Source organism: Sesamum indicum, linkage group LG5, assembly GCF_026168435.1.
Source record: "Sesamum indicum cultivar Baizhima isolate 11 linkage group LG5, ASM2616843v1, whole genome shotgun sequence".
Lineage (NCBI taxonomy): Eukaryota > Viridiplantae > Streptophyta > Magnoliopsida > Lamiales > Pedaliaceae > Sesamum > Sesamum indicum.
In genome coordinates, this window is record NC_142661.1 from 14,876,141 (window position 1) to 14,947,507 (window position 71,367).

The 71,367-nt window shown below is 35.0% G+C and overlaps 5 protein-coding genes, 1 long non-coding RNA gene and 1 pseudogene across 23 annotated transcripts in view; 5 read left to right on the forward strand and 2 right to left on the reverse strand.

The window, feature by feature from the left end:
• Positions 1-2,307: 2,307 nt before the first annotated feature.
• LOC148788164 (uncharacterized) lies at positions 2,308-3,493 on the reverse strand. Its single transcript, XR_016065495.1, has 2 exons — positions 3,357-3,493; positions 2,308-3,175 (listed from the first exon to the last, which is right to left on the reverse strand). It is a non-coding gene; the product is annotated as an uncharacterized LOC148788164 (long non-coding RNA).
• A 21-nt stretch (positions 3,494-3,514) lies between these two features.
• ABCG32 (pleiotropic drug resistance 4) lies at positions 3,515-20,457 on the forward strand. 6 transcript variants are annotated; one of them, XM_088880531.1, is made up of 24 exons: positions 3,515-3,789; positions 7,834-7,954; positions 8,040-8,128; positions 8,214-8,298; positions 8,402-8,561; positions 8,647-8,723; positions 10,618-10,671; positions 12,988-13,078; positions 13,157-13,458; positions 13,525-13,806; positions 14,436-14,752; positions 14,832-14,992; positions 15,087-15,190; positions 16,452-16,611; positions 16,711-16,833; positions 16,976-17,067; positions 17,151-17,483; positions 17,553-17,843; positions 18,348-18,431; positions 18,523-18,656; positions 18,756-18,983; positions 19,408-19,579; positions 19,669-19,923; positions 20,063-20,457. In XM_088880531.1, exons 1-24 carry the CDS (start codon positions 3,515-3,517, stop codon positions 20,333-20,335), a joined length of 4,263 nt encoding a protein of 1,420 aa, XP_088736657.1. In that variant the 3' UTR covers positions 20,336-20,457. The 6 variants fall into 6 exon arrangements, 5 of the variants coding, with proteins under 5 accessions (XP_088736657.1, XP_088736656.1, XP_088736658.1 ...); XR_016065494.1 differs by lacking the exons at positions 19,669-19,923; positions 20,063-20,457 and adding an exon at positions 19,152-19,289 and having other exon boundaries at positions 19,408-19,546; XM_088880530.1 differs by having other exon boundaries at positions 17,151-17,843.
• A 4,480-nt stretch (positions 20,458-24,937) lies between these two features.
• On the forward strand, positions 24,938-26,125 carry LOC105162098 (putative sugar phosphate/phosphate translocator At4g32390 pseudogene; annotated as a pseudogene).
• Positions 26,126-28,826: 2,701 nt separating this feature from the next.
• Positions 28,827-31,942, reverse strand: LOC105162097 (DnaJ/Hsp40 cysteine-rich domain superfamily protein). Its single transcript, XM_011080036.3, has 5 exons — positions 31,783-31,942; positions 31,500-31,588; positions 31,006-31,069; positions 29,910-30,006; positions 28,827-29,145 (listed from the first exon to the last, which is right to left on the reverse strand). Exons 1-5 carry the CDS (start codon positions 31,838-31,840, stop codon positions 29,067-29,069), a joined length of 387 nt encoding a protein of 128 aa, XP_011078338.1. The 5' UTR covers positions 31,841-31,942; the 3' UTR covers positions 28,827-29,066.
• Positions 31,943-38,401: 6,459 nt separating this feature from the next.
• On the forward strand, positions 38,402-43,793 carry FATB (fatty acyl-ACP thioesterases B). 5 transcript variants are annotated; one of them, XM_088880597.1, is made up of 8 exons: positions 38,402-38,643; positions 39,479-39,523; positions 39,603-40,148; positions 40,262-40,395; positions 40,514-40,627; positions 40,984-41,155; positions 41,239-41,307; positions 43,210-43,793. In XM_088880597.1, the coding sequence occupies exons 3-8, from the start codon at positions 39,633-39,635 to the stop codon at positions 43,477-43,479; spliced, it is 1,275 nt and encodes a 424-aa protein (XP_088736723.1). In that variant the 5' UTR covers positions 38,402-38,643; positions 39,479-39,523; positions 39,603-39,632; the 3' UTR covers positions 43,480-43,793. The 5 variants fall into 5 exon arrangements, with proteins under 5 accessions (XP_088736723.1, XP_011078334.1, XP_011078336.1 ...); XM_011080032.3 differs by having other exon boundaries at positions 38,402-38,730; positions 39,479-40,148; XM_011080034.3 differs by lacking the exon at positions 39,479-39,523 and having other exon boundaries at positions 38,402-38,730.
• A 5,233-nt stretch (positions 43,794-49,026) lies between these two features.
• Positions 49,027-52,583, forward strand: LOC105162095 (MAP kinase kinase kinase, putative (DUF1644)). Of its 2 annotated transcripts, XM_011080030.3 has the most exons (3): positions 49,027-49,250; positions 50,102-50,204; positions 51,165-52,583. In XM_011080030.3, the coding sequence occupies exon 3, from the start codon at positions 51,295-51,297 to the stop codon at positions 52,297-52,299; it is 1,005 nt and encodes a 334-aa protein (XP_011078332.1). In that variant the 5' UTR covers positions 49,027-49,250; positions 50,102-50,204; positions 51,165-51,294; the 3' UTR covers positions 52,300-52,583. The 2 variants fall into 2 exon arrangements, with proteins under 2 accessions (XP_011078332.1, XP_011078330.1); XM_011080028.3 differs by lacking the exon at positions 50,102-50,204.
• Positions 52,584-57,359: 4,776 nt separating this feature from the next.
• The window catches only part of LOC105162093 (polygalacturonase QRT2), a 15,021-nt gene continuing 1,013 nt past the window's right edge, over positions 57,360-71,367 (forward strand). Inside the window, exons 1-11 of one of the 8 annotated variants that reach the window (XM_088880734.1) lie at positions 57,360-57,583; positions 57,740-57,826; positions 64,565-64,814; positions 65,425-65,463; positions 65,560-65,697; positions 66,256-66,393; positions 66,470-66,646; positions 67,449-67,475; positions 67,594-67,801; positions 68,480-68,561; positions 70,203-70,311. In XM_088880734.1, the coding sequence (XP_088736860.1) occupies positions 65,461-65,463; positions 65,560-65,697; positions 66,256-66,393; positions 66,470-66,646; positions 67,449-67,475; positions 67,594-67,801; positions 68,480-68,561; positions 70,203-70,311 (882 nt within the window). In that variant the 5' untranslated portion in view covers positions 57,360-57,583; positions 57,740-57,826; positions 64,565-64,814; positions 65,425-65,460. Of the gene's footprint in view, positions 57,584-57,739; positions 57,827-64,320; positions 64,815-65,424; positions 65,464-65,559; positions 65,698-66,241; positions 66,394-66,469; positions 66,647-67,448; positions 67,476-67,593; positions 67,802-68,479; positions 68,562-70,202; positions 70,312-71,367 lie in introns of those variants that run through there. The other 7 variants (XM_011080019.3, XM_088880735.1, XM_011080022.3 and 4 more) reach the window with 7 other exon arrangements.

Sequence of the window (71,367 nt, forward strand, 5' to 3'; positions counted from 1 at the left end):
TTTTAGTATTTAAAAAAAAAACTAAAACTATGAATAAATTTTACAAAACTTATCTAATATGAAAATGTGATTAAAAAAAAACTAAAGTCAATAATTTTTTATTTCAAGAGTTAAAGATAAGTCTAAAAAGGTTAAACCTTAGTAATATTTATTAAATGTTTGAATTTTCGACCAAAAAGTTGGTAGATTATATTTTTTTAACTCGAGTATTTGGTGGATTTCATATATATAGTTCATTTTAAGAGATTATCTAAATATATAATCTCAACCTATAGAAAAAGATCTATAAAAAAACCTCTTAAATGAATTTTATATATATTTAAAATCCAGCAAACCATCTAATTAAAAGTACATTTCACCAATTCTTTTTCATAATTATCGCTGTTAATATTTAATGATATTGCTAAGATTTAATTTTATTAGATATATCTTTAACTCCTAAGATTAAAGAAAGAACTTAAAAATTTTTATTGTATTTTTAGATTAGATAAGTTTTATAAATTTATTTATAATTTTGATATTTTTTGTCACTTATAAAAATAAAAAAAGAGACTATTTACAAAGTTTTTATTTTTCATATAAGATAATTACAATGTACCATATAAAAATATAAAAAAATGATTTTCTTTCTAAAAAATAGGACTAATTTGATAATTTTACAAACTTAAGGGACTAAAGTGATTAAAAAAAATTAAAATTGACCATTTTACCCTCCAAACTATCAAACTCCGGTCACGTTTTCGCCGAAAAATGGTAAGAGAGACCAACTGAGACAAAAAATAAAATTTAAAGATGCTAAAATTAAGAAATGAATTTGAGGGACTAAGAGTCTGTAACCATGGCTCTTGGGTCACCCTTCCTGGACAAAGCTTTTTAGATAACCTTCTTGCCCTTGTGAGTTATAGTAATAGTCAGCTGGTGAAAGTCTAATTTGACTGGATTGTGATCCTCCAACTAGCCTCAGTCCTCACATCCTCCTAGCTTTAATGCCCTGGCTAGATAGGAAAACTGAGACCCTTGTATCTCCCATTGAAGCTCTGGACAAAATATCTTGCTCATCAACCTGTAACCATCAGCTATACTCACCATCATTGGTGTGGTGTCTTCAGTTTTTAGATTTAGAGCTTTTATCACCTTTTCATCTATGAAGCTGTGAGTGCTACCACTATCAATAAAGATATGAATATCCTTCCCATTTATCTGGCCCTTAACTCTTAGTGTTCCACTGCTAATGCTCTCACACATGACATTTAAGGAGACAGAAACATCTTCTTCTACTTCCTCTGTTTGTTCTTCTACCTGGCATGTATCCTCCTCACAAGCCTTAGACTTCTTCCTCATTCATCAGCATATAAGAATACCTTACCTTACACTTATGTCCAGGTACAAAAACCTCATCACAATTATAGCACAGGTTCTTCTCTTTCCTTGCTCTCATTTCAGCCTCAGTGAGTAACCTCTTAGGTTGGCTGTTCTCATTTCTAGCTTTATAGGAGGGTTTGAATGCAGGTTTGTAAAAAGGTGCCTTGTTTACAGGTCTGTATGAGGGTTTCACCTGGTTGTTTCTTTGTGGTTGCTATGTCTTTATGAGAATAGCATTGACAATGGATTCTTGTTTTCTAGCAAGCATGATGCTTGATTGAGAGTGGTGGATTTCATAGTAACCACATAGCCTTTTATCTCCTCTTTCAAGCCACTAATAAACTTCATCATGAAGAACTCTACTCCCAGATGTTTGTTGAAGATCAGCATCTGTGCCTCTAACTCTTCAAACTTTTCTAAGTATGGATTAACTGTGGTTTCTTGGTGAAGCTTATTGAACTCTGTTACCACCCTCTCATAGTCTAAATCTTCAAACTGCTCCAGCACAATCACAATTAACTCTTGCCAGGTAGGTTCACCCCTCTTCTCCACATGCCCTTGATACCATAACTTAGCTCTACCTTGCATATGGATCGAAGCCAAAGGCATCTTTTGGTTTTTAAGGATAGGAATCATCTGAAAATAATGTGTACATCTCCTGATCCAAGCCCTTGCAGCTTCCCCATTAAAGAGTGGGAACTCCATCTTATGGATGGAGTTGTAACTCTTTGAATCAGACAAATTTGTGGTTTCCTTTCCCAGAGGATGATGTGGAGTTATGCGTGAGGAGGAGCCTTTTCCCATACTTGCAGTTAGCCCTTCTCCCACAATGGATTTGTTCCTATTATACTGCTGCAATTACTCCACAACACTTTGAAATGTCGATTGTAAAGAGATAGATGCAGAAATGGGGGTGAGGAATAATTGAGAAGAAGAAAGGAGAGAAAAGCACAGAAACTTCATAAAATTTTCATTAAAAAATGCAAGTGAACATCCTTGTACATTTTTAAACCAAGTTCTGATACTTTTTCAAGAGAAATTACATCTCCCCCAAAAGACAACTAAAATTAGAGAAACAAGCTCCTTCAGCCTTCATTGGTTCTTTCCTCATTTTGCAAGCTCAAGCTTCAAAGGTTAGGGTCGTGACCACCTACGCTCTGTTCAGCAGCCTTCACGTGTGTTCTTGTTTGGCCTTCAGCCGCTTTCAAAGGGATGTCGTTTTCACCCAAATTACTAATCCCTCCTGGCTGCCCTAATTTAGCCAAAAAGTCACTGTTCCCTTCTTATCTGTGAATTCGCCCCCATTTTTGGTTTTCCCCTTAATCGTGTGGCTCGGATTAATCCTTCCCGTCGAACGACTGTTTTTTGAAGTCGTGTTTCTTGTTAAAGTTGTGACATAGTCTTGGTTGATATGGGATACGATCCCATTTAATATTTATTTATCTCTTGCATTGCTCATTTAATATTTGAATTTATACCAATTCCTTCAATAAATACATATAAAAGAAACATAATTACCAATGAATAGTAAATTTATCTCTACAGCAAAACGAAACATGTAATATCTATTTTAAACTATTTTAAACAAATCCAAATATGCGAAGTATTTCCAATACATATTTATTTATCTTTATTTTTTTGAATTTATTTATACAAAACAAAATAAAACACTCGGACAATAAATGCATCCCCTCACGCTCTTACGTGCCAACTGAAAGGAAGTAGTAGATGCCACAGTTCATTGTCGTACTTTGTGCTCACGAGGTTGTACATCCATGTAGAGCCAGCGTTGGTTGTGAACGGAAGTATAAATCTGACATGCATGTGCAGAGACGGGGGGTGAAAACTGATGGAAATTATGAACCGAAGCAAAGGAGAAAATAAGAAGAAAGGAAGAGAAAAAAGATAGCAGAGTAAATGAGACAGAAATTCAACAACCACATGCAATTGGGTTGAAAGACAGCCATTAATGCAAAGTTGAACCATATTCTTACCCACAGCATTAATGAAGTTCAACTAACAATGCCAGCCCCAAAGTCATCTTTACTCATCCTCACCGCCTTATTTTGCTGCTAAATTTTCAGCACTGCGTTATATCTTCACACCCATTACCTTTTTCTCTTGGTTTCTTTCCATTCCTGGTAAAACTTTGATGTGGAACTCGGCGGAGAACTTCTCGGCGCGTTCCGAGTCATTTAGGGAGGATGTGGACGACGAAGAGGCGCTGCGGTGGGCGGCACTGGAGCGGCTTCCCACGTACCGCCGCATTAGGCGCGGAATTTTCCGTAACATGGTGGGTGACACCAAGGAGATCGACATACACACTCTTCAAGCGGAAGAGCAAAAGATCGTCTTGGATCGGTTAATTAACTCTGTTGATGATGATTGGGAGAATTTTTTCACTCGCGTACGACGCCGGTTCGACAGGTTAGTAATTCTCATTATTTTTCTTGAGTCTTGACCATGTCATTAGTTTTAAGTAATGATGTCTACTTATTTATTCGTTAATTCGGTGGATTTTGAGCGATGAGTAATTGTGGTTTGAGAGTGACAATCCGTTTCTTTCTTTGGGAACCAAGGAATAGGAGTAGGATAGGGAAATATTGCTTTATGTAAGTGAATATCATAATTAAAGTTATTAGGGTACGTTACAAGGCCCTTCCATGAAATTTGTTGGGATTACAACTGTCCCTCTTTATTTGAAAATTATAAATATCTTCTTAGAATTAATAATGGTCTCACAAATATCCGTCGATTATAAGACGTATTTGTTAGATTAATTCCAATGAGTATTTGCAATTTTTAAGACGACGAGAATGTATTTTATAATTATGGGAAATCTCAGGAGTGCTCGTTGTAATTTACTCTAGTTATTATTAGTATAATAGAAGTTCTTCATGTTGCTGTAATAATCTATTGGTCTTAATAGAACAAGTCAATCTAATAATATTGGGATCTGGATACTGTTTCTGTGTAGCTTTTGAATATAATCATCTATCAGAGCCCACCCTTGAGGATGAATACATATATTTCCTTACAAGATTGGTTTCATCTTTATGTGTACTTCATTTTATATTGTATTCCTGGTGCCCAAGGAATAGAAAGCCTTGCATGACCTTGGTCCATCGTTTAATGGATGATTAGATTTATTGGGATCATGTGAATTGCATTATGACATGCATGGGAGACAATTATGACTTCAGTTGTCGGATGTCAAAATAATATGGAGCCAAAGGAGTGTAAAATGTCGAAAAGATTTAAACAATTTGATTTTGCTGTAGTTCCTCAGGTAGAAACTAAGAAGATGCTAAACGGATGTCAAAATCTACTTATGGAACCAAAGGAGTGTAGAATGTTGGCGAAAAAGATTTAAACGATTTGATTTTGCTATAGTTCCTCAGACAGAAACTAAAAAGATGCTAAATGGTATAATGATGCCGCGATAAACAGTGTGGTCTTGTCAGTTGTTTGACTACAGGGGATGAACCTTTTCTCTAAATAGACACAGAATAAGCACTTAAGTATGAGCTTGGGTTCATGTGGGATGTAAGATCTTATAATATTGATGAGGGGGGCTGATTAGGATTGGGTGATTGGCCCAACAAGAATTGTTTGTTTAGATTGTTCTTAAAGAGACCATTTTTGCCATGAGTGCAACAGGTAGACGAAGTACACACAGCAGATTGCCTGCAGTTGCAACTTTAATCAAAATCCGAGCCTCAACCTTGAAGTTAACAAATTGAAACTCAAGCAGTAGATCCTACAGCACTAATGATCTGATATCAATCTGATGATGAGGGACAAAAGGATCCTCCGAGACTTTGCTCTTTGGAAATATGTGAATAATATTAGACAACATGTGGCTGGAACAATTTATACCAGCTCTGGGATAAGTTGAAAAGACTTTCTTAACTATAAGATTAGATTGGTCTCCCGAAATTCTCTTAGTCTCAGTTGCAACTAATTTTGGGTAACATCATAACTTCTCATATTCCAACTTTCTTTAATTTTGGACATAAGCTCATGAAGCACATGCTTGTGAGGCAAACCTTAGGAAAGTTAGTGGATGTGGCTTTTAAGCGGCTAACTGCCACATATGGATTTGGAACAGCGAAGCCAGTAAAGTATTCTTGGACTGCATTTTTAAGATGGGTTGTTTGACGAGAATCAACAACAGAAAGGCAAATCAAGAGAAGAAAAGTAACTGTCTGCCGTAAGGCAGGTGAGACAGTCATTTGGGGCAAGCAATAGCTAATTTTGCTGTACCTTGAGACTCTGTGCACAATATCAACATCAGATGATTAGGTGCACCGGGAGACAGATCCAATGAAAATGCCCGTGCTTGTTTTGACTCTGACTGTGACACTGACTTTGTGTCTGAGGAAGGCGTAAGTCTTTTAAAACAAAGATTAAAGAACTTTTGAGGATACGGAACTGAACTTGCTTGGTGGTCTAGGGTAAATATCAAGGAGATTTGCCGAGATTAGAGCATCTGCAAGAAGGTATTGCTAGTGAAGGTGTTCTTATGAGTATGTTTGTTGTAGTAGGCAGAGCAACTCCACCCTAGGAACTTGATGGAAAGAGATTTGCTAAAGAGGTGGAGAATTTCTTATGGAAAATTGAGTGGTACTCTCGGGGGCCTTAACATCACAGAAGAGTTGGACAAAGATTTTGGAAGGCACAAACTATATTCCACTTACATGTCAACCCTGTGGTGGCATGGCTACAACTATTTTTTTCTCCTGCCATGACCATGGGGTTGTAATTAAGTTACCCTCATATGGGAAACGGAACAACCAACATAGAGACCGGGCGGAGTTCAAGAAGAAGCTAAAACAACAATTTGGGTTTTGAAGGAATTAAACAGAGGAAAGTGTATTCCTGAAGAAATAACATAGGAGCACATCATCACCATCACCCAATGTCTTGCCAGGAAATACAAACACAAGCAGAGGGCTTATCTGAAGTGTTAATATGGTAGTAATGAATTGTTCGCACTCAGTGAAAAGTCATGAAAATGGTTGTACTGTTTGATCTATTCTAAGTCTAATCAGTGTTGTGAATGTAATTATCAAGTAACTTCTTAACTGCATTTAGGGTGTATAGTTTTTAGTTGTTTTGATGATGTATCATATTCATTCTCATTGAATAGTTGCAGTTCAAGCGACTAAAATATATGAGAGAAACACTTACAGTGGGCCATGTTATATGAGGGTTGGAGCTAAATTGTGGTTGTAATCTAATCACATCCAGTATGATACTTGATTTTGTTAGAATCTCTGCTGAACACGGAAGACAAATAAGAATACGGGTACAAGAATTGGTCTTGATACTTAAAAAATCGGTTTCAATATCTTCTGCAATTGTTTGTTCCTATTGAAGTATGCAAGTTTTTAATTCTTTTTGGATGATAAGCTGATTGTTGTCAAATTTGAGTTATTTATGGTAAACAGATCAACTATCTATCCCACAAGTTTGACCACTGAAACAATTAGAAGTCTGCCCCTGCTAATAGTTGAGAACAGGGATAAAGCAGAATTTATTAGAAGATAAACTGCATCCCCAAGGGTTAGGTCCACTTTTTACAGGTTAGTGGAATCTTTATACTCAAAACTCTGCTACAAACTAAGTGTGGAAAATATACAGGATAGCTTCTGCTATCATCCAACACACCTGGTATTGTCTACTGCTGGCCTAAATTATTTGACATGATTGTTGTTTGACTAAATATGGTTTGGATATATTTCTAGATTGGAATTTACCCCGTATGATGAGATTCTATCCATAACGCAAATTTCAATATGATGGGATGACTACAATGGGCAAGGCCTTGTTTCCGGAAAAACACTGTTCGAGTACAGAAGAAGTGGCATTATGTAGTAATATAAAATTGTGTCGAGATGGTGTTTTGTAGGATCTGAATGTGTTCTCGGGGTGCTCCCGAACTTTTGTGAGAGGATCCAGTAGGAGTGAGGGAAATGAAGAGAGAGGGATAGGATAAACGTATTGGTTTGACTAACAGGGAAAAAGAAAAGAAGAAAAGGAGAAATTGCACTGAAACACAAGACATTAGTTTCTACCGAACATTGGTGATCAAAGACATCAACGCTTAGATCTGCTATTTGTTCTTTTTCCTTTTCTCCCTCCTTTAGACAAAAATGATCATTTCACATTCACTTAATTAAGGGATGTTTGAAATAATTTTCATCAGACAATTTTTAATTTCTAGTTGTTTATGGATTCATTGCTATATGAACCAGCATTGTGACAGGCATTCTTTCTAATGAAAGGTTTCACTTGATTTCTATTAAAGATTATCCACAATATAAGATTTCCTATAGAGCGACAGTACTACTAATGGAATGATTACTATGGCCTTAGCTTTGAAAAATTTAGAAGTTTCTGCTGTCACGCAAAATCACTTTTTCTTTTTGGCTTATGGATGTTTACGTCCATGATTTACTATTGCAGAGTTGATATGGACTTACCGAAGGTTGAAGTTAGATTTCAACATTTAACAGTTGAATCATTTGTTCATGTTGGTAGTAGAGCTTTGCCTACGATTTCAAATTTTATCATCAACATGACTGAGGTACAGCATCAGCTATCTTGAATTCCTAGTTACTAGACATTTTGCTTTTAGTATCTGACTTCTGTTTTCAAATTTTCAATCCAAGGCTTTATTCAGGCAGCTAAGAATACACTCTGGTAAGAGAAGAAAGCTGACAATTTTAGATGATATTAGTGGGATAATTCGACCAGGAAGGCATGTACTGTTTGGTGTTGTGCATTAGTATATTCTTGGTATGGAATTTGTTTCTCATATCTACTCATGATTTTTTATTCTTCAGATTAACTTTATTATTAGGTCCTCCAAGCTCTGGGAAGACGACGCTACTGGTAGCCCTTGCTGGACGCCTCAGATCTGATCTTCAGGTAGTAAAACTTATTATGCATGGACCTGCTCTATTATGCAATCATAGGGATCTGATTAATGCTGTTAAAAACTTTTAACAGACCGAAACTTTGACTCTTTAAGATGTCAGGTAAAGTAACCTACAACGGGCATGCTCTTAATGAGTTTGTTCCCCAAAGGACATCTGCTTATATCAGTCAACAAGATTGGCACATAGCAGAGATGACAGTAAGAGAAACACTAGACTTCTCAGCACGCTGTCAAGGTGTTGGTTATAAATATGGTAAGTTCGCCGAGCATGGCATAAGTCAGCTGGATGCTGACTCTTAAACTTGCCACAGATATGCTGACTCTTAAACTTGCCACAGATATGCTTCTGGAACTTTTAAGAAGAGAGAAGGTTTCTGGAACAAAGCCTGATGAAGATCTTGATATATTCATGAAGGTATGTGCATTTATGTGAAGGTGAGATGCTTCATTCGCTTAGGTTTTCTATTTAGTACAGATCCAAGCAAATAGAATCTGATAAAATCCATCCTGTCCGGACCAAAATAAACGTATCAAATACAAATTACTACACCTTAACAGTCCATAAGCTTCCTTGTCTGATACCCCTGCACACAATGTTATAAGAGCACTGCTCAGGTGCAACTTAAGCTCAATCGGCGTGCCCTGTGCATTGTGTGTGCTTGGAAAGTCTTCATCAGCATCTGTTGATTGGTTTTCTGGACTACTTGTTGAGCCCATGGGGAAGTTTAATTCAGACCGAAGAGCTAAAGGCCCTATAGATGATCAGAATTATGTATTTTATGCTTTACAAGCTGCCTCAGCTTTGCATGACATGCACAATTCCTTAACTAAAACCTGGTGCCTTGCATCATGACGATAGCTCCGAAAGTGTCCTCTTAGCCCAAACCCACTTGTGAAGTCCTCAAGAAGTTGAAAGACAGATCTTGTTTCTTATTTATTTTGTTTGCTTTAGTACAAGTCTGATACTGAATTGCAGTAACTTCTCCAGTCCTGTCACAACCACTGCTTTCTTTCAACAGCATGTTTAAGGGAGTTGCTAATTAAGAAAAAAACTGATTTTTAACTGGGAACATCCACCGCATTACTACATAATGTAATGATGATGTGTCTGCGTCGGTTGATATTTAGGTGAGGAGGTCTCCTCAACTGTTTGTTTAGACTTCTTGACTACAGATAACACCTGTTGACTTATAATTAATTTCCTCTTGATGAGCTTTATGCTATTTCCTCATACTTCTTCATCTCAGATGTGTAATCTGCAAAAAAGATGATGAAGCTTGAGCAGCATTTGTTAATAACTCCTTCACCCTTTCTACCAGAATCCATCAATGGAGCAGAAAAGCTAGTACACATGGGATGGAGATAAGATTAAAGAGATTATTCAGTGGTGTCAATTTCCAGGAAGCAATAACCATATTTATTACCATTAAGAATCTCTCAATTACACAGTAGAACTAAACTCAGTTTTCTCTATTACCTGCCATAAAACCATTTTCATCACCATACTCCTCAACAATGGGAATACCGTATAGTAGGCTGTAGGCCTTACTTGTATCTGCTTTGAGGCCTAGCAGCAATTTTGCCAAAGTCCTTCCACTTAGACAAATTTTTAAGATCATAAACCACCTAAGTCATAAACCAGCAGAATCCATTATGAAAGGATAATATGTGGTTCCATTTTCTCTCTAAGGAAACTGACCATTTATCAGAAGAAAACTAGGATACAGTTTAAAAATTCAAATTACTACTAATGCTGTTTGGACAACTTTCTATAGAACTATGAGACAACCATCAAGCTTTAGAGGTTTATAAGGGATTATATATATAGTATAGTGTTTCTCCTACCTCCTTGAGAAGGTAAACTGATGGCAATGATCACTCTATTAATGTTCATTCCAGGTTGATTAAACATGAAATGATCCTAGACATCCTCTCAATCCCACGCTGATACTTGAATACAATTCATGACAAACTTGCATTATCACCTCATTATCCGCTTCTTGTTCACATTTTTTTTGTCCCTTCAAGCAGCAGCAATGTGCTCTCTTCATCCACTCACATCATGGATTTGCCTCCAAAATTTCCATTCCTTTTTGCATCTTGCTGAACTGTATATCTATAAATATCCCTATCATCTTCTTGAAAGTGTGTTTCCCTTTGTATTCAAATCATGATTCTGTCAAGTAGAAGAGTTAAAAAAGAAGATCTTTTGTTTTCTCATTTCTGCAAAGTATATATTTTCCATGGAATTACTTAAATTAGTCTCTTATCCAAAAAACACTTCAGGTAATTTCATTTTCATTCTACAGGCATTGTCTTTGGAGGGGAAGGAGACAGGCATTTTAGTGGAATACATTTTGAAGGTATTTTATGGATGTTAACGTGTTAACTGCATTTGGTATATGTTTTCTGCAACATTGTTGATTGCTTGTCCAACAAACTCTTATTTATGTCATTTCAAAAAGAGCGAATAATGTAATAAGTGTATAGCTTAAAGAAAGTTTTAAAATTCTTTACCTTGGTAGTTTGTGCTGAAATTGCGTACAGTATGTGTAACTTCGTAAGCAGTATGTTTTTTTAGTTTCGTTGCTAGGTGCTAATGTCCTACTGCAAAATTCATCCATTAGAAGAATGGTTCAAAGAAACTTGGATTACTTTAAGTTTCATTGTGGTCAATGTGTCTAGTGCTAGCATCTAGGAAATAATTGTGAACGAAGCTATCTGGTTTACACGTAGCAGCAGGTATTAAGGAGCTTCTGCTTTCCACTGTTATCTCATACATTATACACTAAATTGTCCTCAGAATCTACAATGATAGCAAGGGTATTCAACCACACTAGGTAGATTTAAGAGTACTTAAAATTTCATCCAGGTGAGTGTGTCTAGTTGGAGCATACAACAAATAATTGCTGTTGGAGAATTATAAACACGGAGTACACTGTCAAATTCTTAAGTTTCCGAACATATAGAAAATGAAAGCCATGCATCTGAAGAAGTCATTACAGAAATTTTAGGTGAAACCTAATGTTAGTGTGATATTAATGAACCATCAACTGATCACTTGTCTAGCAAGTTAACGTGTCAAGCCTAGTATTTTTCTAGAACCTGTCGGCAGAGTGTGTAACTTTGGTGCATTTTACACAGATAATACGAAATTTTTTTGAATTTTCGTTGAAGTCAGCTTATCTGGAAATCTTTGCTTGATTGTAAGCAAAATTCTTTTATTGCTGAGAAAGTCTTTGCTATTTATGTTGGTCTATCAAGAAAGTCGACCAATGTTGTAAACATAGTCCATATGAATTCAAATCGATTAACTTGATGCACTAATATACTAAATAAATTATAGGTCAAAATAATTATAATCTATTCTGTATTTCATATGATTTATACTCTCCTAAACAGCCAGAACTGGAGAACATGTGTCCATAATGTGAGATCAGAAAGTATATGAATATACAGACACATTCTTAACATAACACTAGCATTTATTGTCACTAGAAGCCATGTTCATAGCATGTAAATGAATATGAGATATATATTGTTTTAACTGAAAGTATAAACATTTATAAGAGTTGGCTTTTTCCAGATTCATTATCTTTAGGCAGATAAGAAGAAAATGGTTTTGAACTATAAGATTTCTTAGTTTGGGGTGGTGAGTACTTAATACTTTGTCCCACTTGAAAACTTAGTAAATAGTTGATTCTCTAATTCTACCTCAACTACGTCTCATTTTCATTTGCATGATGCTTTTATTTCTCTTTTGTCCCTATAATATTTGATGCATGCTTTGTTTCATTCTATTTGAATATAGTATTTTAATTTTAACAATACATTACCTTAGCGCTGCAAATGAACTACATATATCTAACTTCAGAATTCTGTGTCTCCGGAGAAGTTGCAAGTCAATAACGATAGGATACAGTTATGAAATTGAAAGGATTAAGACCACTAGGGTAATAATGTTGATTTCAGAATGGTCTCCAAAGTGATTGCTAAATAACCCAACTGTGGTGCTATTTAAACCACATATATACAGCAAAGATAGTACTCTGCTACTATTACACACAAAGATTAACCTAATGCAGATATAATTATAATATTAATGAGCAAAACAATGTAAGCGGCTTTTTACATTGCAATTGTATTTGTAATGGCAATGAGGCATTGCTCAAGTGGCCATGCTAAAGCAGGGTCTTACATTAAAGTCCTGCTGGAAGTGTGAGTGTTTAGTTTATTTTGTAAGTAGTAGACAGTTCTTCTTTTTGCATATTCAGTAATAGCTATAGTTAATTTCATTGTTTCACTCCAATAGGAAGAATTAAATGCTAGTAGGATTAAATAATAGTAGCATATAATAAAGTTATAACCAACTAAATTGTGCATAGTAAATAATTGCTATCTTTCATCAATCAAAAAGGAAAAAAAGAATTGCTAAACGTCTGTCCTTCCGTTACAATGTTCACATCACTTTCTAGTAGATATATAAAGATGAGAAGGTGCAAAAAGTTGTTGCACTAACTGTAGATTATTAATTATTTACATCTAAACTGAGAATTTGCGCATTGGAAACTGCTTTTGTCAAGAGAATGAATAACTGTTCAGCTTAGAGACTAACGGGTTGTCATCCAATTGATGTCGAGTTATTAATTCTCATTCCATTAACAAATAGCTTATTAAAGATCTTAGGACTGGACCTCTGTGCGGATACTCTGGTTGGAGATGAAATGATTAAAGGAATCTCTGGTGGTCAGAAAAAGCGTCTGACAACAGGTATGGACTAAATTATGATTTTGGGCGCAAAGATGTGATTATAGAGTTACAAGCTCACTTAGCTTATACGTTTGACAGGTGAATTATTAGTGGGTCCGTCAAGAGTGCTATTCATGGATGAAATATCAACTGGTCTTGATAGTGCGACTACATACCAAATCATCAAGTATCTTAGGCATTCAACCTGTGCACTTGAAGGAACCACCGTGATTTCTCTGCTTCAACCAGCACCTGAGACTTATGAGTTATTTGATGATCTTATTCTCTTGTCTGAAGGCAAGATTGTATACCAGGGACCTCGTGCAGCTGTCCTCGAATTCTTTGCATATATGGGTTTCAGTTGTCCGGATCGGAAAAATGTGGCGGACTTCCTTCAAGAAGTATGTATTACATTGCAGACTGCATGTAGCTCTGTGGAACTATTTACTGAATTTTGTTTTCTATAGGTTATATCAAAGAAGGACCAAGAGCAATACTGGGCTTCATCTGATCGGCCCTACCGATACATACCAGTTATGAGATTTGCTGAAGCCTTTAGCTCATACAGGATAGGGAAGAATTTATGTGAGGAACTAGATGTCCCCTTTGATAAGCGTTACAATCATCCAGCAGCTTTATCATCTTCTCAATATGGGGTCAAGAAGATTGAACTTCTTAAAACCAACTTTGACTGGCAATTACTTCTTATGAAGCGGAATCTGTTTATCTATGTTTTCAAATTCATACAGGTAATATATCATCAAAGTCTATAGCTAACTAACCCATAGAAAGATTTTGAACTCGTTCAATGACAAACAACGTTGTTGAGTATTTGATTAGATTTATCAATACTTCTTTAATTGATGGCAACTATGTTGTGAATGAGATGACTCCTGGATGGACGAGACTCTAGAGTCTCTCCCATCAGCACGGAGGACAACAAATAGACGCAAGAGTGTCAAAGTGGAGGAACTACAAAATGAAGCTGGAAGCAGGGGTCCTAGGAGAGGCCATGTTTCCAGAGGCCAGGGTTGGTGGTCCCTATCAACCCAGGAGGCTGGAGTTGGCTTTCACGTCAACAGTGGCCAGAGCCCTTGCCTCTGTTTGGCCTCAGAAGGGAAGTTGGGAGAGACTGTAGAGGGAGAAAGGGAGCTAGTAAGGGAATGGAGCAATCTCTGTACATGAGTTTTCACCTCATAAGGCTTCTCATTTAATTCTTTTGTGTCCCGCAATTCTAGGTTCTATAAACCTGTATGTGACTATTGAGATTGATAATATTGTTCATCTAGATATTCCAGCCCAATTTTTCTTTTAGTTCATGCCAAATATCATGTACCGATTCAACACTGACACATACATTGAATGTGGTTCTTTCCAGCTCCTTTTGGTTGCTCTGATTACAATGAGTGTTTTCTGCCGGGCTACACTGCATCATGATACAGTTGATGATGGAGGCCTTTATCTGGGAGAATTGTACTTTTCAATGGTGATTATTCTTTTCAATGGCTTCACAGAGGTTTCCATGCTGGTTGCCAAGCTTCCGATTCTTTACAAGCACAGGGACTTGCACTTCTACCCCAGTTGGGCATATACAATACCTTCATGGCTTTTAAGCATTCCAACTTCATTGATAGAGTCTGGTTTCTGGGTGGCAGTAACATACTATGTGGTTGGATTCGACCCAAACATTACCAGGTGAACCTGACTTTCGAGATTCTTATGCATAATGATGTTTCGATGAATAAATGCTCTACATTTAAGCATAACATTGCAGATTTCTTCGGCAGTTCGTGCTTTTCTTCTTTCTTCATCAAATGTCTATAGGTCTTTTCCGTCTGATGGGTTCATTGGGCCGCAACATGATTGTGGCAAATACTTTTGGATCCTTTGCTATGTTGATAGTCATGGCTCTTGGAGGATACATCATTTCAAGAGGTAAATGATCCCTTGCTTAGCTTCTTGGTCAGATATTTTGTCTAAATTCCCCTAGAAATCAAGTAAATTCGACCTTATCTTATGACTTTGACAGATAGGATCCCTCCTTGGTGGATCTGGGGATTTTGGATTTCCCCGCTAATGTATGCTCAAGATGCTGCTTCTGTGAATGAATTCCTTGGGCATTCCTGGGATAAGGTACATCGTCAATAAGTGGCCCTTGAATTTGCTAATAGCTGTTAAGAATAAGATAGCTACTTTGGTTGGCACTCTTAGAATAGACCTGAAGATACTGAATTTTAGAAGAGTAACAGACACCATGATTATTGACAAATTGAATGACCATGCTTGTTTATGCAAGAAGTTATTATCAATTGGGTGTAGGAATCTAAAATTAATAGGATGGTCAGAGAGGGTTGAACTTCATTGCCTTCAACATACCACTTTTAGAAACTGCTTAGCAATCATGGTGTTCTCTTAGTGGTCAGGAAAAGACATCGAATGGTGTATTGGCAAAAATTTGAAGTGATCATGCTTGCAAAAGGTTCTTATCAACTGGTCAAGATGATGCCAAATTGATATTTCGGTAAAGGAGGAATTAGATCCATTTGGTCTGGAATCTCAACAACCACTTAATGATCCAATAATTTCATTCAACGAGTCCTATAGAATCCAAGTGGCACTTGATATGCACTTAATAAAAGAGCAAATAATGAGGCAATGTATGTGATCAAATTTCTTGAATATTGTTAGACACTGCTCGGGAAAAAGCAAGACCCTTCTAATCCTGGGTCATTTTTGTGTAATCTTGGTTGCAGAAGTACACATGATACTTCTTTATTATCTATTTTTGTGTAAAATTGCTTATCTTCTGTTAAAATTCTGTTTGTCCAAATTAAGAAAACCTTCAGAATAAACCATCTTGACAGATGAAAGCTTCTGGGTTATTGGGTATACCAATTATACACTGCAGTTAATATGTCATGTCCCATTCCACATTTATATCAGACAAGGGCTTATACAATGATTCATGTATCTGAATTCATGCACCAAAGTGTATTCGCGCCTAACATAGATTTGTCTTTGGTTATTTACATTCAGATAAATGATCATGCAATTTGTATAGTTTCATGAAGTAGTACTAATTTTTACAGATCTTTAGAAAAGCGTAGGTCGGGATTAACTGGATTACGACTTCTGTTCAGTAGCAATATGTGATATTTTGGAACTTTCCCTCAATAATATGAGACATCCTGGAGAAAGAAGAGTTATTATGTATTGGTTCTTAGAAAATATTGTTTATTTACCTGAAATAGAAAATTATGTTAATCTTAAATTTTGAAAGTTTGTGACACTTCTATTATCTGATAGAGTTTGTTAGACTACATAGTGGCAATTATATGGCATTTAATGGTGGAGTCAAGAAAATTACTGAAAGTTACACCTTGAATCAATGTAGACAAGTGCGGACAACTCAACTCAGTCACTTGGCAAAGCATTGCTAAAGGCTCGCAATTTGTTCCCTGAAAGTTACTGGTACTGGATTGGTGTTGGTGCTTTGGTCGGTTATACCATCTTATTCAATATCCTTTTTACGCTGTTCCTCTCAAAGCTGAGCCGTAAGTCTTCCCTCCTAGAAGAGCCATTATATATCATCATATTAGACAAAACTAAATCTCCTTTTTTCTTTTTCTCACTCATCTGAAATCTCCTTAAAGCTCTGGGGAAGCATCAAGCTATTGTTTCTAAGGTGGAGCTTGAAGACAGGGAGAAGATGCAAAAAGGAGAACCTGTTGTAATACAGCTAAGAGACTTTTTGCAGCACTCAGGCTCGTTTGCTAGTAAGATTACTTAGTTTTCCCATTCGCAAGTCTTGAAGAGGCATGCACATTCATATTCAACCCTTGGTGCTAGTCCTAGTCTCCATCATCTGGTTTGAACTAGCATTATATATATTTACCTTTATTTCACTTTGTTACACAGAGAAGAGTTTTAAACAAAGAGGCATGGTGCTTCCGTTTCAGCAAGTCTGTATGTCTTTCAGCAATATCAGTTACTATGTGGATGTACCCCTGGTTTGTACACCTTCTATTAATTCTCAAACATGATTTCTAGACTATATTTTCCCACATGGTAGATTATGCACTAATCATTTCAGGAACTGAAGCAGCAAGGCATATTAGAGGACAAACTGAAGTTATTGAATAATATCACAGGAGCATTCAGGCCTGGTGTGCTCACTGCATTAGTCGGAGTAAGTGGGGCTGGAAAAACCACCCTTATGGATGTATTAGCTGGTAGAAAGACTGGTGGTACTATAGAAGGAAACATCAGTATATCTGGCTATCCTAAAAGACAAGAGACCTTCGCTAGAATATCAGGGTACTGTGAGCAAAATGATATTCATTCTCCCTGCTTAACTGTTCATGAATCGCTTCTGTTCTCTGCATGGTTGCGTTTACCGTCAGATATTGACTTGCAAACTCAAAAGGTACAGTTAATTGTGATTGCTATTATACATTCTAGACCTCAGGTAACGTATGGATGTTCATATTCTCAGGCATTTGTTGATGAGGTGATGGAACTTGTGGAGCTGACTCCTCTAAAAGGAGCTTTGGTAGGTCTACCAGGAGTTGATGGACTATCAACGGAGCAAAGAAAACGCCTTACTATTGCGGTTGAACTGGTAGCCAATCCTTCTATAGTGTTCATGGATGAACCCACATCAGGGTTGGATGCTAGGGCTGCAGCCATTGTCATGAGGACTGTGAGGAATATAGTAAATACTGGAAGAACAATAGTTTGCACAATTCATCAACCCAGCATTGACATCTTTGAATCCTTCGATGAGGTCGGGCTTGTCTTTCTCTCCGGATGTCTGACTTATTATCAGCACTGTTAGTGGCTTTTTATGAATGCAGTAGACTAATAATACTTAGATATTTATGTGTAATCTGGTTACAACATAACATGCCTGAGTTGATAACAGACGCCCAATTCTGTTTGCAAGTATCTAATTCTCCATGCCATCTATCCCAAAATCATTTCTTCCTTTAGTAAAATGCAAAACCAAATTGTTTTATCTTTGAACTTAGTTTTGTGTCAATTTTAAATGCTACTATAATTGCTTATATTTGCAATGCCATTCTATATTATCCAACTAGTTGGATTAAACAAATTATTCATTGTTGAAATTAGATAAATAGTGGACAGTAAACTAAACCAGCTAGCATGCAGTTCTGCAATTGTGGGAGTGTTTATGAATTATAGGAGGTTCTGTTATTGTATAATAGTGTCTTTATTTTGCCAATCATACTTGTTCCTGATGATATATTGATCTCACTTTATGCCGCAGCTTTTATTTATGAAACGGGGAGGAGAGCTCATTTATGCTGGTCCACTTGGTCCCAAGTCTAGCAAACTGATAGACTATTTTGAGGTCTGAAATTTGGGGTTTGCTATTCCAATCTGGTATATCCTGTCATGAAATAAGCCAATGCAAGTTTATATTCTCTGCTCCTGTTTTTCAGGGGATTGACGGATTACCGAGGATAAGGCCTGGATATAATCCTGCTACATGGATGTTAGAGGTTACATCATCAGCAGAAGAAAACCGCCTCGGTGTTGATTTTGCTGAAATTTACAGAAAATCTACCCTCTTTCAGTACGCACAAAAGGATACAAAATTGCTAGTTGAAATTGCTTTATCTTGCCTGTTATGGCTATAATTCTCACAAATTATATGCCTCTTTTTATGTTTCAGATTTAATGAAGAGTTGGTTGCGAGGCTAAGCAAACCGGCTGTTGATTCAGAAGATCTCAATTTTCCTACAAAGTATTCACGGTCGTATTTTGATCAATTTGTTGCATGCCTCTGGAAGCAGAACCTATCATACTGGCGAAACCCACAATACACTGCAGTTCGCTTCTTCTACACAGTGATAATATCGCTGATGCTTGGAACAATATGTTGGGAATTTGGTTCCAAAAGGTTTTTCTCGACACTTATTTTCGTACATTTTGCTGCATTTTTTGTCTTCAAGCAGTTCTTGGTGTTTTTCTTTGAATGTTCCAGGAGTTATCGTTTATCAAACTCAATGTCATCAGCATTAATTTATCAGATCTAAGCAAATACACTAACTAAAACATGTTTTATCAGATCTAAGCAAACACTGATGTTTGCCTGAAAGATTTAATTATACCCCTGAAGAGAGGAGGATTGTTCTTTCCATACAACATGATTTAAATTCAGTAAGAATGAATCAATCACAGAAGCTGCTATGTGGTATTTATCCAGGTTCTTAGCTCTTATTTGGCAAAAGAACTATAAAGTGGCTTACTTGGATGTTTAGATTATATAATCTACCATGTTTTATGGATTTTCCCCAAGTTTATATGCTTTTTATGCATTATAGGGACACACAGCAGGACATTTTTAATGCCATGGGATCAATGTATGTAGCAGTGCTGTTTGTTGGAATTACCAATGCAACTGCTGTTCAACCAGTTGTTTCTGTTGAAAGATTTGTTTCGTATAGAGAAAGGGCAGCAGGAACATATTCAGCTTTGCCATTTGCATTTGCTCAGGTGTTGCTTATGCTACTTTCCCACTTAATCTCACTCGGGTTAGTTTGCTTGGCTTCCATCAAGGAATAATTGTCTCTTCACTTGTGCAGGTCGCTATCGAGTTTCCTTATGTGTTCGTGCAAGCACTAATTTACTGCACGATATTCTACTCGTTGGCCTCCTTTGAGTGGGCTGCTTCTAAATTTCTGTGGTACACATTTTTTATGTACTTCACTATGTTGTATTTCACCTTTTATGGCATGATGACAACTGCTGTCACTCCCAACCACAATGTCGCCGCCATTATTGCTGCCCCGTTCTATATGCTTTGGAATCTCTTCAGTGGATTCATGATACCTCACAAGGTAACAAAGTAAAACTGTTTCCCGTTCCAAAAGTAAAATAAAGAAATAAATAGAGGGAAAGGAGAGAACATTTCTACAGAAAGTCCTGTCACGGTCACTCATTCTAAAACTTATGTACTCTTCTTTTCTGCTGCTTCAGAGAATTCCAATATGGTGGAGATGGTATTATTGGGCAAACCCTGTTGCTTGGAGTCTCTATGGACTCGTTGCTTCTCAATATTCTGACAGTGATCGACTTGTAAAACTTTCGGATGGAGCTAAATTGATGTCAATAAAGCTGTTAGTCAAGAATGTTTTCGGATTCAGGCATGATTTCATTGGTATCGCAGGGTTTATGTTGGTAGGTTTTTGTATGTTATTCGCTCTGATCTTTGCTTATGCCATCAAATCGTTTAACTTTCAGAGGAGATGATTTGTAATAGGTGATTAGGTCATCACATGGAAACTCCAGATTTTGTAGTTTGGACGGAGCTTTGCCATTCATATGTAATCGTTGTACTCAGAAAATATAATAAGGTATCTGCATATTTTATAGTGAGTGTTTTAAGGCCTCTACTACACCAAATGCTCTGAATATGCCCTTAAATGAGAAGTAAACCTTGCAGAACAAGACAAAATTAAGGCCATGCCGGATCGGACTCTGTTCATTGAAATTACATGCATCTCTCAACTTCCTCTCTAACCCTAGTGCTCGAGCTCTCTCCTCTCTCAATAGCTACAAATTTTCTCTTCTTTTTCTCCATGGTTTTGAGTTCTCCTCCAAAGATGTTCAAGTTTAAAACTAGAAAAATTCATTTACACTAATTGATAGTATAAAACGATTTTATTTTCTGCTATCCGATTCATTTCTTTCTAGCAACACAACTAGATTTACTTCAAGGTGTGCTGTGGAAACACTCTAACTGAACAAATTCGGAGATTTGGAACAATGCTTGACCCGAACAATGCATGATTTATTTTATGTTCTTTGTGCTTTAACTTGCATTGAATGCCCTGTAATGATTTAAGGGTACACCCCTTTAATTCGATTATTTTATATTTTGCTTTAAGATTCCTGTTCCTCACGCTTCTACATTCTCAAGGAGATCCACAGTCTTTCGGTAGCCTCCAGATTACATTGTTGTAGCTGGAGGGCTTGAATTTCATCAAATTATTTTATTTTTAGTCCATTAATGAGTTTGATATTAATTTGGACCATCCAAATAAGAGTTAATTTTATTTAATCAAATCATCTATTTGTATTTTACATGTTTCGGTTAATATCAAATATTAAAGTATGCATTCAAATGCAATAAAGGCTATCACGCGCCTATTGGATGATCACAAGCCCAAGTTCTATACGATCCACTGAACCTGCAGTGGATCAATGGTTTTTTCTAGGATAGACCCTTACCTTATTACGAAATATTTAAGGATAAATTGCAACGGTCTCATCTAAATTTTACTATAATTATAAATACCTCCTTGTTATTTGGAAAATTACCAATACTCCTTCTGATTTTAACCACCATCCAACAATTAGTCCAATTTGTTAGTTTTTGTTAGGTTTTTATCCATTTTTGTGGTGAACTGACCAAAATGCCTTGTGGACTAAGAATTATAAATTTATTTTTTTTTTAAAAATATTTTGAATTTTTTTATGAATTAAGTGGATAATATTTGTTATAAATTTTGAAAAAAAATTTCATCCACCTCGTCCGATTATGTTACAAACTTTTATTTAAAAAAAAATGAAAAAAGTACAGTAAGGGAAAAGTTGACAATTTTATACCTTCATCCAAGGATTACATAATTTCATCAAACATTGGAGGGATAATTGCAATTTCTCAAATAACGATGAAATATTTATAATTATATCAAATCTCAGGGGATGTCGTTGTAATTTACCCAATATTTAACAATTAACACAATAATGGGCTATCATAGGTACCATTCGATGGGTATCCCCATGGCTTCTTGACATTTATTCATAATAAACCTCGCATCTAATCTACATTCATTACAACTGAAAAGAAACTCCAATCAGAAATTGAAGGGAATACAAATGAAGGAAGAAAGAAAACCTTCTCATTCAGAGGCACAAAATGATAAGAGTGTTTAAAAGAAAGAGACATGCAAACCATCCACACAAGGTCCAATGAACTTTATGATCAACCTAATTATCTATCAAATAAACAATTAAGCACATATAATGTAAAATATTAATTACGCCATATATACATCAAATGTATAAAAGATTGATATCCAATATAACAATCCATCAAGTTATAAATGGAGCTTTTAAGAATCAAACTTGTGTTTGCCTCATTGCTTGAATTACCTAGATAAAGACCCACATTGATCCTCACATCCACTTCTCAATTAGATACGTGAACACCTAGATGAAAGTCACAATAGTGGTTCCAGCAAATTCAGACAAATCTCACCATTGGAGAATGTCTTACTCATAATAGACTATCTATTTTGCACTTAACCTTTTTTAGAAACTATCATAATGTTTGGTTTTGTTTTTAACTTGTTTTGGGGTGTTTTGTGAAGATAGAGAGAGAAAAACAAAAATAAATAAAAATAAGTTAGAAATAGTGTGTATATTTGGATTTGTTTTTGGAGATAATATAAAATAAGTATGGTATGTTTGATGTTGGGTAGTGGGGAGACAAAAAGTACTGTTCATTGTCAAATCATGTCTCTTTTATATATATTTATATATATGTATGTGTAAAAATATATATACTTTATTTAGTTGTGAGTGATTAAAATAAATATTATTTTTTAATTAATTATATTTTTTGGACAAAAAGTAATTAAAACTGTTTTAAAATAATTAAAAATATATTCAAAACTTACAAGACCAAATAAGACAAACATATACTATATTTTGGCCCATCTCAAAGATGGGCCAAAATTGAAACCAAACATACTGTATATGTTTCCAATGATCATGCACATAGATAGAAATTAACCTATTGTCATAGCTTCGTCCTTAGTTATTAGGGTTATCAATTTCCTTTAAGCAATTGTCCACTTGAAATATTAGTAAAGTCAATTCTCAAACTTGATTCATCAACATTCGTGTAATAATTATGGGGAACATTTTTAATATTCCTACTTATTTGTGGAATTTGCGAATCATTATTCTAGCCAGACACTCCCACTAACTTTTGAATTGTTTCAATCATCTCTTACAACTGTAGATGAACAAAATATCATCATTGTAAAGACATAAGAGGCTCCTTTAAGAATCTTTACTCTCATGTTAAGATTCTCATTGACCTCATATATCTCAAAAATCTTCCTCTTAAGAAATCTATATTACCCGCCTAATTCTCCATGAACTTTTATTCATATCTTGTCAGTTCATTAAGTACATGCCATATGCTTGCTACCACATCAACAAGAATTGGAGAACTTTGTAGAGACACTTTTTCATGTTGTAGGCTACATTCAAAAGTGCATCTAACCAAGTGAAATGCAAAGTGATGTTGTGCCAAATAGTTACTAGATATTTGTAAAAATGTTCGATTCTTCTATTTTTGCAAGTTGATATCACTGCTAAAAGTTTAGATTCATGATTAATTTGCAGTCATATATTTCTCAGTATTTGTCTAACATAATCATACATGATACTGTCAGTACATAGAACAATAATGTTCATATCCTATAATTCTCTATCCTTGTCCAAAATTGCTAATATTAGCGCTTTTTAACTGGTCAAATGAGATTGCACTGACCAACAATATGAGAAGTACTATTGCATCATTCAATGCCTCATACTCACTAGTCCGCATGCATTTAGTGGACACACTTTAGAGATTTTGAATAGCCCTTTTATTTTCCAACAAACTCTTTTTGCTTAAAAGAATTTTAATGATAGTAACCTTTAGCGAGTGAATTGGCCTCCTCTAGTTAACCTTGTTAATCTCAAGTGAGAATAACTTTTTAGCGAATGAACCAAGTGGCCTCTTAATTTGCATATTTTGGAGAGAGTGTTTATCATCAACTCATTAGTATCACACTTGTGTTTCTGTTTCTTTTGATCATAACCATTTACCTTATTTATAGGTGTACTCAATTCGATCCCTAAGAGGAGTTCATACCTCTACATATATATATTTGGAAGACCATAAACTCTATTTGAGATAAGGTCTATCCTAAAATAATCCTGATCCTATCATGTATTTAGGAGACCCAAACTCTAATAGATAGTATTAATCATAGATGAGTTCTAATCCCAACATCAAATTGGGAGATTTCGAACTCTATATCAAATATGGATGCATATTGAGTTACAAATCCACAAGCTCCACCCAATGTTCAACAACCACACAATGTTGATAGTCCAATCAAATTACCAATTTATTCATGATAAGAAAATAACAGTTATATCCCTACAATTAATTAGAGGAAATAATCATATTTTCATTTCAACCATCATTATTTTATTATAAATACTTGTCATTATAGTGAAAGGGCATAATTTTTTGGACAGTGAAAACCAAGAAAATTAAGTTTTTGGACAATAAGAACCAAGGCGCAATGCGGGTAAATTGTAATTTATCTCCATGTGTTATTTAAAATATTCACATAAGCTTCTACGAAAACAAAAAGATCATTTTATTTTCTTGTATTTTTTAAAAAAGAGTACATTGACTCTATGTGAGGAGGCTAATTTGCACATTTTTTAAAAATATAGGGAGATAAAAGAATATTTTATTTTTTATGAGAACTTATGTGAATATTTCGAATAACATAAGCAAGTAATTATAGTTTATCCCAGACAATTATTTCGAGATCCGAAACGTATTCAAAATGTGTTTAAGTCGTTTTTATTTAACTTTATGTCATTTCAAAAAATAAATAAAAATTGATAAAGTATTATTTTTGCTCGGTCAACATCAAACCCATTCATAATACAGAAAAATTCATTTACAACACAACAGCTGGGCACAAAATCACTCCTTCCATTTTTGTGTTTTGCATTCTTCTCTTCTTCTTCATAAGCTACAAGCAGAGAGTAATCTATAGAACAATCAATATTCCTAAATGGGTAAAGGTGGGGCTTTGAGCGAAGGTGTACTGAAGAAGATCCTTCTCTCCTATACATATGTAGCCATATGGATCTTTCTCTCTTTCATGGTGATCGTCTACAACAAGTACATCCTAGATCCAAAGATGTATAATTGGCCTTACCCCATATCCCTCACTATGATTCACATGGCTTTCTGCTCATCCTTAGCTTATATACTCGTACGCATCCTGAAGGTTGTCGATCCCGTCACCATGTCTTGGGATCTTTACGTTAAATCTGTAATTCCAATTGGCCTTCTCTACTCTCTATCCCTTTGGCTTTCTAATTCTGCCTACATTTATCTTTCCGTGTCCTTCATCCAAATGCTTAAGGCCCTTATGCCTGTTGCCGTATACACCATAGGCGTGATGTTCAAGAAGGAGAGTTTCAAATCCGAGACAATGGCTAATATGATCTCTATCTCAATTGGGGTTGCGATTGCGGCATATGGTGAGGCAAAGTTTGATTCCATGGGCGTTGTTCTTCAACTCGGTGCTGTCGCTTTTGAGGCCACCAGGCTTGTCATGATTCAGATCTTACTTACTTCTAGGGGTATCTCCCTCAATCCCATCACCTCCCTTTATTATGTAGCTCCATGTTGCTTGGTTTTCTTGTTTCTTCCGTGGGTTTACGTCGAGTATCCCATTCTGACGGAGAAATCAAGCTTCCATCTTGATTTCGTGATTTTCGGGACCAATTCATTCTGCGCATTTGCGCTGAACCTGGCTGTGTTCTTGCTTGTTGGGAAGACATCTGCCTTGACCATGAACGTGGCCGGCGTGGTGAAGGATTGGCTTTTGATCGCCTTCTCTTGGTCTGTGATTAAGGATACGGTGACTCCTATCAACTTACTTGGTTATGCATTGGCGTTCTTGGGTGTGGGTTATTACAATCACTCCAAATTGCAAGCGCTGAAGGCCAAGGAAACTCAAAAGAAGTCTCAACAATCTGATGAGGAAGCTGGAATGTTGTTGGCGGAAAAGAACGAGGAGAGTAGTGGAAGCAAGAAGAACGAGTCACACGATTGATACATAGGATGGTGTTTGATCTCCCATGCATGAAATGGGTTTTTGTTGCGACGAGAAAGGGAACATTTAGGCATGAAATAGAATTTCATAAGATTGTTCTTGAGGATGAATAGATGTGGCTTACTTAGATTCTTTTCTAGGTCTCCAGCATTAGGAATTTGTTCAATGTGGTGCTCTCATTTATCATTTTCTGAATTTATAAAGTTTGCGTATTGCACATGGTTTATATTATTTTAACAGAATTATTTTATTGTTTGAAAACTTAATTTGGAAAAAAATAAAATAATACCAAGTGTTTTATATAAGTAAAGAAGGAATTATTTAAGATTTTTACTAGGTATTCATAAAATAAAAGCTAGGATTAAAGGTATTTTTCGTTTTTTAACTTTAGTTCTTTCTCATTTTAGTCCTTTATCTTTTTACGGTTTGAAAAAAGGTCCTGTAACCTTTTAATTTGTTCAATTTTAGGACATCAATCGTCAGATTTTGATCAAACTTGTCGGAAAATTCCATCGAAATCTGACGTGGCATTTTAATTTGGGGGAAGTGATTTTATTGGCTAATTATATATGACATAGCAATTGCATGTCTTTAATTTTATTTTAAAAAAAATCTGATGTGGCATTAAGTTATATATGTATTTATGATATATATATATATACACACATAAATATATATATTACACATAATATATACATGTATATAGGTGGTGGCGACGGTCACCCAAAGAAGAAAGGGGCATCGTTGCCGCCAAGGGTGAAGGTTCCTCTCCTTTTTCTCGCAGTCGCCCAGATTTAGGGCAAGTTGTCATCACCCAAGCTGGGCAACATATCGCCCACTTTCGTGCTGGGTGTTGACGGAGACGGCCAACCACCACCTCAACTTAATATATGTATGTATATAATCTAAATATTATTTTTCTTTCATGTCATAGTCACGTCACCTTTTATTCTTTTTTATTAAAGCCATTTAATTGCCACATCATATAACTTTAGCCATAAAATCACTTCCCTCAATTTGAAAAGCCACGTCAGATTTTGGTGTCATTTTCCAGCAAGTTTAGACAAAATCTGGCTACTAGTATCCTGGATTTAAGCAAATTCAAAATTACAGGACCATTTTGAAACTTTAAAAAGATAAAGGACTAAAATAAAAAATAACTAAAGTTAAAAGGACAAAAAATGCCTCTAGTCCTACAAACTATTGGCATATTGTTGGGTCATGAACAAGTCTTAAAACTCTTAATTGGTTTGCATGTATTTTTTTGGTTCTTTAAGTTTCTCTTTATATCACTTGGAATTTAAATTTCAATCTTTTTCAAAAATTAGATATTAGTGAGAAACTATAAAGTAATTCTTAAAGTTATTATTATAAATATATATTACATATATGACAACAAGTTTTATTTTGTAACTATATATTTATTAGTGGCAAAAATTGTGCTTTAAAGTTGTTACTAATTAAATATAATTTGTGACACATATAGTGACAAAATAATAGTAATTACTAAAATCATAAAAATTTATTATTCTGACAAAAATAAATATTCATGTCACTAAATATATATATATATAATTATTGATAATATTAAATTTTCAGTAATCTTCTATTTTTTTTTTATATTGATTTGTATTCTTTATTTTTCTAATTTGCTTTCTTCTACATATCTTGATGAATCAATGCACCATATTTCTCATCAAGATTTGTTTATGATTTAACTTTCTCAACTTTTATCGAATTCTTAATCAATTATAATTAAGTGACGTAACTGATATTTTATTTTTATTTTCTTCTTTAATATGAGTATGCCTTTCAAATTAATATATTAGATACAATATACGATTTTTCTTTGGTAATTGCATCATTTTGTATTTATATTTTCTTCATTAATAAGTTAATATAATACACACTACAAAGAAAAAAAAAAAAATTGTCCCATTGCTATGATTTCTTAAAATATTCGCCGCAAACTGCTTTAAATGAAAATCGATGACATATTATGATTTCTGAAATCAATCAATTGTTCAATATATGCTCGAAATATGATCTCTCACATTGATTTATACCAATTGGAGAAGATGCACCTGAAAGTTTCAATAATATTGCTCGAGATGATGAAGTATTTAAAAAAAATTCAAAACTATCACAGAGACATATACAACTACCATTTAATAATGTCAAAGATCATAGATATGAAGTATGGTGCGATTTAGCTATCATTTCTAACATCGTCGTATGGTAGCTCTTATGTGTTTATGGTGGTCTTATTTTTTGTTCTTTTAGGACTTCATGATTTTCAAAATAGGATAATTGAAACGTTCAGATGGAGCTTTTCTAATTTGTAAATACTCAAATTATATTTAAAATTTGCGGAAGGATATTTTCAAAATATCACATATTAACATGACTGAAGTCTTATCACAGGGAATTGCACATATGACAGAACTAATCTCAAGTGGGTTACTATAACTTTCATGAATGTTTCTCCTTTGTTGGTGTTTCCCACTTTGCATTCTTCAATTGTGCACTTCCATAGCAACTTCTTTTGTGTTTTTGTCGATGATTGTAAACGGCATCAGTCGCTTAAAAGCAATGCAAAGCATAATGTGAGTACACGACTAGGCCAAAAAAACCTATTCTGAACCCGCCTCATTAATTCAGGTTTGAAAAATAGAGACTAAGATGGACAGCGAGTCATAAGAAAAAATAGGACTCGCCCGATTTTGGTGTTGATTTGTCCATGAGGACCCACCACGAGACTAAAAACAATATAAACTAAAAACACATAAAGAATAGGAGTATCCAGCTTTAAACTAAAAACAAACTCTCACAAGCTAATGCATGTGGCCACAAGTATCAAGCTTACAATGAAGGATATACCAAAAATATAAATACAATTCTAGAATTCTTCTGAACTTTCCAATTTGCTAAAGCACTAGATCCATACCCTTACCTGTTGCTTTGTGTCAGCCTTCTTGACAAAATTGATACAACAAAATCAAAGATGAATAGTACTGAAGATGTTGACAGATTCAACATTCTTAATGCTAATCTTCGAATGTGCTCATGAAACCACCCATGAAGCCAGCACCATTACAATTTCCACAAAGGATCTCCTTTTTACCCCTATGGAAGGTGAATATCAAGTAGTCAGTAATATATTTGGTAGTTAGTGCGAGATTGAACCAGAGAAACACTTGAAGCAAAAAATCAGAAGTCACAACAGCAAGCCAGTACAAGATAGCAAGGTACTGAACAACGGCATAGGTTCCAGCAAGGAGCAACCTGGCCAGATTCTGCTTGTAACTAAGATTTGCTAACAACGAAGATGTACTAAAGATGTTCACAAGAAGTCATAAAAGAAACAGATTTTTTATTAGTCTATCGTACAATTTGTTTCAAGAGTATGGGGGTGGAGGACGTATGACTATCTCACATGTGGAGTTCCTTTATAAGTATGGACAATAAGTAAAGAATGGTATGAGCAACTAGCAAATTTGATAAACCTCACACATTTAGAGAACATATATGAGACGGAAGAAGAAAATGATGACTCGTACTGGCTCCACGAGAGAATATGCTGCTTTGCAAAGTTTAGCTTTCAATAAATGCCTACAAATCTTCACAATATGCCTTTCCCATTAGCCATTGAGTATGACAAGTTATCTACTTTAGTCATTATTTCTCTAGAACACCACCAAGGGGCTCATTTTAGTACTTCCAATGATATTGTCAATTTGGATGGCTCTAGGTAGGATGCTTCAATGACAGGCTAGAGCTCGAAGTGACAAACTTAATTGGGAAAATCAAAAAGCGTAGACCCAAACTTATATTGTCTTGGTTCAGAGTGCATCAATCCAAAAAATATCAATAAGTAATTAACGGCGTACCTGCAAAGCCAACACAAGGTGCCAGCTTTGAACTGCCCGTTAAAGTGATCCACTGAATTAACTCCAGTACCTTCACACTGGGGACATTTTTTTGCACCTAATAAGTTTATAGCAGAAAGGAAGGACAGTGAGCTCAAACCTCCGTCAAGAGAAAAGAAAACGTTTTGCTTATCAGCAAATACTCAAGGAAAGATACTTCATAGAGTTAGTAACTTTTGTGTCTTAACATTTAGGAGGTATTGGAATTAGAAGAAATACACAGGTTATAAAGTATTTTGTGAAGAGAGCAGCACAAATGCCAAGAAAATATATCCACCATTGGTATTATCTTTTTTGTACCTAAAATCAGAGATATGAGAGGACAAATTAATGAGAAGTAATGTAGATGGAGATTGAATGAAGAAAGAAGAGTTAAGAAACCATCCACTAAGAGTTCCTTAACCAATTTGTTCAAATAAACCCTCATTTCTCCCTTCCCGTTGATAGTGTAACACTAATCTTATAATAAAAATTGAAGGAAAACCAGCTAAGCAGTTCCAGGTTAATACTTTCTCCATTACTTCCTACTACATACAAATTTGTGGAAAGGAAAATGCATAAAACTTCTAGCAGAATCAGGATATATATCAAAGTTGAATACTACAAATCTGAGTGTAAAACAGAAAAGACCACTGGCTGGTGGGCGGCTCTTAGCCGATGTTTATCATCAGAGCCTTCCGCTGATCATTCACCTACTTCATTAAAAAAATTATCTTAATGCAGAGCCAGCTCCATTGAATCACCTTCTGATTGAGTTAATATTCCTAGATCAGCCAAAGTTACCTCCGGCTCAGCTAGACTGAAGCAAAGGAAATTTTGGTTCTTTCCGAGCTTGAAGATAGATTAAACTGAAACCTCTCTTCAAGCTTTCACTCTAATTAGCAGTTCATAAGATGCAATGTCTTCAAATAACCAAAGAAATTACATTCGTGCTCAACAAACTACAAATAAGATATGATCTAGCAGTACAAAACAGAAAGTTTGGGAAGGGAACCAATGTTAAGCAAACATTTGGAACAACATGAGAACAAAAGGAGACAAATAGTCTTCCACTAACCATTTCCCTCACAATCAGTACAGAGAATGCTAGTCGTTTTGGTGCTAGATTTTTTGTCTGCGGCCTGTAAATTAGAACAAGACAAAGTGAAATTCAAAAATCAGCGAAAACACCGTGTGATGGTAAAAGGCACAAAGGGAGAAACGGAAATGATTATAAGAAGGCAAGAACAGAAAACCCAACGAAGCCAAATAGTAAACAGCCAGCTAATGTGTACTCAAGAACCAATGTATTAAACTGTATGAGAGGAAGCTTTTCAAATGGAACTCCATCTAATTTATATGCCAAAAATTGTGTGCAATTAATGGCTCGACGCTACCAATTTCTTTGAGCCATGACAATGCAATTGATAAGAATATGATGCTTTTCATTTGGCTAAGAACATGAAATCGATAATCCCAATGCAAATGCTCCATTCAATAACACTCCATTCAGCCCTGTGAGCTCTAAACCAGGCGATAATCACAACATTGAAAAACCAACTGCCAAACTACCTTTAAAACTCTGAAATCAGCAGTTCTAGAGCTGTATGTGGCATCAGATAGCCAATTGACTTTCCTACCAGCATGGAGACTTACAGGTCCTGAAAGAGAAATTCAAGTTTAAAACATTTAAGAGTATGCATGAGTAACAAATTCACTTGCATTAACCTTCTACACAGACGCATCCAAATTCCAGTAGATGTAAATCAATTAAATCAGTATGCAACACAAAAACGAAGAATACAAAACCCATTACAGAAACATACGTACACGGACACAGAGATGAAGGAGTTACCAGGTTTTTCAGCGGTGTTGAAGGAAATCAGAGGTGAAAAACAAAGAGAGTTCGCCATTTCTGTGAAGAGATGTTGAAATTGATTTCCTTTTCCTCTCTTGTTTTTAGAGTTTTCAGCAGAGGGACGGGAGCTGTTTGAGAATATATCTAGATAAGGCCCGCCCCAGCTTTGAGAAGATATTATCTTTTACAACTTATTTGGTAGTCTATTTACAAAAATAACCCTGGTTCATTAAAATATTACAACTTCATCCTAGATATCATTCAGATATTGAATGAAACAATGAATGCGACATGGCCTGATTCATACTAATAAAATTCTGTTTGATTTCATTGTATTGTACAAGTTTATAGACTTCTACCATACAAATAGGCATTGCTTCTTGGAAATAACAGTAACAAACTAATTAAAATTGCACAGGTACAGTGTTACTCTTCACTTGATTGTGTGAGAGCTCAAATACGGCGTCAGACACGTCATAAGTGTGTCCGACATATTTTAGATACATTTTGAATTTTTTTTTTTATAATTTCAAAAAAACTTTGATCAGTTGTCTTTTTAAAGAAAAGAAGAATTAATTTACTCCTCTCAAATTAAGAGTATTAGGATGAAACTATTAAAATATTCGAGAGATGTTCATGATAATTTAACTAATTTAAATTTTTGAAATTTTTTTATTGCATACTTTTTAAAATAAATTAATTGTCTATATTTTTAAGCTACATTTAGTTAAAAATGTAGATGTAAGACATGCTTAGTTTATATTTTATATTGATATTTTTTGTATTGCATATTTTAATTTTATGATAAATTGAATATATATAATAAAAATACATATTAGACATAACTGTGCCAATACTGTGTCGTGTTCTTATCTTTCATTACAAAAAACTGCGGGATTTGGGATGGATAACGCGACGTTACAAAAAATCGTTCCTAATTGGGACGGTCATTGGAACTTTTGAAGAACGGAGTAAGGTCGTTGACGTCATATCCTCTTATATTTCATCCTTTATTTTTGAAATGGCAAGACCGTTACAAGAACCATTCTAATTATTGAGTTACAAGATGTATTTCTATTATCGTGCTGGAAGCAAAACGGTAAAATATTATAACGCAGTTTGAAATTCTTTTATAACCATTGGAACGAACAATCAATTGCAGATGGGTACCATTCCAAAATGCGGTCCAAAAACCATTGAAATATGGGGCAATGAAGAAAATCGTTTCAAAATGAGTTACAATTTGAGACGGTTACAATCCTTAGAAATGCTTGTATTACAAAACTTGTTCCTAAGTATGGTATTTGTGGAATATAGTTTGTGTTCCAAGTACAGTTCCAAAGAGAGATATAAATTTGGCACAGGTTCAGTAGATAGGAAATATTGTACTATAAGACCCATTCCAATGGCTAAATTTTAACGGCCTTTTTTGCATTCCAGACCGTGGTCCCGTTTCTAAATGTGGTGCAATGGCTATATTCTAACGGCTTTCTGTGGAGTTTCAAAAATCATTCCAAGGTCGCCGTTCCAAAAAATATTTCAATCCGAATGATATTTTTGTTAAATCTGCAGTAGGAACGGTTATTTCAATTTGACCGTTTCAAATCCAATTATATAATAATTTAGTATAGCGCTTTTTGAAAAGTAAGTGGGAAATTTAAAATTTAGAACGACTACTTTTCGAATTGCCCTTTCCAAGACCAGTTCCAATATAATTTAATATGGCGCATTCTGGAAAATAGGTGGAAATTTAAAATTTGAAATAGTTAAATTTCCTAAATCGTTTCAAAATTTATTTTAAATTCACCTTTCGTAATTGTATTCATCGACTGTTCTAATTTTTAAATTATCATCACCATTCCTAATGTAACTCGTAGCTGTTCGAAAATGTGTTTAAAAATGTCTAGTGTACGTTTCGATTATGATAACTTAACATCCGCAAGGCGGATTATTTTCAAACTTAAACACGTATAGCATTATGTGTATTTGAATATATCTAACAGTCTGATTTAAAATCACATGACCTATTGAAGGTTGCACCATTTTGAATCTCTCTTATTACGAACCAAATACGATATCTAAATATCTTTGCAACAAAAATGTCCAAAACTTTATCAAATATAGCCTTTTATCTATTTAATCATATCTAAGGGCCTGATCAAATTTTTAACGGTCTGATTAGGTGATACAATACAACAATATAAGATACTAGTTACATCTATGTAATACAAACAAATTTGAATATATAGATATATTTCATATAGAGCACATATATCAATCTCATGAAAAATATTTTATGTTGTCAATAGTCTTAATCCATTCATTATATACTTTTCTTTGTTCATTAAAGTGTGCGGTAAGGATTTTTTATAATTTTTATTTATTTTTTTGAAAAATAAATATTTATTTGGAATATTATTAGGAACGGTTCTTTAACATGGTAGGATCGGTTACAATATTGGGATCCGAAAAAGCGACGTCGTTTTTCCAAATAAGAAAGGTTTAGCTGATAAATAATTGTTCCTATTTGTTTTATTGTTTGAACGGTCATAATAAAAATGACCCTTCCAAAAATTGAACTGTAAATCTACCCCTTACCAAAATTATCACTGTTATGTAAATCTACCCCTTAGCAAAACTGCTCTCTCTCTCTCTCTCTCTCTCTCTCTCTCTCTCTCTCTCTCTCTCTCTCTCTCTCTCTCCTCTGTGTATATGTCTTTCTCTCCCCCTCCTATCTCGCTACTGCCTCCAGCCGCCCACACCACTCGCTAGCCCACCACCGCCACCACTCGCTTGCCCACCACCATTAACCCAAAACAAGATTAGTAATTTTATTTATGTATGTGATATGTACAATTTTGTATGTAAAGTGTGTAAGTTTTTGAACGAAATTTTTGTGTAATTTTTTATGTCTGTAATATGTGTAATTTTTTATGTCTGTAATATGTGTAATTTTTGTATGTAAAATGTGTAAATCTTGGGTGAATATTATTGTATGTAAAATATATAATATGTGAATGAATAGTTTTTTGGGTGAATTATTGTATGTTAAATGTGTAATTTTTGGGTGATTTTTTTTTTTGGGTGAATCAGTCAATGGCCGACAAAGATGAATGATAACCCCAAGAGACTCCAATCTGATAAGTATTGTCGTTTTCATCGGGATAGGGGGCACACGATGGAGGAATGCCATCACCTGAACAATGAGATAGAAAAATTGATCTAGCGGAGACATTTGAAGGAATTTATCAACCACTATCTACAAGGACGTCAATTTGACCGTGGTCCGTATGTGCCAACTCCTCATGATGGTAATTATCCCTCAGAAAGATCAGCAAGCCACGAAAGAGTGAACCTAAGTTCATGTAGCGAGAAAAATTATTTTCTGGCTATTCACTTGTAATAAGAGAAAACTCGAGTAGTAGCTCAACATATCCTTCTCCCCTTTTGATTTTTCCTAAAATATTGTATTCTGAATTTTAAGTAATGAAGTTAGTTTTCTTATCGTAGTCCTAACAAACCAAATTAATTTAGATCTAGAGATCCTTGAAGTTTCAAGAGTACCCTAGAGGCAAAAGTCGTCATTGCCATATAAGCAAAAATCGCTATTGCCTCAAGACCCCATAGATGAAACTTCATTAAGATTCCCATCAATAATGTTGCCCTGAAAACTTTACATCCCTTTGAAGTTGGTAAAAGACCGACTCTGGGACATGAAATATCCTTTGAGGCAACATCCCCTTATCAAAAATTCTTGAGGCAATGTCCCCTCATAAAAAAATATTGGACTCGAAAAATTTTGCCCCCCCCCCTTTCCGAAGTTGGTAAACCTAATTTCGGGGCATGAGCAAAAACATCCGTTGAGGTAACATTCGACGAATAAAAGTCATAAGAGAACAAAACAACAACTAAATAAGTGCAGTGACTACATTTATGAATATAGAATACTATCAAGTTACATGCCAAAATGTCTGACCATGTGAGTCGGAAGAAATTCACCCCAAGAGGCAACATCCGTAAAAAAAAAAAAAAAAAAATGCTCCGCTCCACCTTCTCCAAGGTCTTGGGGGCTTCGTCACCACATGTAAGAATTGGGTACGGGAAGTCTCATCTCTCGAAGATGACGCCTAATTCCTCAAAACAAATGAAATAATTTGGCGAAAAGAATGATTAAAATAAATGCCATAACTCTAAACAACCTCTACTAATAGAAAATGAAAACAAAAATTGATGAAAAATATTCAATGGTGTAGTGGTTAAAGTTAGCATTTACTATTTTTTTGACCTGGGTTCAAAACCCATGGAACGCAACAATATGCGCCTCCTTCCAACACTTGAGGGCTCGAGCTGGACTCGAGATGGGTGCGAACTACCAGTGCCTTGGGGCTGGGGCTGAACCACCTGGTGCACCCCAAATGGCTCCTTTAGATTAATCCCCATATATCTCTTCTGAAATTAATTCAATAATTTATTCTCATCCAAAATTAATTCTCCAATATCGTTAGTGTTCTGTGTGTGAGTTTTGTAGGTCCTCCTTTAATTAGACTTGAGTTTGTATCACATATACAATTTAATCTAATAACTAACTTGAGATTAATTGAATCATATTTAATTTATCACTCCTTATCAACTCATTAATCCAAAAGTACCCTTTACCATGAGTTGCCTCCTAGCAATGGTTCATGACACTAGAAAATAGATGAAATTGGTCTGAACCTTTAAGTGTGCGTACCATATAGATATTGTCCTTCCATCAAGCTATCTCCCTATTAAAGTCCAGGACATGAATTCTAAATCAGTTCTCATACGTGATCTCTATAACTATGTATCTACTCTTGACTGTGATTTTCATTAACCAACATAGAAACTATTTTTCTATTTGATCAATAGTTGTGGCCATAAACTTCTAGCAATTAACATAGTCCAAAGACATAGGAGATTGCCACCATCTCATAATGGGCGATCAACTCCTTAGAATGCACCACCGTCCATTTATGTTTTGACTGCATTGGTGCAGAATTTCGGCAACCACGTAATACTGCAGTCAGATTAGCCAGGACCAAAATACAGGCCTAAATACACAAGGTTACTATGGCTCATCAGGTCCGAGGACTAATTTTCGTACTATCGCTACTAAGGACTTATAGTCATACCAATTATACCGGACGAGCTTCCATATGACAACTCCTACAAGTCAATTTAGTGATTTTGACAATTCACTTGTCAAGCACCATTAAAGTGCATAGATGTATACGTCTGTTATCGATGAAACGCGACATTCATCACATGAATGCATCACTTAGTGAATTCTCTACTAAACTCCTTAATACCCATTCTTTAGGATTATCGACCTGGAATGTTTTAGATGGATCCTCGAAAGTTGATTTAAAGTTGCTGTCAAATGCGCCATCCAACTTCATTGATTTAACTAGTTTTGTGGGCTTGTCCATGAAATGCAATAATAATATATAATAAATACAACAAAGATGGCTAAAGAATAAATGAAAAAATGTAAGCAACCCCCTTGTGATATCGCAAATGAGTAAATTACCCCCTTATGAAAAAAAATAGTGATTTACCTCCCTATATTTTTTATAATACAATAATTTACTTCCCTATATTTTTCAAAATGAAGTAATTTACCTCCCTGTATAAGGAGGTAAATTGCTTCATTTTAAAAAGTACAGGGGATAAATTGCTATATTTTTTTCATAGGGGGTAATATGCTCATTTTCAATATCACATGGGGGTAAATTACTACCCACTCAAGAATAAACTATATTCATGATATTTAACATTTACATTGAATAAGATTATTAGCTATACATTACAAAATAGCTAATTAATTGATTTTTTGTCACCTATGCTGATAGATGAATCCTTGGCGTGCCACTTATTGACCTTCAAATTAGATGAACTTGTATCCAAATATTCCTTTTATTAACCTTGATGACCAAGGAATAAATTAAAGCTTAACAGCACTGAATATAACATTACTATGGTGCCTCAAGTCTAATGATTAAATTCGTACTACTACGTCATGAAATTTTTAATTCAACAATATCACTCCAATAAAGAATTTTCTACGAAATTGTTGAGTGAGCTTATTCCTCACAAGCACCCACACATACACATTAATGTCCCGATACTTGTGAACTAACTTATACTCCATCAGCTATCGACACACCGACACTATTTAACACAGCTCGACCAATTTTAAGATTAATAAAATAGTTGGAAACATGTGTAAGTTCCAAAAAAAAACTTGAGGTAGTCACACATTAACATCATTCAACAAATTTTCTTGATTTCTTATATGTTCTAAGTAAAAATATTTTGCACATAAATTTGTGTCTTTAACGATCCAAACCTCAAATAAGAGAAGGCGCCGTAACAATAATTGCAAGGCGTTATTATTATGAGTGGCAATAAGGACACGAAGAGGGGTCTAATTGGTTGTAGTGTCCGGAAGAGGAGGTGTTTAATATGGAAGTTGAAGGAGAGGCGGGAGGGCCAGGTAGGCAATTGCAAATATTGTTAATTTGTTTTATTTTTATTTTTATTTTTATTTTTCCATGTCTTATATTATATTTATATTTACTATAAAAAGGAGTTCCCGAACGCGAACGCAAACGCAAACGCCTACCACCGAGAAATACGCTGTCCTCCTCCTCTCTGTCTCTGTCTCTCTCTCTCTCTCTTCTCGAAATTTCCTGCTTCTCGAAAAGCCTCCGCTTAAACAAAACTTAGAATAGATACTTCCCGAAAAAAGGAAAAGAGTTTGAAATAGGAAAAAAAGGAAGGGAACGCCTCAAAACGATCCCAAACCCTAGAAATCACGCGGGTCTCCTTTAACGGGTTTGTCGATCAGTTATTGATGATTTCCGTTATTTGATCGCATTTTACATAAACTGCTTCTCTAAAATTTTTCTGACCTTTATAAAGGTGAGTCCGGGTTCTTTGTTGGGATTTCGACACTTTGCAACTCATTTGTTTTTCTTTTTTCCCCTAATTTCTTTCGATCTGCAAGATTCGGGTAGTTGTATTTGCCGTTTGTTGGGGGTGACGATGGAGGGGTTGTAGTGGAGGAAGTGTTGAATTTTTTGTTTTGGAATTTGTGTTACAATGTCGTGTGATTAGCGTTGTCGTTTATGGGGCTGAATGTTCAGATCTGCTTTTAGTTTCCATTGGCCTTGGTGGGTTTTCATGTTATTTGTCATCTGATTTTTTTTTTTTTTTTAAGTTATTTAGTTGTTTTGAAATTTGTTGGTTTGATGTGAAGGTGTCATAATTTTGGGGTTTGAATTTTTATTGACATAATGTTTTTTGTTTGTTTGCGCATAAGCATTCAATGATTCAAAGTTGTGTATTTCTAAGTATCTGAGCTGAGAACCTTTGTAACTGGTAGAATCCATATACTTGTTGATGCAATTCTTTGTGTCATTTCCCGCGATCCTGTCTGCAAAACAGGTTGTTTTTGTGGGGAAAAATTGGATTTAATATACATTTTTTTGTGGTTCTTTTCAACTGTGAAATCCACGGTTAAGAATTTCCAGTGATAAAAGTTCCACTAGTTAATGGTGTACAGTTTAGGGAGACCTTTTAGGGGGAGGAATTGTAATAATGAAATGATTCCTGCTGTGTAAAGTGGTTACTTGCATATTCTGATTTGTGCATTGCACCTGTTCTGCAGAGAGGACATGGCACTCTTCGGAGAATTTTGGTGATATTTGACCTAGTTGGTCCATACCCTTGTGGGTTAAATTTACTGAAAAATTTTAAATTTTGGGTTTCACACGAATCTATTCTTCTCATAGACTTTGGCGGTCCGTTGCCACAACTACATCATGGTAACCACTGCTGCAACTTCTGCATTTCTCCCAATAGCTTCTCCAGCTTCAGACTCCTCTGGAAAAACATTGGGAAAGGTTGGAGGAAGTATTCCTGCAAATGTTGATGCTCGTGGAACTAGTGCTAAATCAAAATCCTCATCTTCAGGAAAATTACGGGTTAATGCCAATGCACAAGCTCCTCCTAAGGTTAATGGGACTAAGGTTGGAGTTATAGATGGTCCTAAGGCTGAGGATGAGGTGGCCGTGTCACCTCCCCCACGGACATTTATTAACCAATTGCCTGACTGGAGCATGCTCCTTGCTGCCATTACTACAATATTTTTGGCTGCAGAGAAGCAATGGATGATGCTTGATTGGAAACCAAAACGGCCAGATATGCTTGTTGATCCTTTCGGCTTGGGGAGGATTGTGCAGGATGGATTGGTATTTCGTCAAAACTTCAGTATTAGGTCATATGAGATAGGGGCCGATCGGACTGCTTCGGTAGAGACACTGATGAATCATTTGCAGGTGCTTGCTAGAATTCATTAATATAATTCATTGATGTGTTAACCTTCTTTAATAATTATAAAGTATTAGATTTTTGGCTCACGCTTGGTTGATGAATTTGCACAATTCTACAGGAAACAGCTCTAAACCATGTAAAGAATGCTGGCCTGCTTGCTGATGGCTTTGGTTCAACACCAGAGATGTGCAAAAGAAACTTGATTTGGGTAGTTACTAAAATGCAGGTTCTTGTGGATCGTTATCCTACATGGTATGGTTAATGAACAGAAACACTTAAGCAAGCTTGATGATACTGTCATTTTCTTCGGCACTTTGTATAAATGTTATGTAATTAGTTCATTTGATGGCTTGAGATGTTTTCCTTGCAGGGGTGATGTTGTTCAGGTAGATACCTGGGTAGCTGCATCTGGGAAGAATGGTATGCGTCGAGATTGGCTTGTGCGTGATAGCAATACTGGCGACATACTAACTCGGGCTACAAGGTTATAAAATATATAATTTACATGCATAGCAATTTTCCTATTTGAATAACTTTTTCATGTTCCTTCTGTTTCTAAGTAGACTTGCTGTAGCCTTTATGTCAAATAGTGGGTTGTTACTGAATGAAGCAGTTCCTTTTATTATGAGGAACTGGATTAAGTTACTTTTGAGAGTGAGGAGAGGGGAAAATGGTGCTTGGATTCTGCTTTCAAGCTTCATATTCTGGTCTTGAAATTCTAAGGGATTTGTTTAGTTAGAAATGTGGAATATAGAGCTGTATGTATTTATAAGCTGTGGATTCCAGTTTGCTAAGCGAATAATTCGTTGTCTTGGTTGTTCCATTTTGAAATAATGGCAGTTTGTGGGTGATGATGAATAAAGAGACGAGGAGATTATCAAAAATTCCGGATGAGGTTCGAGAAGAAATAGGTGGCTATTTTGTTGATTCTCCACCTATAGTGGATGATGATAGCAGGAAGCTACCAAAGCTTGATGATAACACTGCAGACTATATCCGTACTGGTTTGACTGTAAGCGGCAGGCTATTCTCTAATTCTGTAGCCTACTTTCAAGTTTTTCTGGCTTTCTTAAGGCATATGTTCTTTGTATGCAGCCTAGATGGAGTGACTTAGATGTGAACCAACATGTGAATAACGTAAAATATGTTGGTTGGGTTCTTGAGGTAATTCTTTTTGGCCTGTCCTTTTGCCTTTGGCAAGTTTTTACTGCTTTTTTGTTCCATTCAAGTGCTTGGAACTATTTTTCAGTTTGTTCTAGTACTAGTTTTCTTCATAACAGTCTTCATTTTAACTATTCAAAAAGTATATTTATTCATAAATATGAAATAAATGTGCTTAAAGACAATCCGTCAGACCTCTCCTTTAGTGCGTCTACCTCCACAGTTGGTATGTAGTGATTTTGGTTGGACTTCTTGCTAGGTTCAACACCTGCATGGATGATGAAATGCATAATATGCCAATAAAGAATTAGTCAAATCCCCATGTCTATGCAACATATGGGAAGTCTATAATCTGAGCAATAATATTGGTCATAACTTTAATATATCCATTATATGTTTGCAAGAGACAAAAATTACATGTATTATCTGTGAAGACTTTACTGAATGTTTTTCTGGTTGTCCCTTGAGGTATCTTTTTGCGTTACATCTGGAGAATGTGCTCTCTTTAAACTGGGAACAAATGCAGTTTTGCCTCATTGGTCCAAGGATCAATTCTGTCCCCCACATGAGGGTGCTTTACCATCCATAAGTATGCCCATTGTTTCAATTAGATCGTATATTAGAGGTCTCATTTTCCTGAACATGTTGAAAAGTTGCACGGAAGTTTGAGTTCCCAGACTTTCTTTGTCTGCTTTTAGGAGAATTTCATCCAATTGCCAAAAGTATCTCTGGAGCAGCATAGTGTATATTTAACTGCCTATCCTTTAGAAGGAATTAGACTCTTAACAGAGATTTCTGGGAAAAAGCATGTATAGTTCTGTCAAAATCCTGTTCATGTCTTTTAAAGTAAGTGAATTGAGATTGAAAAGCCAATGATAGCTTGATGCCGCTAAAACTAGGAAGAATTTATCCCCATTTAATTAGTGAAGAATTATAACCAAAACTATGACTTGCCTTCTTAGCCTCAAAATCTCTCCCCCACTCTTTGATATTGTAAATTACATGTGCATGCATAACTAAGTAGATATTATGTATTTGTTATAAATAAGATATATATAAGTCACCAAATATGCAAGTACAACATGTTTATGGTTTATTTATATACTAATTAGATACATAATTATAATTTCTGTAGAGAGATTTATTTATATGATATGCATATATTTATGTCTTCAATATATATTGTACACATGCATTTTATATAAATTAATATCTGCAATTACTTTTACTGTATCCCTAGTTTATGTAAATGTCTGTGTTCATAGTGTGTATGTGATTATATACTAATTTTGTGTGATTACTCACCTGCAGCGCAAGTGGGTATATATACTGGATATACATATATAAATGTATTAAATAATATTTAATTTTTACATATGTACTAGTATGAATTTACATATCATAACAGTGTAAAAAGCTTATGTATAGATGTGATGTGCTTGAAAACGTTTTAATATTTATTGTTATACACAAAGTTATGTATAATTTCATAATACACGGACTTGTGTTATACGTAAAATGATAATAATGTTATTAGCTATCTGCTTAAATGTTAATGTTACAAGAAAGGTGAGGTACTGATTAACAAGCAAAATCCAATTCCAATCTAATAATGTAGCTAAAGTGAAGCAAGCAAAAGAATGGAAGTTCCTCTGATATGTGGCTTCGATCCATCTTTATAATGAGGCAACGATATAAGAAAGAGCGTGCTACTTGGCCTGACCTTTCCTAAAATGATTGGTGTAAAAAGTCTGTTATATTCATTGCTTTTTTATTTGGATGATTTTATTTAGCATAATTCTTCTACTTTTGGAAAGAGAACAATGGTATCTGGCGTTTTTTCCCTGTGATGCTACTATTGTGTATTTTGTCAGTATTATTCCAATTACTTCATTCTTTTTGCAGAGTGCTCCATTACCAATCTTAGAGACTCATGAGCTTGCTGGTATGACTCTGGAGTATAGAAGGGAGTGCATGAGAGACAGTGTGTTGCAGTCCCTCACTGCCGTTGTGGATAAGGGTGTTGGGGATCTGGCAAATTCTGGTTTTGTTGAGTGTCAGCATTTGCTTCGATTGGAGGGTGGTGGTGAAATTGTCAAGGGAAGGACACAGTGGAGGCCCAAATATGCTGACAGGATCGGGAGCTGGGGAGAGCTCCCAGCAGAGAGTGCTTAGTGCCATGTCTTCCCTGAAAAGGTGGTACTCTTTCTTGCTGTGTAGTAGAATACTGCTTGTGCTCAATCATTTTACTTTGTCCATCCATGTAATATCCAGTCTAATTTATGTTTTCTTTTTTCTTTTTTTTTCCCCTGATTCTTAGTAATTTTTTTATTCCTTAAAGATACAGTCAGTTTTTAAGTCATTGTAAGTACCTCCCTCTTTCTGTCTCGGCCGTCATTTAATATCCAGCTGCCCCCAACTAAGGGATGTACCCTCAGCTGATGTATTTTCTAGCTACTATTTAATGTTTGCAAGGAAAGTTTGGTGAATGGTGGTTCATTTTCATTACAGTTGAACCAGCTTTCTGCCTGAAAATGCACAACTAAATATATTGAATGAACTTAGACATGCAAACGCTGATTGCTGCTGAAAAAGCAGGTGCACAAGCTACTATTTCGGCAGAGATCCAAAAAATTAAATGGTCTATTAGTTTTAAGCTTCTCCATAGAATTGTAGTCCACAGAAATAAGACGCATTCAATTGAGGCCAAAAGTCAGTCAGGTTGTTGACATAATATTTTCTTGGTTGATAATCAACTTGTAAATGTATAAACCACAGGCTGTCTTGGATAATCTGAGCGGTTGAACTACTATTTATTATCCCGCGAGACTTGAAAAGTAAGCTTGGATTATAGCTTTTTTAGGCTCGCTTACGCTGAGCAATCTTGCATTTTGTTCTGTATCCCGATTAGAGTTATTTACATCTAGCTCTTGGAGGTTTTGACTTTTGGCATCCATATCCTAAAGTTCTAGTTTTTGGCAAATACTCCCTTATTGAGATCTTATTACATAGTGAGGAGAGAATTATCCGCTCTCCCTTAATGTTAGTTTCATTATACGGAGTAGACCTCTGTAGTTTGAAAAATTATACGTAATATTTTTGATGTTTTGTTGTTAAATAAATAAATTTGTCTATTTTAGGATTCACAGAATTTACTGAGATCAACAAAAATTTGAATAAAAATTCTTATTACTAATTTGTCATAGGCCAAATGCATCTTTCTTGCCTTTAAGAAACTTACATTAACTTAATAAGATGAACTCTATCTTTACCATTACGTTACATAGATATACAAAATTTAAATACTTAACTATTTCTTTTTATTTGACACTCTACTATTTTATAAACATATAAAGAAATATAAAAGTGTAGTTCTAATTGTTATAAAACTTAAAATAAGAATTCACTAAAAGGACTAATGTTTATGTAATTGTGTAACTATAACCCCGAACTTCAGACATCACTACCGACCCGTCTATTGATACTGAGGATTAGCTTATGGTTCAATTCCATTGGTTCTTGTGACTTATCTCATGAAAAATTTGTGCAATGACTGATCTACCTACTCAACTAGATTGTTGATTAGCTTGTACATATATATATATATATATATTAATTGAATAAGCGATTAGAAAGTCAATTAGATTGGTTTTTATGTAATCTATTTGATAATTTCGATGTAATGTAATATAATTAATGAATAAAATGATTATTCATTTCTTGACTTTTATCTTTGTTAAGCTCTTTTACTTCTGTTGAATTCCACTAACATCACAACAAAACCTATAGATCAAATAGACAACCATGCACTTGGGTCACGTATTGAATGACAGCTATAAAATCAATTGCTGAGGGTTGGGTTTGAAACGTTCCAAATTGAGAATCTCGATATAGGAGTATTCTATAGAGACTTGCACTAAGCATCGCATCCATTGAATGAGTATCTGTCCCCCTGTCAGTATTATGACAGCAATATTTTCTACACACTTTGAGACTCGTTTAAGCCCTTAGAATATGTGACCACAATGATTGAAGGAATAGGATAGGTTTCCCTTATCAATTAGTGGGGTAATGAGGACTCAAAGTTATAACTATAGATGCCTAGTTTAGAATGAGATCGAAATCTAATTCTATGCGCTAGACTAAGGTTGGAGACGGTTGATAAAAAAACCGTACTCGTATGAAAACTTGGAGCTTAAATGTTCACACATAGTTCACCTAGTCTCTAGTGCCATGGACTATTGCTAGACAACCACCCATGATAACGAGCTATTTCTGGTTATCGGTTAATCGAAAATAAATAAATTAATTAGATTAATTAATAATATTGGTCACACACACCCAAGTCTAGCTGAACGTGAACCTAAATAGTTATACTCTAATCAACAGTGTGTGATGAAATTAATTTAAAATTAAATTCGAACGGAAGAGATTAATCTAATTAAATTAAATTGATTTCTCCGATATAGAATAAATGATTGGATCATTTATATAAAAATTCATTGCTTGGATTTTTTCTAATATTAACTAATTGGATTAGTTGATTTTTCAGTTTATGCCTTTTAAATTAATTAAACTAATTTAATTCGGCTTGTCTTAATTTATGAATTGGATTTATAAATTAAAAGAAAAATTGGGCTTAGGTCTTTTAATTGGACTAAAATACTTGGACTTTAAAATGATACTACCACAAAATTTCTATGGTGACTCAATTCAAAGTATTAATGTTGCAATATCGCATCAGAAATTTTCAACTAGACATTGTTACTCCATCAGGGAATTTCTTAGAGAGTCATTAGATCACTTGTTAAAAGAAACATCCCCCTACATATACACAAGTGTCTCACGGTAATGCATATGAAATGAGATATTCTCCTCGTGAGCATGTTTCTCCCATCTTTGCGGGACTATTTGTGTCTATCTCAATGATTCTTGATTTGACATATTCAAGAATAAAATCATACATACATATTTTACTATCTCCATCATAAGTGTGACATCATAGTCATGTTGATCTAATGACTTTATTTGATTCGAAGACATAATGCTAACATATGGATGAAGCTTACTTCGTATTCATATGAATTTAATTAGAAAATTTGTACAACAAGAATATTAAGCATCCAACCTAGTGGATATCCAAGAATATTAATTGGCATCCTGTCCACTATTCTAATATGAACTATCATACCCCCATAGCTATTATTACAACAACAATAACTATTACTACTATTATTATTATTGATATGGTCATAACTAGACGGCCCAATGCGTGGCCATTTGTTAGCCTAGTAACAGGCCCAAGGGACTTAATGGAGCGAAAAGCCCTAGAAAGGCCCCATGGACCTTCCCCCAGCTAGGGCCTGAGAGAGTTAGAGTTTAAGAGAAAGATTGGTCTTTGAGAGGACCAAGGAGCCCAATGCTACTGTGGCTGCCAGCGAAGCGAGCCAAACATCATTTGAGCAATACCTGATGAAGAGGTCCGAGAAGGCAAACTCTTGGAGAAGTAGGATCCTTACTCTGTTGTTTAGACTTCTCCAACTAACAAACTAGGAATCCAAAGAGATTTATCCACTGTCAACTACCTCCCTGACTCCCTGGGGGACCAAACTCCCTTGATACTAGGGGACTTCGAGTATAAAATTAGGTTGTGCTTCCTCTAGCAGGAGGATGGTTTTAATTTTGAAGCATTCACAAGCAATTTTTCATACACGCGCTCGTTGCATCCATTCTTTCAACATAGCTTGCTATTTTCTTTATGTTTTCTCTCTTTCTACATTATTATTTAAATTATATATACTAATTTGGGTATCGGAGTGCTAATATTTTTTTTGCAGGTTCTTATTTTTAGACTTGCAAAGAATTTGGTCTACCAACGAGCTCAAATTCATATGTTACTCTATTCGTGCATTTTTTGCACACATCTAATGGTGCTATCTTTTGGAACACAAAGTAAGACATGAGTACTAACGGAAGCTCCCACCAACAACCTCAACAAACAAAAGCCTATGGAGGTGGCTGAAAATACTTAAGCTCTCCAGGTAGTGGTAGACAACTCCTTAGCCCCTTGCTAGAGGACCAACAATTGCAGGATCATCCAGGCCCTCTGAACCTACAATGGATTCTCCAAACAATACGTTGTCAGCCACCTCCTCAGTGAGGTTGTCTCCAAGTTTGATGGGGCCTATACAAATAGATGATTACATCAACAATACTAGAGTAATTGATGGCGGTGATACACATAGTTAAGAAAAAAGAAGAAACCTATGAAAATAGAGGGGAAGATTAGGCAAAAGGCATAGCCTCCTGTGCTAAAAACTTCCCTCTAAGTGGGGGGTGGGGTGGGGTGGGAATGATGCTGCTAAAGAAATGAGATTAAGAGAATGGGTAGGTTAATTATACTCAAGCTAGGTAACTGCCCTTCATGGACGTGGGGCACGCGCAATAGTGGGTACCATCACCCCACTAGGAATAGGCGATGATGGACACACATGCATCCCCCAGATTATGTTAGACTCTCGCATTCAAATCATGTCTGACAAAGCACATCCCGTAATCCGAGGGGCTGTTTTCCAAATTCCTTTGTAGGAATAAGAATGTGCTCGCCAAAAAAAGAGTCTCTCTGGAAGGTAGAGGTCTCTCCCCTCTAGAAGGAACTCTCTACTCTAAGAAGGGTTAAGTTGGCCTGGTCCTCCTTAAAGTAGGAGGGACTGAATGATGTGGTCATAAATAGGCGGTCTAAGGTGTGACCCATTTGTTAGCCCAATAATAGAGCCAGGGTGCCCAATGGAGCAAAAGGCCTCGACAAGATCCCATGGCCCTTCCCCTAGCTAGCTGGTCTTTGAGAAACCCAAAGATCCAATCCCACCCTGGCTCCCAGCGAAATATTTGTTCAGGTTGCCAAACGTTATTTTAGCAAGACTAATGAAGAGGTCTGGGAAAGCAGACTATAGGAGAAGTAGGATCCTTACTCTGCTGAGGTCTTCTGATTAAGTTGGACACCCTTAGACTTCTCCAACTAATACATGAGGAATCCAAGGAGTTATCCATTGACAAGTACTTCCCCGATTCCCTAGGGGACCAGACTCCTCATCACTGGGGGACTTTGAGAATAATTAACTATTAATTCTGTCTACTCACCATGGAAGAAATGTAGATTAGGTTGCACGAAAGAAGGGACCTTATAGAAGTCATTTTTTAACCAGGTTTTGCCTCATCAAGCAGGAGGATGGTTTTTTGAAGCATTCACCAGCAATTTCTGATATACACACTCGTATTCATTCTTTCAACATATCTTGTTATTCTCTTTTCATGTTTTCTCTTTCTACATTATTATTTCTATTTTTTATATTAACTTGAGTGTCGAAATCCTAATATTTTCTTTTGTAGATTCTCATTTCTAGGCTTGTAAAGAATTTGATCCACCAAAGAGTTTCAATTTATAAAATATTATACTCATTCATTTTTCGCACGCATCAATTAATTCTTATTATATAGGGAAAAAAAGAAGAAAGAAAAAATAGGAAGCCTAAACAAATTAAGTTGACAAAGGTCGACAACAGTGCTTTCAAAGGAAAACATGTGCTTCATATACATCATAACAGCCGACGGAACGGCGGCCGACTAATTCGAAGTGTGATTGAAAATAGTTTTCCACCCACCCAAAACTACTCCGCCACGTCATCCCCATTTAAATCACCCTTTATATATATAAATAAAAATTTATGAAAGAAAAACATTTTACCTTATTTGAAGCGTCTTACAAACCCTAGTCCCCCAATCCAACAGGCCACACACTACCGCCTCGACCCGCAGGCACCATCGATACTGAGCTTAACTTTGATTAGAGCTTCGGCTTGAAGCAATTGCAGGGAATCAACCGTACTAAGCGAAGCTCTCACCGGTTTTATTTTTCTGGTGCTTTTACTTCTCAGTCAACCTGTGAGGTAGTCTGGCTTTCTTTTCCTTTACAATTTTTGATGGTTTAAAAATATGAATTGGATTTGTGATTTGGTTTGATGGAATCCATTTGTGTATGTATACTGGCCTGTGATTTTGTCGCTCTGATTTCTGGTTTGTGGGTGCGCGGTGTATTCCCGTGTCTGACTTGTTGTTTTGATAATTGTGGAAATTACAAAATTGATTTTCTTCTGCTGGAATTTTGTCCGAAGTTGCGGGCGAATCAAGAGAATTTTCTTAATTCTGTCAATAGTTTACTCAATTTTTATTGGCGTTTTGGGCTCTAAAGTTTTTGATCCCTTAATAGTTATGTTGATGTGAGAATTGTTTTCCGAGAATTTTCCTGTGATTGTGGAAGTACTAGGTGGGATTGCTTTGTTATAGCCTCTGCTTGCATTTGTACTTCCAAATTAGCTTTGGGCATGATGAGCTCAAAGAATTTGATTTTCTGTGTTGAGCATAGATTTGAAGATGCCGTGGGTATCTACCCCTGTTTGAAACTTAAAGATAGTAATGCATTATTATACTTCATTGAATCAGTATTTTACTTCAGCCGGTCTGAAAATAAAATAGTTGATTTTGTCTTTAAACACTTCTGCTTGTATGTCGTACAGACTGTTAGCTGTTAGTGTGTTTTGTTTGTTGCAACCATCTCATTCTATCTGGGCAGTTTGCTTTTGTTTGTCTGCTATGGATTGGGACTTTGGTTTTTATGCCTTAGCTTTAGATGTTAGAAACAAAGAGCTCAAATGGTGGGAATTATGGTTATTCACATTTAAAGTCACAACTATACGATTGGATAGCGACGCAATTTGCTAATCTTATCATGTTGATTAAGGGGATGCTCAAAGGGGAAATTTGGTTTGGGGCGTGATGGCGTGGCATAGTGCTGCAACGGGGCTTGCTGCGTCGTTTGAGCAGAGGGCAAAGATATGATGGAGGTCTGTATGATTGAGCAAGCTTGTTTGAAGTGGAGCGTATTATAGTGTTATCGAGACACAAGAAAGTCTATATCCCTACTATTGATAAGGATATCAGACTTGAACTTTAACTACTATTGATAAGAGTCACAAATGCCATTTCTCATTTCTTTCTTTCTTTTCTTTTCTATTTTCTTTTTTCTTTTGGGAGGGGTAGTGGTGATGGTGATGAGTGGATAGTTACTTAGTATTTCTTACATTTTAGCCTCTGCATTACTGTCTTGTATTGATCAGTTCTTGATATATCATGAGTAGAAATGGTGGTATTGGAATTTTGTCTTGTCAAATGGCTGTTAACTATAGTTCATTTTATGAATTGTGATCTCTTTTGTCAGCGGTTGAGTGTAATGAAATATAAACCATTATAATATGATAAAAAATGTATTTCCCTTTTACGTGCTTCAACTGTCTGATCAATGTTTTCGACTCCTTTTTTTACTTTTCCTGCAAAGATAGTTTGTTATCAGAATCATAATTGCTTTATGTTTTATTTTGGCTACATTTGAATTTATGGATCTCAAATCCTTAATAACAAGTCGTTTTGATTTGTTTGGATTATTTTGAATTCCAAGGATTTCAAATCCTTGAACTCTATGTTTTACCTATGTTTCGTTCGAGCATTGATGGAAATGCGTCTATGCAAATAAACTTGGAGTAAAACATAGGATGTGTTGTCTCAACTGATATTTGATGCTTTTCTAATTGGCTGGAAATATGTCATTTAGGGGTTAGTATGTGTATGTGATATGGCAACATCAGAGTTTCTCTGCTAATGTATGTAGGTGAATTCCTGGTGATAGAGTACAACATTAACGAGAAGTGCCTAAAGTAGATTTTGAAAGCATTAAGTCCTTCATCTTAGATTTAAATACTTTTATTGCGTACGATCTTTTAATCCTTGTTGTATATTTGTTGTGTCAGATTTTACAAGGACCAGTTATTCGTCTATCCATAGTGCTTATTCTGCGCTGCTTTTGGTTGTACTTTGAAGTTTCCTATAGCTGTTGGGGAGGAAGATAATCTGTATTTATCCTTGTATTGACATCTGAACATGCCTAAAGAGAGAAGAGAGCGTTCCTTGTCCCTTGATAGGTCAAGGCTATCTCCTTTCCCTTGTAGCTCTAGTTATCCAAGACAATCTTTAACAAAAGATCCATTAGAGGATGACAAGAATGTTAGAGAATGGGAAGCTGCACGATGTCCAGTGTGTATGGAACATCCTCACAACGCCATTTTACTTATATGTTCATCACATGAGAAAGGCTGTCGTCCTTTCATGTGTGACACAAGCTACCGCCACTCGAATTGTTTTGACCAATTTCGGAAGTCATTCAGTGATGCTTCAGCAGAGTTACAGAGTCCCGAAAATGTGCCAATCTTGACATCGTCTTTGCTGTCTTCCACAACAGTTTCAGAGAATGCGGTTTCTGACCTGGAAGGCGAAAGAAGTCTGGAAGGACCAATTCCCATCACTGTACCTTCTGAGAACTCAGTGAAATCAAAGCTAGTTTGCCCTCTTTGCAGAGGCCTAATAAATGGTTGGACTGTGGTTGAGGCCGCCCGTCATTTCATGAATGCAAAATCAAGAAGTTGTGCCTGTGAGACATGTGAATTCAGTGGCACGTACACTGATTTGCGAAAGCATGCTAGGTTGGTGCATCCCCTTGTGAGGCCCACAGATGCTGATCCAGAAAGGCAGCGTAGCTGGAGGAGATTAGAGAGGCAGAGGGATCTGGGAGATTTACTTAGCACGCTTCAGTCTTCTATTGGAGAAGACAGGGCCGAGGAAAGCACTTTGACCATTGATGAGGGTGGTTGGCTGACTGTCTTTTTCCTTGTTCGATTTATTCGACCAGGGAATACTTCAAGTAGATCCAGTACTGCAAGAGCCCGTGCTCAAGTGGCGGTACGAAGAAGATCATCTAGAAGGCTTTGGGGTGAAGGCTATGACGAGGAACCTGATTCTAGAGATGAGGACAATGGATCTTCTGACAGTGGGCAAAGTCTTCCTCGGCACTATGTGAGGAGGCGGCTGCATAACCCCGAGAATCAGTGATTGATACTGACAATGTGGGAAGTCCTAGAGCGTGGGAGACAGTTGCCTGTGAGGATAAAGCATATAAACTTGTATTTTATAATATTTTGGCACCTTTTTACCTTCAAATGCCGAATTATTCCTCATCGAATTGCATAAATTCGGATTACTTCGTTAATTTCTTTCTCTACACCTCTGCAATAATGAGTGGAGCATTGCATTATTGTGTTGTATAAATGAAGGACTTCGTTTGAAAGTGTGCCGATCTTGAATCGTCAAAGAAATATGATTTTAGTTTTTAATTAGTTATGATTTTATAAAGTGCTGTGTACCTATGGTTGAGGTGTGCCTGTAGATGGTGGAATTGGTTGGGAACGATACAGGATAGAGTAGAATAGAATAGAAACAGCTACTTTAGAAGTATGTATTTAAATATGGTTATTATAGAGCGCCCCCCCCCCCAACTGTATAGGGTTGTACATTAATTAGAATTTCGGAGATTTATCATTCTCTTGGATTTTATGTAGTAGCACCCCTTAACGGCATTGTATTTTGATACTGATTAGGATACTAAGGGAATAGGTAAAAAATTGAATGAATATTCTTAAATTTATTCCAAACACATATTTAGTATAATTTAGAAATATTGATACCCATTCTCATAAGTATGAGATAGGCACTTCTCATTTACCAATTATTCTAGCTATTCCTATTAGATTGAGAATATATTATGATTTTAGATTGTTAAAATAACTTTTAATAAAATTATAACTGCAAGATATATAGTATTAAATTATATATTATTTTGAGTACATTAAATAAAATAAATATCAAATTCGAATATTTTAATGTGTTTTTAAAATATAAAATAAAATATTAAAAAATTAAACTTTTTAATATTTTATTTAAATAATACATAGTTATTAACATGTTTATATGCATGTTACCAAATATTACTACAAGAATATTGTAGCATATCTGCTATATATAGTGTTGGCTTTTATATTTTTTATATGTATGCTAGAGTATGTATATAATAAGTATTTATTTAAAAAATTTAAATATATGAATACTTCCAACAATATATGTTATAAATTTATAATTAATTTAACATCTGGAAATAATATTTCTTATGTAATGAGACATTGCCTAGTTGTTTTATTTTTAATTTTTAAATTTTATTATTTACAAAACATAAATGAATAATTTAAAAAAAATTATTCAATTTTCATGTGTGCAAAAATGCACAGGTCTAAGGATATGCACTATTGTTCGAAACTTGGGTTGAAACGTATGTGGATCCTGAAAAGGGGACTTGCAAAAAAGGCGTTAGCACTTCAATGCCCAAGTTAGTATTGGTTTGAAATTGAGTATAGCAAAAAAGTAAGTGAATTTAATTAAGATATATGGTGAATAACTTTGGTGAAAAGTGTAAGAACACGTGATAATATGCTTAAATAGAGCTTAAGAGATAGTTTAGAGAGTAAGAAAGGTGTTAAGAGAGTGAGAGGCGTGTGCGAGGGGTGTCCTCGTGTGGAGGAGTAAACCTGTATTTATAAAGGGAGTGCTTCCATTTGCTGGGCGTCTACCCCCCACTCAAGATTTTTGTGGAAGTTGGTTCGGATGGTTGGGATAAGGGATAAATCGTCCCTATCCGTAGCTAGGTCTGCTTTAATAAGAGTCATCTTCAATCCACGGAAACCCCTCATCTGTAAGGAGTCCTAGCCGCCAAGGAGTCCCTCCTTACTTATGCAGGCTTTTTTTTTATCTTGGGAGACCCTTCACCTGTGAGGAATCCCAGCCGCCAAGGAGGTCCTCGTAAGGCTAATGTGGTCCAAGGTGGCTGCTAATATCTGGGTTGATGAAGTGCCACGTGGAAGAGTGGGCTGCCACGTGCGTAAGCCTTTTGGGTCGAATTTTTTGGCGGGCTTTAATCATGGTTCGAGTTGGGGATGTCTTGAACCTCCTTGGGATGTTCGTTTCTTTCTTCTTTTTTGGGCTGCTCGGGCCTCTTTGGGCCAGTCTATTTTTATGCACTCCAGTAGGCCCGCACTCTAATACGTGGAGATCTCGACACTTATCAGAGTAGGTGTCTTTAGAGGTGTGGTCCGAAGAGGAAGTTTTTTTTTTTTCTTTCGAATTAAGAGGTATATATTTGTATTGTGCATAATTATTTAGGAAATAATTATTACACAATACACAACACAAAAATCTCTCCCTCTCCTCTTCACATTCGATCGCCCTCCCCTTTCTCACTGAGGTGAGTTTTTGTCTTGATCTCTTCTAACAAAAAGATCAAGGCCTCGTCTATTTTAGTGTGGTGTGTCCCTTCTTTAGAGAGTTGTTGCTTTGGAACTTCGAGTGAACAAATTCAACACGAGTAGCCGTTCGAAAGCTTGAAATTACATTAGTTTCGAATTTTTTATATTGATGCTTCTTCTTTATTTTCTCAACCATATTCATGCTTGAAATTACAACGGCTGCTCGGCACCATACACTACATTATAAAATTGATTTGCCAGCCCAAAAACATAATCATAGGGCCCCCACCGTAATATAAACTAAGCCCTGCATCAGTAGGAGACGACCTCGTACCATCATCAGGTACACTATTCTGATTATAAGTAGAAGACCAAACAATCGGCTAGGGGGTATTAAAAATTATCCTCTGCGCCCAATCCATCTGTGTCGCATCACCCCAGTGCATACTGGTACCCTCTACCTTATAAGAAATGGGAGTTTGCTACTCCTGCAAAAGGGTCACAGTGACGGTCTCAAAATACTCCTGCACCCTCTCTTCACCGTGAAAAATTCAATTATAATATTCAGGCATAAAACCTTTCATATATAAGTGGAAATCTACCTCGTCCGTGGTTTTGAAAACTTTATTTTTGCACTTCCGACAAGGACACTTAATTTTCTCACCATCCATATATACATGTTGAGACTTAGCCCACTCTATAAATGTAGCAATACCATTCTCAAACTCTAGAGTTAAGCCCGCCCTACTCAGCTAATTCTTCTCATACATCCATCTCCTCAATATTTTAACATGATGATGAGTCCTACACACACACACACACACACACATATATATATATATATATATATATATTATAATATTAAATTTGATTGACAAAATCACAACAAATATAATCAATTAACAAATAAAGGGTTAAAGTTGTTACCTGATCAAAATAACTTTAAATATCAACGAAAATTTGAGAGAGATTGACGAACAAGAGTATAAAAGAATTAGTGGGATAGTGAGATATCAAAAAATTTGAGAGAGTTTGAGGAAATAAAGAGAAAATAAGAAGAACAAAAAAAGATGGTGAGATTAAACGAAAAGAAATGAACATATATATAGAAAAATTTGGAACGATCTTTATAACGGGTACTGGAACACATATTTAGCATTTAAAAAGTAGCCGTTATTTTTACAATTTGAAACGGACACTGGACTAGACTTAGGAATGGTTATTTTGACCTTTGAATTATAGCCTTTGCATTTTATTTGGAGTTGTCATAGTAATACAATACTAATAAAACAATAAAACCGTTCCAACTTGTACTGAATTCTAGAACGGTAATTGTAACACATTCCGTCTTAAGTAAAACTCATGATTAGAAATGATTTTTCGCATAATTGCTTATGTGTGTACTCAAAACCATTTCAAAATTATACCTCATTTTGAATACATTTACTAACTGTCATCTTTTGGACATCAATTGCCACACATTTAGGAATAGTCATTGCAAGACCATCCCAAATTCTAATAATGTGTTCCAATTATTTATCATTACTATTTTGGAATGATCTTCGTAACAGTTACTTTAGAACACACGTACAGTTTGGCCTTTTAAAAATATAACCCCCTAAAAATGGAGATCATGACGTCATCTACCAAATTTTGTTACTAATGTGTTTCAATACCAGTTCTAATATAAAATGAAATTTAAAACTATTTTCTGATTTGTGCCAAATTCCATGTTTTTTTAATAGTGTCATCTCTATATAGTTCTCTTCGCATTCTTCTTTAAAGCATCATGGAGAACTATTGAATTTTAATTAGGTGTGTGACCAAGTCGGCTGTTCGGTTAGTATTCTACTAAAGCAAGCAAGGCGACCCAAGACTTTCCTCAAGATGGTGCACGTTCATATATATGATTTTTGAAATGACATGAACTTTTCTGTGACTCAGTCAAACTAAAAACTTATAGAAGAACTTGATCAAAATACGTGGTGGCTCATTTCCACCAAATTAACCCAATTCACGTTATGTGTCTGATTCGGTTCGATTCCGTGCGACCTTAATCAGCGATCACAATCTATCCACGTCACTTCCTAGATTTGTGATAAGGCCTGAGCATAAAACAGGAACGTTAAACTAGTCGGGTTCGTCCCCGACAATGACCCTCTGATGCTTAAGTTAATTGGCGGTCGAATGAAAATAATGCAATCTCAGTTAGCGATTTAAGATAATGGGTGCAAAATTACCTCATTTCAGTATAGCTTGGGGTATTTATAGGACCTGTCTAAGTTCTTCTATCCGACACGTATCACCTATTGGATTCTTCATGCATTGACTAAGCAGTGCCTTGTTGCTCCACCTGTCCGGATCAATTTTATGGTTGGACTCGGACAACCCGACCCGGCTATCAATACCCTGACCCGATTCGACCAGCGATCTCCTTTGCGACTTCAGATGAAATGTCTATTTTATCCTCAGTAAAAGATTTTTCTTTTTTATTTTGACAGTAAAATTCTTATCAATGTCTATACAATTAAATGATATTTTTGCGTATAGTAATTATTTATGAGAGATTAAATTGTCCATTATTTTCAACACATTGTATTGACACACATCCAAAACTATAAAGATTTTTCAATCACAGTTTGTTAGTTTTAAGGAGATATATACAAACAAGGCCGAACGGCAATCCACTTCACCATCCCGGCCGGTGATTTTTTGTAACGATATATATAAGTTCATCGAAACTCGAAAGTTGTCTTATTAGGGTCACAAGCCTAAGGCTTAGACGGTCCACTGATATTTCTAAGGAATATTGGATGAAACATTTTGGATTTAAGGCAAAAGTATATCCAGCTCTTTCTAGCCAGATGTAATCTCCGATGAACTTCTCATGCATGGTACAGATAGCTGTTGTACAAAGGAAATCTGGAACTGTGTTTATTATTCTTCTTGCAGTTTTGTGTAAGAAAGATTTGCTGTTTGACTCACAAATTCAAGGTCTGGGATACAGACAATGTGTGAATCATTCATGCCGATTGGCTTCCACAGTTAAGACCCCCACCTTTGTTATTGCATGCATTCCTTCATCTGTCTAGTTTTCGTTCCCGACAACCTTTTCTCTCTCGTTGTCGACTTCCAAACAAGCGCACCCCTCTCTCTCTCTCTCTCTCTCTCTTACATTTGGGAAGTCATTTTACCTGCAGGGTAGTTGTTCAATCTGATTCTTGAAGCTGAATTACACGAAAGTAACTCGAGATCGATGATCGTGAATGGCGCGATAGTAAGGTCAGGTACGCACAGGGAAGAATTATGATGTACTTCTCACTGCAACTTATCTCTCGCTTCTGCTTAGTTTATTTTCTTACTTTTTTGATAAAATATGGCCTCCACCTCAAAGTCGTTCTGAGAGTCTCATTACCTGAAATCCAATTCTTTAATGTATATAAAAGTTTGAGGAGATAAAAACAGTCACACAAATTAAATCTGGGAACCAAAATATTGTTATCCTTTGGCCATTCCTCCCAGTAATCTGACACAAATATACTTGGGCCAAATAGTATTTTTTCTCCACTCCTCGTTTCATTGATCATGAAATTCTGACTTTTAGTTCTATAATTTCAAAAAGGCAGTAATTTTGATCCCATGATAGTTTTTTATTTGTTGTTTACTAGAAAAGTCACGTGACTGTTTAGCGTATGGGATCAATATTGTTATATTTTTAGACTAGAAGTGATACTTTTGCGACATTTTTAACTGTCAAGTGCTAAGCAAGTGGTATGTTCTGTAAAAATATATAATAAAAATGTGTAGTGAGACTGAAAGTTCTAAAACTTTTAAAATATAATAAGATTAAAAGTAAAACTATCGTAATCAATATAATTAAAAGTGGAAAAATACTAAATTATCGTAAAAAAGTGTCGTTTCTCTAACATACGTGCAAGTTAACACAATTATGAGATGAGAACTGTACGAGTCTCTTTGGCGAAACTTCCAAATAATCAAGCCGGTAAAGTGGTACAAGTACTTAACATTTAGAGAAATTAAGTGAGTAATAGCTGCATACCTACCCTGAGTTTTATCCTAACATATAGGGAGTATATTATTAAATATATATATATATATATATATATGTGTGTGTGTGTGTGTTAATTGTTGGGTCATGAGGTGGCTCATCTATCGAACACCATATGTTAATCCATCAACTGCTATGTTCTCGGTCGGATCTTAGTCGACCCAACAAAAATAGGTTGGTTATATCCTACTTGGATATAGTTTCTTTGAGTTCCAAGGTTATAGTTGGGAGTTTCAACCAATTTCACCCACAACAATTAATTATTTGCTATTGAGTTCTATATAGTATTCTGATTTTATATATACTAGTATATGTGGTATACTTAAATGACTATACATAATAAAGGGTAAATTGCATAAAATTCTTATGTGTTTTAATTTTTTTAACTAAAACTCCCCATATTAATTTTATAGGTAAAAACTCTGTGTTTTTTAAAATAATGTACAGTCCCCCCTTCCATTAATTAGAGTTAATGTCGTTAAATTTTTAAGAAGCTGGCCGTTTTGTTCAATAGATGATAGTCATTGATGTTCAATAGATGTTCAATAGATAAGAATGAATGGTCTAAATTTTTATGAAATTTTAAATATATATTTACATTAAATATATATCTACTTATATATGCATTCACATATATATACACTTATATAATATATATATATATATACACACTCGTATATATTTTATATCTACATAGATAGTTATATAATATATGGCTATGGCCTGTGGGGGCGGCGATCGACGATCGACGTCGCCAGTTTCTGGTTGACCTCACCGTCGCCACTTGATCTGGGCGACAGGGGTCATTTGGGAGACCGTCATCTCCCAAATCCATGGCGAGGCGATGGCGGGAGGGCGGCAGCAGTGGTCGAAACCGAAGGCTCTGGGGAGGATGATCTATTTTAGTTGTTGTTTTTTTTTAGTTTTTCATTTTATATAAATTTTGTAATATAAATATATACAAATAAATCAAATCTGAATTTGAAAAACTTATTTTTTAAAAAATAAGTTAAAATAAATTAATTTTTCAAATTTAAAAATAATAAAAGAACTATTAAATTTTTGTTTTAAAAATATGGTAATTTTAATTAATATTATATATAAATAATATAACTGAAAATACTTTATATATTTTTTTAGTATTTTGATATTAAATTTTGTACCGAGCAGGATTTGTTAATTAAAATTTTAAATTGAAAATTATATATATTGTAGGTATTTTAATATTTAGTTGATATATTATTTGTAAAAATCTTTAAAATGATGCTTTTTGCAAAATGAGAGTAGGAAAAATATTTACACACTTAAAGGTCTAACAAAGGAGGTAAAATAGACATTTGTAACTAAAAATAACAGTAAAAATGCCAAAAATGATTTCAATAAGCACAAATAGCACGTGTTCATCACTCTCGGTTAGAATCTAACAGAGATGGATATTTTTCTGCCTTTTAAATAACACATATGTTTTATTTACCTATAAGCATAATATAGAGGGGTTTTATGCTATTTTCTTAAAACACTAGAGGTGTTATGCAATTAACCCCATAATAAATTAAGAAATTTAAAAAATTAATTATTATTCTAAAAAAAAAGAGGAGAAGAAGAAAGTTATTATCTTAAGAAGTTAAAAGTACATGAAGGTTGAGAAGGTCTGAAAGTTGGAAGTTAAGCAAAAAAAAAAATACAAGAGTAAAATATTTAGTGAAATAATATTTAGTAAAAGCAGTATAAACCCTTCTCTGTGACAAAGGATCTTTTGATCCGATCCTCCTCTGCCATGAATATCTTATGGTACTCCTAAAAGGCATCCATCATGCTAAGTAATGCATACCTTGTCATGGCATCTACCTAAAGATCTATCCTCGGTAATGGATAGGGATCATTCAAGCAGACCTTGTTTAGATCCGTGAAATCCGTACACATTCTCCACTTACTACTCCTACCTTTAGATATGATGACAACATTGCAAAGACAATTTGTGTATGAAACTTCGATTGCATATCCTGCGGCTACCAACTTTGCTACCTCAGATTTAATAATTTGGTTCTTTTTTATTCCCAAAGTTTCTCTTTTTTTACTTCACAGGTTGAAAATTAGGATCCACATTCAGGTGATGGACCATCACCCCCAGATCTATCCCCTTAAAATCTAATGGGTCTGATGCAATTATGTGAGCGTTTGCTCTCAACAACCATCTCATCCTTTCCTCTGTTTGTGCACTCATCTTAGCTCCTATCCTTTCTTCAGGTCACCCTCATTTAGTTCTACCTCCTTAAGATCACATGGTTCTATTCTTGTTTCTTGCTGAATGGCATGCTCATTTTCCTCGTACTTTGGCCCCGGCCCTTCATCCTTATCTAAGGTTATTGGGCCCTTCGCCGAGACATTGTAGCATTCTCGGGCCATCCTTTGGTCTCCCCTTATGACTCCTATCCTGCCTCTAGTCGCAAACTTCAACTTCTGATGGAACGTGGAAACAACAGCTAGAAACTTATTAAGACCTGATTGTATACAAAAGTTCGTCCACCACGAGGTCTTTGAGCATCATAGTCTTTTTGCTTGGGTCTTCACCTAGCGGGTCGGTAAATCAATGGTCCCCAGAGGCACGACTTTCGACCCGTCGAAGCCCCTGAACAGGGTTGACACTGGCTTCAACGCTACCCCATCTTAGTCCATTTTTCTCAAAACCTCTATCGGAATTATATCAATAGAACTTTCATTGTCCCTTAATTAGGACTTTTCTTGTCTGGAAATTAGCTACATCTACACATATAACCAGCGGGTCACTTATGGACTTTCGACCCTACTAAGGTTGTTATCATAAAAAATTATGAGTCCATCTTTAACGAATCTTATATCGCCCAAACAGGCTGCTCCCGAGCCTGAGAATACTAAGAATATCTTTTTCTTTCATTCCTAGAGTCTCGACTTGTGGGGGCCCCCCTGAAACTGTGTTTATACCGCGCCTTCTTGGCCTGGTGTTATTTGGCCTTTCCTTCTCCTCCTTTCTTAACCCATGGTGATGTTATGATACCTTTATCAAGTTCGGGTTCCCTTCTCTAGAGTGACTTCTTTGCTTCTAGAATCCCCTTTAGTTCCCCCTATATCACGGTGGTCTGTTTTCTGTCCTCATTCTTGTAAACTGCTTAAGGTAAACCTGCCTAATTAACCTCTCAATTTCATCTTTCAAGTGAAAGAATTCCTCTATGCCATGCCCTACATCTTTGTGGAAATGACAATATTTATGCGTGTTCTTGTAGGACTGGCCTTCTTTCATTAGAGATGGCCGTCGGACAACCTATGATTGCTCAATGGCCATCAAGGCTTGTGCTCTCGATTCGTTAAGCGGTGTATATGCAGTAAACTTCCTAGTATAGGGAGGTCTTCTATCTTTAGTGTATCCACCCAAGGGTGAGTTAAGGGTATGGTACAAAGGTCCTTTTGTCGAGCCATTCTCCTCACCTCATTTCTAGCATCTCTTCCTCCTTAATGTATTTTTTCGCCGTCCTGCTCAATTCCTCGACTGTAGTCGATGGGTTCCTGGCTAGGGCCAACTCCAGTGGTCCCCTGCCATGACCATGTATGAGGATGTCGGTCACTATTTCTTTTTTTAGATTCTATACCTCTAGCACCTCGTTGTTGAATCTATTAATAAAATTCCTCAATGATTGCCATGTCTTTACTTTATAGTGAACAAATACATTACTGATCTTCTCAATCTTCTTTTACTGCCAAACTTCCTAAGATACTACCGTGGCCCCTGGTAGCGACATAAACCATTCTTAAGCTAAACCATGCAAAGTGGTCACAAAGATTCGTGCATTCATCGCATCAGTCAATCCATACAGTTGCATAATGTGCTCAAATTGATAGGGCATGCTCTTGTGGATCCCTGAATCTATCATATTTGGGAAAATCGGGGAATTTGAAACCTATCAGGGACAAAAGAAATGGTTCGATCCTCTTATTTTTATTTTTTGAACCGAGAGATCCATGAATCGGGATCCTGAAATAATGGTCCAATAGGTGCAAGAATTTCCAGGAACATTTGAAAAATTTCGTTTCTGAGCAGAAGAGCCGTTTTCAAATAGTGTTCGATCGATTACGTATTAATCAATATTCGATTAATTGGTCTGAGGTTATCGAACAAAAAGATTTGTCTAAGCCACTTCTTTTCTTTTTGTCCAAGTTGATTTTCTTTTTATCTAATTCACTTCCTTTTTTTTTGTGTGAGTTTCGAGAATACCCCCATTCATAGGTCCGAGATCTACATCTTTAAATTGAAAGATCAGAATGATCAATTCTGCAATCAGTTGTTAGAATCAATAGGTTTTCAAATTGTTCATTTGAAAAAATGGAAACTCTTCTTATTGGGTGATCATGATACTTCCCGAAAATCGAAATTCTTGATCAATGGAGGAACACCCTTTTTGTTCAATAAGATACCAAAACGGATGATTGACTCATTCCATACTAGATATAATTGCAGGAAATCCTTTAATAACTTGGATTCCTATTTCTCAATGATATTCCACAATCAAGACAATTGGCTGAATCCAAATTATTTTACAAAAATTTACATATCTTTATATGAATAATAACATTAATAAGAAATCCCAATTCTAGATTTTGATGAATGTATGATATTGTCTGAATATCAATTTATTGATTTTTGTATACATTACCAACACTTATGCTTTCTGAATTATATCTTTTTTCTTTAAAAGAAATTCATTTCCTTGTCCATTGATTCATTATCAGCCACCAGAGAACCTAATTGATATGCATTTTTGCAACATTCTGTAGGAAATGTAATAATTGTTATAATTAGTAGACTAAAATTGAATGAGGAAAAAATTAATGGACTAAAAAAAAGTTTTTCCCTTCAATAATCTCATACAACAACTTTAATTGGGAGAAATATCATTTTTTGTCATTTATGACCTTTTCATTTTTAATCGCTCACTAGTGATTACAAAAAAATTTACTTTTCGTTCCATAACTTTTAAGAATTATGTAAAACTTTTTGTCTTATGGCACATTTTCATTAGATTTTTAGCAAAAATGGATACGAGGCTTTTAAGTGCATGGAACCAGAAAGTACTATTTTTTTAATGTTATCAAACCAAAATGAGAATCTTAGCCGATGAAGCTAAATCTGTAAAGACTTTTCATTAAAATATCTAACGAAAATATATTATGGGATCAAACGCGTTAATTTTTAAATATTACAAGATCAAAAATGAGAATTTCATAACCAATGGGATCAAAAGTAAAAAAAATTATCCAATGGGGACCAAAACCACAAAGTAATTTCCTTTCAAATGTAGCTTTAGTGACCACATGCGTATCACATGGTATTTCCATTAATCTTTAAGTAAAATGACCAAAACTATTGATTGATAGGACTAAATGTGTTGTCATTTTTTGGAATATTGACAAAAATTGAAATCTTGAAACTAAAGTATGGGTTCAAAAGTTAAAAAAAAAATTCTTATCTTTTGCAATCAAAATACACATCATACGAAGACAAGAAAGCAATCAATTCCACCAACCAACACTTATCTGTTGACCTTCGGAAAGAAGGATGACAACACTGATTGCCACAATCGTCTTAAGTCATTGGAAAAGAGATCAAAGACAACAAATAGAGATATACGTGAAGTATGAAAAGTACTTTCTACCAAAAAAAATAGAAAAAAGGCATGAGCTTTTTAGACAATCAATCACACATATATATACATATATATATATATATATATATATTGTGAAACCTGTATCCAGAAACAAAGGATCAGAAAGCAAAGAAAAACAGCCTGCTTCAGGAGACTATAAATTGTACCTTTATGACATCAGAATAAGATTGTCTGCACAGAAAAACTTGCACAGTTTCTTTAATTACAAGCATTACTAGCTACGCTATTTGCCTTAATAATGATCCAAGATTCATTACAAGGCATCACAAGGCTCTGAAGCCATTCAGACCACATGACCGGCTTCTCATCGTCCGACAGAACACTAGGAGAAACACAATATATCCATGTTAAATTGGAGTTTCTTTTTTGAGGTATATTTCTTTCAAATTATGTTATTATTTAACCTGGTTTAATTGGTGCAGCTTTCTTCTACGTCCAGACGGTAAGGGGGCTTCGGTATCTGTTTAGCACTGCTGTTGCTCGCTTGTGATAAATACTCGTCATATATAGGTACGGTTCTTCATTTTTTGGTATTGAAAGTTTCAACGACTTTGCTAAGATTCGCCCGTGTTAATAAATAGCCCAATTCGCCAAACTCGGACCTCCGTTCTCTTCATTTTTATCTCATATGAAAATTTGAGACCAAGCGTTAGCACATATTTAATGTTTATAGTTATGTTTTAGAAAGAGCAATAGTAGTGTGTGGGGGTGGGAGTGTGCGGGGGGTGGCGTCAATTGGGTGCGAGAGGTAGTGTGGGTAGGGCGGGCGGGTGCGGCCGGCTGTGGGTACGGTGCAGTTTGTCGTGGCAGGCTGATAGGGGAAGAACAGAAGCACGTTTAGCGTTTCATAGAAAGTTGAGAGTGGTGGAATTTTATGTGCGATGCATACGTATCTGTTTTCATAAGAGTGGATAGCAATTTTTATAATTCATTACTTCATAACATCCCCTATGCAGTAGTAAAGCAAATAACTGATTTCGAACTCATGATGTCTAAGATTATGGGACCTCAACTTCACCAACAAAATTAGAATTGGCGATAGAGTTTCTGTAAATATATTGCTCGGGAATGGTGATTTGATTTTGTACAAAGAATAACTTAGAGTTTTTCAATGTGTTAGTTAATTGGGGGATTATCAGCAGCTATTTGGAGTTTGATGGTGAGAATTGGTTTCCTATGAAATAATCTCATTTTTGTCAAATAACTCAGGTTCTAGATTGAATGTACATAATTGTAGTGTTTTAATGTTTTGTAGGATTCAGCTTCGGGAGTGTTGTTAATATTTCTTTTCACTTCAGCTACTTCACTCCTAAATGCCCATGAAATTGATGAAGACAATTTCAATGTCATGGATTATGGAGCTACAAGTGATGATCTTACAGACGATTCACAAGTAAGAGAGAATTTGTTTTTGTGTCCACTTTTTATATATGCCTTACATATATTTTTTCGTTCCGTAATTTTGGCACTTCATCTTTATCTTTTATTTTTTTAGAATGGTAAAATAGTTCTATAATATTTTGACATTTCCCGTTTTCGGCCCTTTTGGTAAGAGATTTAAAAGTTTCGGAATAAATCATGTGCCCCTCGCGATTTTGGTATTTTTATCCTTTATCTTTCTAATGGTTACAAAAGAATCCTATAACTTTTTGCAATTTTGGTCCTTTTTGATGCCAAATTTTGCAAAAGTTATTGGAACAAATCATGCGCCACGTCAATTTAATTCTTTTTTTCCCGTTCATGTTGGCAAAAGTGACCCAATTTTAAATGAACCACATGAAACGCACATGATTTATTCCAACGACTTTCGCAAAATTCGACATTTAAAGTGCCAAAATCGCTTAAGGTCAAAAAGTTACGGGACCCTGAAAATATAAAGAATAAAAATGCAGCAAAGTGTCATAATTACAGGACCAGAATGTATGAATTAAGCATAGATTGAATAATGTAGGCATTTCTGGAGGCATGGGATGATGCGTGCAGTGCCTCAGTTGAATCTTCAAGAGTATATGTTCCAGCGGAGAAGACATTTGTAGTTGATCCCATCACTTTTCATGGCCCATGCTATGCTTCAACAATCAATTTCGCAGTAAGCTGCTAATTACATATCAATTTGCATGCAATTTCTCCATAGTATATATATAATTAATAGTGGTGATGCGAAGATTTCAGGGAGAATTATGGCCCCAGAATCACCAAGCTCGTGGGATGGGGGAGATGCAAGTCAATGGTTAGGATTTAAGAATGTGAATGGGTTAAAGGTGGATGGGTTCGGGTTCGGGTTGATTGATGGGCAGGGCAAGGGTTGGTGGGATCAATCGTGTAGATACCATCCTCGACTGGTATACATACGTATATATAATTCATTATCAACTTTTTTACCTATATCTAGTACACGTATAACATCTTGCTTAGTATACCATTTTTGTTTACTTATTGTATATTTGATGGGAAAAATGTAATTTACCCTCTTTTATATGAGAATGAGTTAAAAAAAAATTAGCATTGTGTTTTGGAAAATGAAGCAAATTACTTCTCTTATCTAAACTATTGATAGGGCGAGGTAATTTGCTTCATGTTTCAACACGCAACGGGTTAATTGTTAATTCTTTTTTTATAGAGGTTTTTTTGTTCATTTCACATATTATAAGAGGGTAAATTGTATTGGTAAAATTATATCTTTTGTCCTGTAGTCCTGTAACTTGCACCATTTACACATTTGATCCTTCTTTTGTTTTTTGTTTTTGAGAAATTTAGACCTGAACATCTCATATTTGGTTCTTTTTTGACAAATCTTGTCCTGTACTGACAATTTTGGTCATAACGATTCATAGTTATAAGATAAAAAATGAGATGCATTACAGTGTAAAAATGACCAAAATTATCAATACGGGATTAAGCCTGTGAAGAAAATGACCAAATATGAGATGTTCAAGACTAAATTCGTCAAAAAATTTTATTAAATGTGTAAATAGAATAAGTTACAGGATAAAAAAAATACTAACAATCCAAAATTATAGGACCAAAAATATACTTTTGCGAGTTGAATCCAACGTGTATTTGCTAGCTTCTTTCTTGTAATTTAGTTTTATTTTGGATTTTTGTGATGATGGTTTGTTTTGTTGTGATGTTTTGAGTTTTCAGAAGCAATGCACAACGTTGGCTCCAACTGTAAGTACTTCAATTATTTATTCATGGTATTGGTTTGTTTGAATTATTACATTATTGTTGAAGTTTGGGTATATTTATATATATATATATATATATATGTTGTTTTGTCAATAAATAGGCGTTGAAGTTTGTATCATGCAACGAGAGCAGTGTTAGCAACATGAAATTTACAAACAGTGCCCAGACGCACATATTGGTGAGGGGATGCAACAGCTTCAGCATCGACAATGTGATGATAGAGTCCCCTGGAAACAGCCCCAACACTGATGGCATTCACATTCAATCATCTCAACATGTGCTTATCACCAATTCCAGAATTGCCACTGGTAACCTCTCTCTTTAATTTCCTCCAATTGTTTAAGATACACACACCATATATATATATATTGCGGGTGAATAGCAATTTACCCTCCTGTAATATTGAAAATGAGGTATATTATCTCCTTATAAAAAATAATATAGCAATTTATCCTTTTGTATTTTTTAAAATGAAGGAATATATTTCCTTATACAGGGAGGTAAATTGTTTCATTTTAAAAATCATAGAGGGCTAAATTGTTGTATTTTCAAAAATACAGGGAGATAAATCGCTATTTATTTTTTCATAAAGGGGGTAATTTTCGATATCACAAGGGGGGTGTTTGCCTTTTTCCCTATATACGGCAGTGTTTGTGAAAATTTCTGTTTTAACAAAAGTGATTTTTATAAGAAAAGAAATTAAAAAGTGTCAGTATTTGCAAAAGAAGTAAAAAATATACAAAAATTAAATTTGATATTATTTGGGGAAAAATCACTTCTGAAACAAACTTAATTTATTAAAATCATCTTATCCCCATTTATTAAAAAAGCCAAAGCAACTCATTTAGTCAAAAACAGAAATTATTAGCATCCCAAATATCTTAAAAATATTTTTCTAGAATCAAAAATTAAAAAAAAAAAAAATTTAAAACTCAGGCAAACACTCCCTACACATGGCAATATTTCTAATTTGATTATGTGGTCAGGTGATGATTGTGTCTCCATTGGTGACCATACTTCTAATATCGAAATAGAGAATGTGGAATGTGGTCCTGGCCATGGTATCAGGTTATTATCCTTTCTCATGTTTTATGCTTTTATGTCATTCTTATATTGCTTATATCTAATAAATAAATTTATATATAAAATAAAATTTATCAAATTTTTTGATATTAATAAAAAAAAAGTTAGATAGTTACTTTTAATTGATTTATTGCAGATCAAATGAATCTTTTTGTGATCAAATTACTCTTATATATTTTCATATATTAACTAATGTATGTGATGAGGAAATATATTTTCACTATTATAAGGATAGTTTAGTTAGAAAAAAATTATTTGACCTGTAATAAGTTACTCATAAATCAATTGAGAGTAAATATGAATTTTCATTCATTTTTTTGTTAATATTATAAATAAAGGCTAAATTACCTTTTTGTGCTATAAAAAAAGCACATTTTCTTTAGTCCCCACACTTTATGGGGTTTCTATTTTGGGCCCATTTTGTTAAAAAAGAATTTCAAGTTAGTCCTACGCAACTTTTACCATCAATTTTTTAACGGTTGAAGTGGTCAAATGTTAGTCTAATTACGTTGTTTTTACATATTTAAATATTATAATTATTTTTTTATTTTTCTGTTTTTCTGTTTGTTCAATCTTAAATAATACAATTTATATTTATATGTAATCTCTATTTTTTTTTTCAAATCAATATGAATATGCTATTACTTTGAAATTGCATCATGGAGGCACCTCCAACAGTAATTAGACTAACGTTTAATCACTTGTGCAGTTAAAAATTCACGGTAAAAGTTGTGGAGGACTAACTTAAAACTTTTGTTTAATAAAATAGGACCAAAACAGAAATCCCATAAAACGTGGGACTAATAAGAAAATGTGACTTTTTTGTGAAACCAAAAAGGTAATACGGCCTTTAGTGAAATTTGACATTCAATTTTTTTGTTAATACTAATAAATTTAATGAAATTTGACCAACTTTTTCTTGAAGTAAGAATGCATACAGTCAGAGGTTCTAGGAGTTTCTTTTGTGATAACCCGTCAATTCTCAAGTCAAATTTTAAACAAAAGGATACATAGATGACATAGAAAAGTTGTGGATGAGTCAAATTTGTGTATTTTGCCAGGTGCAGGTTAAGTGCAATTTACCCCCTATGACATGTGAAATGAGCAAGTACCCTTCTGCAAAAAAAGAATTAATAAATTATCTCCATGTGTTTCAAAAATGAAGTAAATTACCCCCTATCAATGGTTCAGATAGAGGGGTAATTTGTTTCATTTTCAGGACACATGGGATAATTTTCTATTAATTTTCACATGAAGTTTTTTGTTCATTTATTATATCACAGGAGGATAAATTGCATTTTTCCCTTTCTTTTGTTGATCCTATCCACCTCCTATGCAAAATATTAGATCAAGACATGAATTAACAAGGGCTTCAAGATCACAATTAACTTTGCTTCTACAACTGTGTAGAAAATTAGATATTTATCAGTCTCGATCTTCCCTTCCAAATAGTCTTCATGAATGTTTTTTTTTTTTTTTTGCCATATTTAAGATATCTTATTATAAACACATCAAATTAAATTTTTTGGGTTATAAGATATCAAAGATGCATTTCTTTTTCCTATTTTACATGACATAAGCACTGAATTTTTTATTTATTTATTTTTTTCCGCGACGACGGCATAGTATTGGAAGTTTAGGAAGAGGAGGGAATTATGTACAAGTACAAAATATTCTTGTAACTGATGCGTTCTTCAATGGAACTACGAACGGAGCTCGAATCAAAACATGGCAGGTACGCATCAGAATACAAGGGTTAAATACGATTTACCTTCCCTATGATACGTGAAATGAGCAAATATCCCCTTATAAAAAAAAGATTAGTAAATTACCCCCTTATATTTCACAAAATGAAACAAATAACCCCTTGTCAATGATTTAGATAAGACGTAATTTGCTTCTTTTTTCAAAATATAGATGGTAATTTATATTTTACCTTTCACAGGAAATTTTTGTTTATTTTTCATTATATTTGCCCTAGCTAGGGTTGCTGTTTCTGTTTCTTTACTCGAAAAATACCCAACTTTTCATCATGCTTTAAAAATGTTGAAGCATTGTATTGTTGTGAGGGCACTTGAGTACAAAGTTGTAGTAGATATGGGTGCCTAATTAGTTTGGTATTTCTAATATGAGCAATAAGTCCAAACCATATGAAATAGTGAAAGTATGGGAAAAGATGTCAGGGAGGCGGTGCGCTCTTTTTAAGAAATAATAAAAAAAATTAATTTATAATTTACACTATTAAAAAAATTAATCATAAAATCACCATTAGTCTCTCTTTAATATCCTTTTCAGTACGAACTGTGTAGGGGTATCAATGAATAGGATAAGACTCTACCCGAACCTATAGATTAATACTCAAACCCAAATTCAAACCCAATAAATATTATTAGATCCAGGCCCAGATCTAGATTCATTAAAAAGATATAGATTGGGTTTGGGAAATTCTCCAACAATATTTATGGGCTTAAATACCCAATGGGATCCAAAAAATACTTTTTTATACCCAATTTATTAAATTGTTATTTTTTGATTGATCTACATTCAAGTGAACAAATTTAAAAAGTTTAAGATTGATTAACATTATTTATCGTGTGATTCTTCAACTAAGTACATTTTTTAATCGATAAATAATTAAATAATCAATTATACAAGTATATTCTCATGCTAGGTATATTTTCGATATCTTGATTAGCAATAATGTTTGCTTCAAGATTTGAAGTGATAAAATTGAATTTTAAAGCTCTATAATATTAAAATTCAATGCTATTAAATATGTAGATTCAGTAGT

Bases quoted from the DNA above. Each gene is read 5' to 3' on its own strand.
- FATB (XM_011080032.3), top strand. From the start codon at position 39,633: ATGGTAACCACTGCTGCAACTTCTGCATTTCTCCCAATAGCTTCTCCA. The intron at 40,149-40,261 runs GTGCTTGCTAGA...ACAATTCTACAG, and splicing joins CACTGATGAATCATTTGCAG to GAAACAGCTCTAAACCATGT. The intron at 41,156-41,238 runs GTAAGCGGCAGG...CTTTGTATGCAG, and splicing joins ATATCCGTACTGGTTTGACT to CCTAGATGGAGTGACTTAGA.
- LOC105162095 (XM_011080030.3), top strand. From the start codon at position 51,295: ATGCCTAAAGAGAGAAGAGAGCGTTCCTTGTCCCTTGATAGGTCAAGG.
- ABCG32 (XM_088880530.1), top strand. From the start codon at position 3,515: ATGTGGAACTCGGCGGAGAACTTCTCGGCGCGTTCCGAGTCATTTAGG. The intron at 16,612-16,710 runs GTAAGTCTTCCC...ATCTCCTTAAAG, and splicing joins GTTCCTCTCAAAGCTGAGCC to CTCTGGGGAAGCATCAAGCT. The intron at 19,924-20,062 runs GTAACAAAGTAA...CTGCTGCTTCAG, and splicing joins GATTCATGATACCTCACAAG to AGAATTCCAATATGGTGGAG.
- LOC105162097 (XM_011080036.3), bottom strand. From the start codon at position 31,840: ATGGCGAACTCTCTTTGTTTTTCACCTCTGATTTCCTTCAACACCGCT. The intron at 31,070-31,499 runs GTAGTTTGGCAG...TCTAATTTACAG, and splicing joins CTGATTTCAGAGTTTTAAAG to GCCGCAGACAAAAAATCTAG. The intron at 30,007-31,005 runs GTTAGTGGAAGA...TAAACTTATTAG, and splicing joins TACTGATTGTGAGGGAAATG to GTGCAAAAAAATGTCCCCAG.